General features: G+C 37.3%; 2 long non-coding RNA genes across 2 annotated transcripts; both read right to left on the bottom strand.

The window, feature by feature from the left end:
- Nucleotides 1-658: 658 nt before the first annotated feature.
- Nucleotides 659-11135, bottom strand: LOC135421535 (uncharacterized). The gene is made up of 4 exons (XR_010434059.1): nucleotides 6613-11135; nucleotides 6018-6177; nucleotides 5049-5107; nucleotides 659-1124 (listed from the first exon to the last, which is right to left on the bottom strand). It is a non-coding gene; the product is annotated as an uncharacterized LOC135421535 (long non-coding RNA).
- A 4177-nt stretch (nucleotides 11136-15312) lies between these two features.
- Nucleotides 15313-42372, bottom strand: LOC135421534 (uncharacterized). Its single transcript, XR_010434058.1, has 7 exons — nucleotides 42230-42372; nucleotides 41486-41673; nucleotides 31341-32528; nucleotides 30843-31027; nucleotides 24742-24907; nucleotides 19752-19929; nucleotides 15313-16011 (listed from the first exon to the last, which is right to left on the bottom strand). It is a non-coding gene; the product is annotated as an uncharacterized LOC135421534 (long non-coding RNA).
- Between the last annotated feature and the right edge of the window lie 18576 nt (nucleotides 42373-60948).

Raw genomic sequence — 60948 nt, 5'->3', positions numbered from 1 at the left:
ATATCCTAATTACTGTACCAAATACCAGGTATCTGCTCCTTCTGTAACTAAAATACTGGAGGAGAATGGTTCATAAACATTATGATTCTGTTGGATTTTCCTTTACATTTGGCTTCATGAGGATTTTGATGGTAAATTACTTCAAATAATTATTTATCAGTTTGGGGGGTTCTATATCTAGAAGGGAACCCATAGCCCACTTAAATCAATGAAAATAACTCTCCTGAACTCTCCCTAAGCTTAGAGCAGACCCACAGGCAAGAGCCACAGTTTATTTTCCTCTGCCATGTATTTAGACACTGTACCTATGGCTCTTCACTTTATTCACCAGAGTTTCAGGTAAGAATTTGCAACTGAAATTGAGGAATATAGTCATTAGGAACTGGACACTTGAATTAATTTCTTTTGAAAAATCCATCTCATCTGGATATTTTAACGCCTGCTTTTAATCTTAAAAAATAGATTCTCTACAGACATTGCTTTTTCTATGGCCAACAATACAACACACTAATATATTTTTGTGGAAGATTCATCATGATGGAATATATATTCAATTGTGTCCTGAAAACAGTAAGAATCTTAAACAAAACCCATTAGATTTATTTTATTAAGGAAAGAGATTACAAAAACTCTTTCCAAACTAGGTTACAGGCAGCACTGCAATGATCCTTGAATTCTATACTAAAAAATCGATTAAAATGTATAAGCAGCTATTTAGAATAGTTTCACACCACATCAAACTTTCTAATCAGACTGACCACCCTTCAGGAGTGTATTTTATAGCAATTTTAAGCAGTGCTTGTATTTACTGGAGATTTTGTTGGCCAGGCTGGCAGTATTATCCTTTTTAATAGTACTCGGCACATTCTCTATTGCTAATATTGCTTTAATCTTTTCCCAAATTTGCTAATCTGAAAAATCCCATACAAAGATGACACTTTGGTGAAAATTTAGCTCCAGTATTTCAGGAGATCATGTAAATAAGATTAAAGAGCAAATGAATTTGTGGAGAAGATGAGCACATACCCAAAGGTGCAGAGCAGGGTTCCCCAGCCAGCTGTTTCAGAAGCAGCTCAGAGAAAACACAAAACTTGTGCAGTTGCCAGATGTGTACATTCTAAACACTGAGAACATTAAAAAATAATGATTAGAAAGTTATACAAAACCATCACAGAATATTCTGAGTTGGAAGGAACTCACGAGGATTAATACACACCCATATACACTCACTGTATATATTTATAAGTTAAGCATCAAATCTTCTAAACTATTAAGATATCTGAAAACTTTATATGAGTACAATATATTATTAATCACATGAAAACTATGACCTCTTGCAACTGTGTTGCTGCAGGCAGGGCTGTAAGGCCAATTTCATTATACAGGTGGGTGCTTCAACTTTTATTTAACATTGGCAGTTTTTAACTAGTGGGCTCAGATTTACATTGCTGGACGAAGGACTTAAAGCAAAGTACACCTCTTCTTAATTAGCTGAATGATCCACAAAGCATTTCATGCCTGAACAAATATAATTGAAACAATTGAAATCATATTAGCCATGCAGGGAATAATCAAACTCTTGGTGAACACTGGTCACTCTTCTAATTTTGCAACAAAAATGAAAAACCAGCAATGCTGTAAAGCATTAACATTTTATAGCCCAAAGCACTATTCTGTTTTCAACTATAGAATTTCTTAGAAGACATTCCTCAAATTATACTCAACCAGAAATCATAACTAAGAGAGACATTTCTCATACCGCTGCCCTTATCAGAAGGCTTTGGAATACAAAATTATTAATCAAACATTAATCTTTTCTAGAGGAAAAAATAATAATGAATTAAAAAAAAAATTCCAGAAGCAAATGAGTAAATTAATCTCAAGCTTATGTTATTCTTCAAAGGATAAAATAATGAAATGAGGATTGAAGTACTACCAACCCTCTGTCAGAGGCAGGGTAGGTTGCTCCAAGCCCCGTCCAACCTGGCCTTGGACACTTCCAGGGATGGGGCAGCCACAGCTTCTCTGGGCAACCTGTGCCAGGGCCTCCCCACCCTCAGAGGGAAGAATTTCTTCCCAATATCTAATGTATACTTGCCTGCTGTCACCTTAAGGCCATTCCCCCTTGTCCAAAGCCCTTCTCAGCTCTCCTGGAGCCCTTTCAGGCACTGGAAGGGGCTCTAAGATCTCCCCAGCACCTGGTTTTCCTCAGGCTCTCATCCCAAACACGACCAGGTTTTGTGCTGGTGTCAGTGTCAGTCTAAAGGAGGTTCCAGCGCCCTGTGTCCCTCGCCTTGGCCGTGCCAGGCTGCCTTTGGGCTCTGGCCCTGCAGAGCTCCTGGGGCTCCCAGGAAGGAGCTGTTTGGGCACCAAGGAACTTCTCCAGCCCCTCAGCAGGAGCTGGAGCTGCTTCTCTGTGGCGAGCAGATGACTAGCAGTGCCTGCTTTTGTGTGAAGCACAGTGGCTTCTCCTGGATTTGCCTAATGATTTGGCAATGACTTGGAACTGCTTCCTATGAAAGAGGAGAGGCACGTTGTGATGGATGACCTTCCTCAGTGCCTGGGAAGGGTGGGGGTGGACAGACAGCTGGGAGGGATGTCAGGGCTGGAGCTTATTGACCCTCGAAGGGACAGGGAGAGAGGGGGCCACAAGGGCTCGAGGCAAAGGTAAGACACTGATTAAGATGAGGTGGAAAGCAGAGAAAGTGAAGCTGTTGGGAGATCAGAGAGCATTTGTGCTGGTAGTGACCACAAACAGCTGTATCTGCTAGCAGGGAGTTGGAATGTATTTTAAAATCCTTCTGGAGCTGACACTGTCTGCCAGGGCTAATGGACAAGGGGGACTCAAAGTGGTAGCAATGCTTTTATGTCCTGTGACAAGTTTGTTCGAAGACTTTTATAGATAAACATGTCAATTCTGAATTTTTTTTGTGCATTTTTTTCAAGGATTTAAGTCTACACAACTCCTAAATAGGCTACAGTACACGTTTTATTCATGTTTACAGTGGTATGTATCATTACTTCAGTGTGTACGAGTTGTACAACTGGAGTTAACTTTGCAGAGGACATTCTGAACTGATAGAAGGGCTAGAGACAAATACAAATAACAGCAATAAATCCATCTTGTAGATTTAAAATATTTCACTTGCTAAAAAACTTTCTGTTAGTGAATGTGGGTTAGTAAATATATCCAAACTATTTATGAAATCTAAATCAATGTTATACATAAGAAGCCACAGAAGTTCAAATCAATGAATCCAAAAATAGTTGAAAATCTGTGTCATACTTTGCCTATCATTCTGCTTCATTCTTAGTTCTACAGTAGTATTTGGGTGACATATAAATAGGGCTGAGTACTTTGTAATGAATAATTTATTTCACCAATTTTCCCTCTTTTTTTTTTTTTTCCTGTGACATACCCATGAATAATCAGGTCACGGTTTTCTTTATTCGTAATTCAAAGTTCTCTGACAGTCCCTCCTCAACCTGCTCCCTTTATTGCCTCCACATATATTCCAAATTTTGAAGCAGAGAAGGGTTAGCATCAGAGCTGTATAGTTTCCCTGTGAGTGGTCATACACCATTGTTTCTATTGCCCAGTTGGACTCTTCTGAAGTAATTGGGTGTGAATGTTCATGGAGAATAAATTAGACTTTGCTTTTTTGTGATCCTGAATGTAAAACCAACTCTCTCTGTGCATTGGCACCAGTAAAATGCAGAAGAAGCTCCACAGAAAGCTGACACACAAAAGGCATGAGCACAGCTGAAAGGAATTAATTTTAAAATTCACATGAATATTCATAGGTTTGTTTGGGGGTTTTTTTGGGTTTTTGTTTTTTTTTTTTTTTTTTTTTTTTTTTTGCAGGGGGGTTTTTTGCAGTGTGTTCTCAAATTAAACATAGCAAAACAACTTTTTCTCTTAGTCTTTGGTCTGTTCACCTGTTCCTGATGTGGCCACTGGGAACACTTTAGTGGTTGAAAGGAAGGACAAGCTCGGGGCTCTTGTCATTCTGGAGTTCAGTCAGTCTTTTTCTGGACCCAAGCCTAAGGGCATCTCTTTTCTATATTATTGTGATGGCAATTCTGTGTTATGTGTGAAGCACAGATTTCCACAATCCACCCAGGGAGGCAGTGCAGAAATCCATCCCTCACATCAGCCAAATGGAGGCACTGCACAGTCCCTGTATGCCTTCCTATCTCTACTCTCTAGGTGCCCAGGGGAAGAGAGGCAGCCTTAGATTTTTTTCAGTTATCACACTTTTGATAGATTTCTAAGGGATTACAGGCTTAGAAAAGTCAAAATCCATTCCAAGAGAGGTCTATACTGTACTATATAAGATACCCTTAGCACAAAGTAAGTTTAAAGATAGAGAAAGTAAAACAGCTGGGATAAAAATTTAAGTCAGAAGTTACATTCCAGAAGCAGAAGTGACGCTTAAGGCTGTTTTGCATTAGTACATTTGAAGAACATTGTTTCCTAATCTACTTCGAAGAAATGTTTAGGGATTTTATTAACATAAAACAAGATAGTGAGAGCAAATTTGATATCAATTAACATACTAATTAAATGTCATTTAGTAGTTTTAGCAATTACTTGATATTTAATTAACCACTTGAATACCTTGGGAGATCCAGATTATTGTACATGTAATCAAAGGGCAATTCTTCTGACCCTGTGGGCATATGCTGCATGTCAAGACAATCTGTAGATAGCAACAAAAAATAACTGTGTGTACTGTGACCCCAGGTATGTTGCTGTGTACCTAGGGGATTAATTTACTAATTTGAAAGCATTATCTATCAGTTAAAGAGCTTAAACATACCTCAAGTGATTAGGGACCTACATAAACAACATGAACAACCTACAAAATATCAATTATTTTAGTTCAGGACGCATTTTAAATTCATCCTGCAAAATTACCTTGGCATTTATGAAACTTGTATTCACCATCAAGCCCTTTTATTTTTAGCAAACAGCTGCAAGGATTGGAGAGTAAGGAAACAAATGTTTCTTAGCAAAAAGTTACTTAAAGAGAGCAAATAAATACCTGAAATCTTCTGGACTCCACTCACACAGAGGCAGCAACTTTTCTATAAGGGAGATTTCCTGTGAGGATTGAGAAAAAAAAGTCTTAACCACTCAAAGAGCAGGGGTGATCTGTGTGTTGAATTACCCTCTCCTCTAGGTAAGTCTCCATTCTCCTCCTGGTTTTGGAGCTGCCCTGGTGTTGTTCAGCTCGTGCTGACATATTGTCCCACACTGCCAAACCCGTGACAACCCACAGTGGTGTCGTCCTACAGCTACAGGAGCAGAGAGTCACCCTTTTTCACATCTCCCACTTCTCTAAGTGGGCATTAACAACTCTTAACTCGCATTTTTAATCTCCTGTTTGTAACCCAGCAACCTTTCCACTGCTTTTGATTATCTTCTCTATCTCTGTGTTATTTTGCTTCCATTTCTGCCTGTGGGTGTCAATATGGAGAAACCGGGCAAAGGAGCCTTTCTGGTCCCTTTGTAGCTCTTTCCCATTTGCCATGAAAAAACCCAGAACTTCACTCATCTGTAAAACAATATCTCCTTTGCTCTATCTGTGTTTTCAGTTATTTTTTCACTTCTTATCTCTGTCTTGTTTCTACACTGATTAAAGCTTTTTATTTACAATCCATCTTCAGATCTCTCTCTCTAACCAGTGACCCATCCCTCTCACTCCACCAGAACCAATCTAAGTCTCTAATGGTCTCTTTGAAGTAGAAATACAGAAGAAATGTTCCTTTCTCCTCCCTGTTCACCTATCAGCCCCCTTCCACAGTTAGTGATATGCCATTTACTTAAAATCTTTTCCCCTTTTGCTTTTGTGCCTTTGTCTCCCTTGGTTCTCTTGAAAAACTTCTAATTTATCCTTCAGAGGATATTTATCAGTCTTCTTTCATTCCTGGGTGGGGACTGCACAGATTTCTTTCAAATTCCTGTGGGGGCCTCTCTTGACATAGCCCATACCAAAGAGATTGAGAAGTACCTGAATACTTCAGCCTTAAAAAGGATTTTCTTATAATTTTAAGAGTATGAAGTGAGTTGATCTCATTTGCTGCTTACAAAAGTGGTTCATGTCTTCATTATAGTTTCTTAACCAGAGTAGATTTAAAGGAAATAGAGAAGGTGGTTTGGCATTTTCTGAGCTGGAAATTTAAAAAGAAAATAACAAAAATCATTAAAATCTTTATGTTAATGAGACCATATCAACATAAACGAAAATCTGATTCAAGGATTAAAAAAAAGAGATTCAATCTGCATTTTTTTTGATTTAAGGTTCCACAGTAGTACAGCACAAGTTAGTCAAATTTCTTGAGGTATAAATTTATGTCTTTTAAATGTAGTTTTGTAAGGTATAGATTTTCTTTATATTAATTTATATTTGCTTTGCTCTTAGCCCAGTCTTTGTTCATCCTGCACAAAGGAGCAGTGCTCTATGACATGCTCAGCAATGCCCTGACCAGGAAGCTCATGTATTTACATCTCTAAAATATCAAAGTAATGCTGGTGCAGCACGAGGAAGAGAATTAACTTGCAGAGCAAAGGTATGAACTAGCCGAGAAACTGGACCCATTGTTTACCCTGATTTGTCTTTATTTGTCTCATTTTCTCTCGAGGGGATCCCCAGGCCACTGCTGTAGGAGGAGTGACAAAAGCACTGATGGACTGTCCCCTGGGGAGAGTTTCACAGGGAGCAGCCAAAGCAAACCTGACTGTTTCCCCCTGTCAAACAGCAGATATTGGAAGATAAAATATCCAGTAATAGCCCTCACCAATATTGCTGTACATTAGCAGCTGAAAATTATGCATTTCTACAAAGAAGATAACTGGGGAATAGGTTTTCCTACTATCACCAATGTCGGGAAATAAAAGCAAATGCAGGAATTGGAAACAAAAACATCAGCAGAAGAAAACAGTAGTTTAAGTAAATCTAAACACCTCATTCTTACACTGCCTCTTTCATCATTACATGTCAAACTACTTTACAAGCAAGGTCACTGTGACAGTTTTCTTGCATGGTTCTGTTGGCACATGCACAGTAACCGTAGTCAAGCTTTAAAAATTTCTCTTCTGTGAAGTAAATGCTTCCATCAATATTTGCCCAGAATTTCTGGCCACTCAAATCTTATCCCTGTTTTATCGTTCACATACCATGTCCCCAAAACTCCTTCTGTATTCAGCATCTACAACCATTTTTACATATATTAAAAATATTAATTATAAAAACTGCATATTTATTTCATAAATTGGAAAAAGAAATCTTGCATGCTATTCAGGGATTTAGTTGTGGTTTGTTTGGTTTTTTTTTTTTTTGCATGGACCAGATACACTTTGCCATCAAAGCAAAATTTATAGATAATAAGATAATTCTAATGATTATTTATCTGGATACCTCTCTATATTGTTTAAACCTGTGTTTATCAATATGCTTATACTTTAATAATATCCTCGGGAAGAAAAAAAAATTGACATTAAAATTACCACAGGGGTTGAGGATTTCGCCTGGAAGAAAGAAAAATTAGTCTTTAATCAAAAAAGACACAGTTACAAAAGGATTAATTTTGGATCAGAACATACCATGAGTTAGATATTTTTCTGTCCCAGCTGAGAGTAGTAATTGGAAAATCATAGTTTACACAAAAAAATAATTATTTTCTTATGATCTGCCTTTCTTTCATAAAGCTTTGCATCTCCATCACTCAATTACAATCTGGGAGATTAGGGGACTCAATATATACTAGATTAAAGGTCACCTATTATTACAGACAAGATTTAATTGCAATATTGACAGAAATTCCTTACTAACCATAGGCTTTAAGCTGCTTGTACATACTCAGCATACTAAAAAGGGATGGAATATTCATGAGCTGCACTATGGGAAAAAGTCTAGCAGGAACCTAAAACCAGAGCGAGCCTCCTTTTTTAAAAGAGGAAAATTAGGAAATGTTGGTGGTTGAAAAATCGTAGATTAAATCTTCTTCCATTACAGAGAGTAAAAGTTAGCTTGATTGCACTGCTGTAAGAACTTCCTGGGGGAAATTAAACTTGATAATCTCAAGGTGTTTCCCAGAGGACACCATGCATTCAGTAATGTTCATTATAGTCTGCAGAATACCAGATAGAATTTAAAGTGAAGACTCCTAAGGTTTAATCAATATAGACATTCTAAATTGTTCACAGGATCAAGCCCTGATTATGAAACAAAGATGCAGTGACAAGGGAAGCCACAGTACTTTAGGCAGATTTTTTTTCTCGCATTAACCGGTTGGTTCACAGCGAAGGTGAATAGTGATGGCCAAATCTCCAAAACAATTTCTGTAGCAGCATCACCGAGGGCTTTATTGAGCTTCTGAGACTTCCACAGCTCCACCTGGTTCCAGTGAATAATTCTTAAAACCAGGTAGCAAATACTTTGGAGATTACTTGTCACAAGATTTAAAACCTGTACGTTGCTGTTTTAAACCATGAAGAGTTTAACTATTACAAAATAGATTTTAAATGCTTCCTTTAGAAGATCATGGAGAGTATAAAGATTTCAACCAGAAAAAAAAAAAAATAGCTGTCTGCTCTCTGCCCAAGTTTTAAAGCAAGAAATAAAAGAATATACAGCCTGAACTGATATTGGTGTTTTTTATCATCTGGTGATATACTCATAGGACAATGTGCAAAGGACTGAAATGGCACATTAGCAGTTCAAAGCACAAAGAAAATGAATCTTCAATTTTGATGAAATGAGTTTGCAGCATCTGTGGCATCTTTAGATAAGAGAAGTTGCCAAATTGCCAATTGCAAAAATAATCCAGCGTAGCAGGTTTTGGAACTGGTAAGGAAAAGCTGCCTAAGACCAAATGATTTCAGCTGAAGCCAAAGAGGATACTGACCCTCTCAGATCTTCAGTGGCTTGGACAAAGATCAAGGGAGTGTTTAGGACTAAGAGAAGGACCTGGAATTTCAAACAAAATGTGGCTGGAAACACTGTTTGAATGAGCCAGAACTGGATTTATGGCTCTTCTGCATCTGGTGCTGGTAGATGGCACCTATTCAGCACAAAAGACAGATGATGCCCCTTGATTTTATATGGGTACATATGTCTTCCCATTCCTTTGATACAAGGGATAATCAAGCTTCAAGATTCAAACAACTCTATCAGTAAGGATTTTGAGATGGATATAAATTAAATAAAAATTCTGGAGAGTTTTTTTGGTGCCAAGTCCCTGGATTTTTGGAGGGCTCAAACCACAACAGGTAGAAAGAAATGTGTTTCAGAGCCATCAACTCTTTGAGGTAACTGGGATCTGATGGGTATTAGGCTCTGCAGGGTTCATCCTGTCCCAAAAAATAATGTGTGCTCCTCTGTCATGCATGTGCCCTCCATGGTTCTTGTCTTTCCCTGCCTCCTTAAGGAGGAGCTGGAAGGTGAATTATTTCTTGGGTTTCAGATCATGAGGACAGTCTCCACTGTCATCTGATGTGCTGGAAATAAAATGGGTCCTTCTCTTTTGGGTTTGGGTACTTTTCCTGGATAGTTAAAGGTAATTGAATAAATTCAGTTTTAATTACTGCATTACTCCAGTTTTCTGAAGGAGTAATGTAGTAACTTTATTTTCATTTTATTCTTCGTTAAAATTTGAAAAGACTTAAAATGTATATTAAAACATTATTATATTTGGATGAAGCTGATGTTAATAATTTCTCAGACCTATTCCTTGTTTGTCCTTTTCCTGTGACTTTGGATCATAAAACTGAGACTTTGATAATTAAAAAGTCTGAGGTACTTTTGAAAAGAAAGTATAAAATGTTCTGCTGAATCTTTCCTAGGCAGTACAGTTAAACTGGGAGTCATTTTGTTCAAGAGAGAATAAATTCTGCTGAGCTAAACTCAAGAATAAGAAAAAGAAAATTAGTAGCTGAACTTCAAGATCAGAAGGTAACATGAGTGCTTGAAAAGAGAAATTGTTTGCTACATCAGTGAAAAGATGCCATTTGGCAATTGGACTTCTTGGTCAGCATTTCTCATGAATGCTGGTCAACACTTCAATTGCCACTGAGAGAAGACAGATCTTAAATTTACATGCTGTGCACATCAGAATTAATACAACTAAATTCTGTAGGAAAGTATTAAGTTTTTATTAGCCAAAAAACCACCGACCTTTACTCAAATTATAATTAAAATGACAAAGGAAAAAATTCAGAGTTAATCTCAGCCTGTTCCTTACCTTATTTTCCATGCACCAATTCTGTAGTTTATTTGTAATTGTGACCTGATCTGACATCTCAATGGAATTTACTGTTAAACAGATTAAAAATTATGTTGTAGCCTTATTTCTTTGCTATTATTCTGCTTCCATAGCATCCAGAATATTATCTAACCATACCCTCTTAGCACATTATCTTGTTTCTTACATAGGTGTGTGCAAACTGAGATTATAAACAATGACAGGTTATTTAAAGTATGAATGCAGTAAATTCCAAGCATACATTATGATGAATAGCTTAGTCATGGTCTGAGAGATTTTACACAGAATTACTAAGTTAGGCAATTACTCTTTTTAATCACTTTTAAGAATTACCTGATAACTTAAAAAGCAATATAAGCCTAAGCACCTTATTCAACCATCCCAGACTACCATGGGAACAATTACAAGTGTCTAGGTATGAAAGTTAAGATCAATAACAGAATCACCTTACTTAAAATGAATATTTTATTCCATTTCCTTTTCAGATGAAGCTGTCAAGACAATCAATGTAAAATAAAGGTGCCAGAATTTAGAAACCCCTGGAATCTGGAAGGTGCATAACCTCTACTCTACTGGGTTTGCCTGGTAAGGTTTTGGTAGTGGGGCGCTCTTGCAGAAATTTCAGAATGTTCTGTTTCAAAGTCTTTTATCCAGTTAGAAGCTCCATGATTAAAACTTTGAAATTTAGTTAGGCAGTTTTTAAATGGGAACTACAGATATACCCCAATATTCCAATTCATCCCAATGAATGAGATGTGTCCCTAATGTTCTGCAAATCTCAGTGGAGAAAAAGTATTATCAAATGTGCCAATTGCTGTCACAAGTCTGTCACAGAAAAAAAAAACAAACAGATTTTTTTTATTTTTAGGTCAAAAGAATGAAACTGTAAATATATTTAGGTAAACTCTTTATATATTTGTTATATAAATTGCATATATAAAAATATACGATATACAAGAATAATATTATAAAGATATGTGTATAAGTAAACTTATATTGACTTATATGTAATATATAAGTAAATATAAATATATTATTTTACACTTGCTTTGTAAGAGTTTTGCTGAAAGAAGTAACTTTGCCATTACATCTTTGACTCCTTCACCATACTACTTGTCTCTGCCAGAGCTGTGATTTGATCCTAAACAAGACTTTATTTGGCTGGGATGTAGATGAGGGAATAAATAATTCATACCGTGTTTTCTTTATGTTTGTTGATAACCCTGTCATTAGAGTTTATAAGACACTTTAAAGATTTTTTAAAATATAAAATATTAAACAATGTTACCACCTTTGTCTATAATTGCCCAGTTGGAATGCAAGTCACTCTTGGAAGCACCTTGTAAATGTGTTAGGAATTGATCCTCACAAACATACAATGTAGGAGGCACTGTGACAGAGCACCCAGAGCTCACAAATATGGGAATGGGCGGGTGGAGAGAGGTTAGAAACTTGTTCTTGGGAGCAAACAGAGACACTTGAGGTTACAATAAAGACATCTCAACCACAGCTTGTATTTAGAAGGCTCTGGAAAAGTCCTACAGAACTGAAAATCTGCGTGAAGATCTGCTGAGAATTTCCTATCATCTTGTGTGTTAACAGTCCACAAATGCTTTCTGCCTTAAACACTAACACAGTAATTACTTCAGATGCAAGATCACATGGGAACCTGTCTCCAAGAATAAACAGTACTTAAAGAATAGGGAGAGCTGAAATCAATGCTGAGAAAATACTCTGAGATTTACACTGTCATCTTGAACCTTTAACTCCTCAGACACGCAGAATATAAGATTTAGCAAACACATTCAATATTAATTTCTGAATAAAATAAATAATTTCTTCCTGTGGGGAAAGGTGAAGGAGATGGGTCAATGACAAGCACACTCTCCGCACACTTATTTCTGATAAATGCAGCCACGTTCCTTGTTGGACTGCAGGGTTAACTGGAAATGTGTTTACAGGTAGCATTGCTACAAGCATCTACAAAATTGGTAACATGCCAGGAAAATGAAATCAAAACCCATCCTAGACTAAGTTTCTTAACATTAGCCTGAGGGCAGGGAAGGAAAGGAAGCTGGTTATTTCAGTATTTAACAATTTATTTCAGTACCTCACAATTTGGGATCTGTTTATAACCTGCTGTACAAGAGCATGGAAAATGCTCTGACATGAGCAGGCCTTTCCCATTTCAAAGGCACATGGATAAGACAGTGGACAGGAGAGTTCTTACACAATAAATTGAACATTATGTAAAAAACTTCTGAGTTGCATATGATTGTCTTTTTATTCTTACCTGGGCTGATGTAAATTAGCAGCAGTTTGTGGAGTTTCACTGGTGTAAGAGGGATGAGAGTGATCAAAGTGAACTAACAGCCAAACAAAACCAGTAAAAACCTTTATATTATTACCATTACCAGGAAAAAAAAGGACAAAATAATTTGGTGCATAAAAAAAGATGTTTCACATAAGTCTAAGTCTGCTCATTCTACCAGTTTAACAAAGCTTATAAAAAACATTAAGCAATAGATCCACATACGATACCGATTCAGGGAAGGAATTGGGGAATCGATTCGACTGTTAGAAAATTCTGTTGTTATTGGCAGATTTGAATCTATCTCTCTGCAAGTCTGGCACTCCAGACACAAAATGACCATTGTGAATGATTTCCTGAATTCCAGTCCATAGGATACTACAGAAGTGACTTTGAACAGATTAAAAATAACACATTACTTTTTACAACAGAACAATCCAGGAACCATTTTCAGGCCCTTGGACCAATGAACAGGCACAGCTCATTTCCATTCAGCTAAATTTCCAAAGCAGGGTAGTCCTACCCCAACTGCCTAGAAGGGGATGGTTCCTGGCCTAAGCTAATCCCCAAACTGCTCAAGCATGGTTGAGTGGATGCTACTTAAATCAACAGAAGTGGAAAACATGCCAACATTTAACAATTTCCCAGCATGAACAGAGGGCTCACAGGCTGGTGCAGATGTTGCCATCACACCTAACAGTCCATCAGTGTCAAAGATGCAGAGATTTTAGTGATACCAAACTACTGGATCCAGAATGGACTTTCCCATAGTATAAGAGGGCTTCAGATGTGAAGGTGAAACTTCAAATCCTTGTTATCCAAGTTAGAAACTACTTAAGGGGAAAAAACAACCCACACCATTCTCCTGCAGCAAGCACAGGCCTTGCTAATTATTATGACTGACATATCGTAATTCAATAAATTCCTTTCTAAATAAAATCAACCCTTCACTATACAAAACCATCAGTGGGACTTACAAATTATTCCAGACTGTAAAAAGCTTCATTGCTGATCTAATTATGCTCTGCATCTCACAGCTCTGGGAAGTGCAGAACAATCAGAGCACAGCAGGCACCAGTGCTGGATCCCCCCTCCCACACCACAGCCCCACATGCTCCAGTGGCTGGGGAAGGGACCCTGGAGCAGTGGTACATCAGCCTCTCAGCCTCCTGTGAAAGGGAATGTGCTTTTTGGTCACTCTGACTTCTTTATGCCCCAGAATAAGCCAAAGTAGCCAGAGGTGCAGCCCAGTGAAGTGGTGGAAAGGTCCAGAAGAATCCCAGATGCTGCATGATGTAACAGAACTAAGGAATATGGCAAGTTGGCCATGAGTCAGCAGAGTCCTGGCAGTCAGGAGGGCCAACCCTGTCCTGGGGGGCATCAGGCAAAGCATCACCAGCCGGGCGAGAGAGGGGATTGTCCCGCTCTGCTCTGCACTGGGGTGGCCTCACCTGGAATAATTGAGGCAGTTTTAGGCACCAGAACATAAAGAAACCCGACATACATCCATTCGAGAGGGTCCAAAGTAACCCTGCAAATATGGGGAAGGGCCTTGAGGGGAAGCCTGAGGGCACTTGGTGTGTTCAGCTGGAGAAGAGGAGACTGAGGGAAAACCTCACCGCACTCACAACTTCCTTGTGAGGGGAAGAGAAGAGGCAGACACTGATCTCTGCTCAGTGTGGATGAGGGACAGGACACAAGGGAATGGCCTGAAGTTGTGTCAGGGGAGGTTTAGGTTGGTATTAGGAAAAGGTTCTTCCCCCAGAGGGTGGTTGGGCACTGAACAGGCTCCCCAGGGCAGTGGGCACAGCGCCAAGGTTGCCAGAGCTCAAGTGTTTGAGCAACACTCGTAGAGACAGGGGGGGATTGTTGGAGTTGTTCTGTGCAGGGCCAGGAGTTAGGCTTAGATGACCCCTGTGGGTCCCTTCCAGCTCAGGATATTCTGTGGTTCTGTGAGGATCAGCAGATAGAGCTGGATGTGCCAGCTGTGCACTGTGGTGGAGAGAAAAGGATTAAATCAGTTATGTAGAAGCCATAGGGAAGAAGTCAGTCAGGCCATAAAGAGTAGAAGCAGAATGCAGAACAAAGGGGTCAGTAAGGCAGGGCACATGTGACAAAGAAATCAGAAGAATTAGAGCCAGAAGGAGGAGCAGACAGATCATAAGGAGTGAAAGAAGAAAACTGAGAAAATCTCTCTGGGGTAGAGGAAAGGAGACTTACACGGGCAAGAGACAGTGAAGAAAAGAAAAATGAATGAGTAGAACAGAAGTTATGCTTTTGCAGAAGAAGAGAGGCCAGGAAAAAAGTAAGGGGAATAAAAAAAAGCAATTAATAAAAGAAATGAGACAGTAGGGATGAAAGGAGGGACAGGAAAGGGATATAAAACAGCACAAGGCACACACATTGGAAGAAACAAGCACTCACTTATTTATTCATACTTCTATATTTTGTGTTATCTTCCCAGCAAGCATCCCATAGCTGCATAGATATCTTATTTCTTGAGGGGTGGAGGGTGTTGCAAAGGGCTATGACAGGGGGGATGGGCTGGTAACATACCCTTGCTGAGGGATTTAATACAGCTTTTGTATTGCTGGACATATATTTATTAAAATAACTCAAGCTAGTGGCTGGCACTTTTTGAGAAATGTCAATATCTGATTTGAAAGAGAAAGAAAAATTTATTTTAAAAAAAGAACACAACAAAAATAAACAAGCCTGTTTATGAGGATATGAGGAAGTGATTGGTGTCATTTGTCAGCAGTTACCAGCAGCCTGCAAATATTCAGCTCTTATAGATTACCAAATGCTTTTTGCTATTTGAATGACATCTGAAACAGAACAGAGACATGATTTATCTCTCCTGAATATTGCATTAACACAGGATTAATACTGCCTGATGAAATAAAGTTATCTAGAGGGAAATGAAAAAAGGTACCCATTTAAAAACAATTTAAACTAATTCTTGTATTGTTCAGATATTTTGTTGGAATTTTTAAGGCTTTTCAAGAAACATTCAAAATTTTTAGTTTTCTTCTTTGTCCATTTCTTTCTATCAATTGTCTGTTTTTCTGAGAAAACAGACAATTCCCTGCAAACGAGGGCAACACATCAGAAGGTTTCATATCTCACTGTTAATCACTACAACGAATGTACTTATAACCCCACAGACCATTTTGATGAAAACCACAGCTGAAAAATGTTACTATCTTGGCCAGCAATAATTGCCTACTAGCATTCATTGATATTAAATTTTGATTCATATTTATGATTATTTCTACCTGTCCATTTATAGAGCGGTTTCAGAGTGCCCAGAGCATGGCTGCCAGGTGGACACATCATCCAGTATCACATCCTGGCTTTTTATTGGATTCATTTTTCCTTCAGCAAGTATTTGCTCTTGATGCTTAATTCAGAAGCATCTTGATTCTGTGCTGGGAATAAAAATACAGAATTGGTTCTCCAATTAGCAAACATTTTCAGCTGAAAAACTATCAAATCAATACCATATCCTCAGCAATCATTTTACTTACAAAAGTGTGACTTCTTTTTTTCCCCAAGAGCTCTCAACGCCCATTTTTCAGCTAATTAGCTGCCTGTCTGCCTTGTCCAAGTGGCAGAGTTTAATTCCAAAATGAAAGACTTGAAAAACACATGAAGGTCCTCCAAAAGGAAATGACTTGCATTCAAACAAACAAAAATTCAGTGCTGCCTTTCTTCCTATGAAAGATTTCTTGTGCAAATTAAAATTCAATGCCTAAGAAAGATTGGGAAGACATTACTCTGGTCATGTTATGCTCTTTCATACTGTTTCTTCCCACATTTTCTCCCCTGAACCACCTGTAATGAAGACAATGAATAGCAGCAATTATATCAATATATAAGTATTGTGGTTGTTTATAGTGACACTAAAATACTGTTAAAACAGCAAACATTCTTACAGATTTTATTCATTCCACCAGTGGGAATGGAGCTTGTTTTACTTGAATGAGAAGGTTTTATCCACTTGTTCTTTAATAGTTTTGATGTGCTGGCTGGGTGTTATTTTCATTCTGTAAGTAGCAGAACATAGCAAGAAGTGGGGTTAAACCTCTTGCTGATGGTTTAAATTAATGGGTTCTAATGTCACATTTTGCAGTTTCCAGCTGAGTTTGATTGAAATAAGGGTTCTAACCCTACATTTTCTTCCTGCCTGTGCACTGGTTCAGGATAGATTGCAGGAACTCGTGTAAGGGAAATCCATTAAGGATTTCTAAATGCATGGATATGCACAGAAATACAACTCACTCAGGGAACAGCAACCAAGCTACAATCTGGGAGAGTAATAGAGGGAATGGCCACAGATAGATTGCCCTCTGTCTGCTGATAGCATATCAAAGGACTAGTTTAACAGATTGTGCTCTCTGGCCAATGAGTTCCTGAGGCTTTTTGGATAACTTACTGCACTACTATGTGTTTTTGGCAAAATGATCTCCTCTACAGTAAAAAGCTAAGTTTGGAAATCAGCCCGTGGGAGTGGGTTGTGTGTTTTGTTTTGTTTGGTTGGTTTTGTTTGATTTTGTTTGTTTTGGTTTTTTTGGGTTTTTGTTTGTTTGTTTTCCAGGAAAAAAAATCAATCAGTAACTCTGTTTCTATTCTATAAATTTTGCAGCTGTTCTTCCTCAGTCTTCCTCTTCTTATAAGAATAGTTTTGGCCAGATTTACAGTGGCATTTAAACATCCAGTTTAGTGATGGATGATATTTTCAGAAGTGAATTGCATGGATAATGCACTTAATTCTGAATAAACTTGCTGGCCTAAACATGGGATTTCTGATGATCCTGTCAGCATTTATCTGCATCTTTACATGCCTAAACATCTTTGTAGATCTAATCTTTCATTTAGACTTTACCAGAAGCAGAAAATTCAACCCTCTGCAACTCATCTATGTTATCTCATGGATGCAATGAAATATCCAGCACAATCTGAGAAATACACATGCTGAGTAGCAGGGGATTCAATAACCCTTCCTATTTTCTAGTCTATCTCATTTGGGCACATTACTATCACTAGGCTAGAACATTTTTTTTTTAGCTCAGTCATCTTTGGCTACTGCTGCCTTTTCTTCCTCAGAAATACACTAACAACCATGAAAACATGCAGTAAAACATGTGAAGATGAAGATATTGGGGTTAAATAGTTGGAAAAAATATTATGGATTAACTCAACAGCTGCAACATCAATGGCACCTGAAAGAAGTGTCCTTTCCCAAATGACAGAACTGCACAGAACACAGCAGTTGTGTCACATGAAGTGAAACAGCACTGGGGATGAACATCCAATAGTTACAAACACAGCACAAAGTTGTGGCTGCCTAATCCCGGGAAGTGTCCAAGGCCAGGTTGGACAGGGCTTGGAGCAACTTGGTCTAGTGGAAGGTGCCCCTGCCCACAGAGTTGGAACTAGATGACCATTAAGGTCCCTTCCAATCCAAATAAGTCACTGATTCTATGACTTGAACCAAATTTTTTTTGTTTGTTATAAATACAGAATATTTTAAATCATTGGAAAATTACTATATAATGTCTGCTTCTAGAGAACTTAGAGCTGTAAGAACCTCTATCTGCACCTATAATTTTAGGATGAATTTAATGATTTGTGCATATGGTCACTCCAGTTTCTGTATTTGTTGACAGCCACTACTCAACACACCAGGTCACTGCAGTCCAGCATCGTAATCATTATTACAGTTCCAGGATAAGTAATTTTACCTGCCCTCACTCCAAGAGCACATGAAGGGATACCTAGAAGTTCTGTATGTATATTTTACTTAAACAACAGCCTTTTGTAAAACAGGGGAAGAAACTGCAGAGCCACAATCAGCACTTTCTTAAATGTCTGAAGTGGGGAGAGGGCGAGTTGCTTTTTTGCAGGAGGATGATTAATGAATTGTTGACAGTAGTAAAGAAGCAGACATCTTGGAAATATTATTATGGATCACATATCTCTTCAAACAGCAACTCTGCCTCCGTAAAACATTTTATTTGTTATATTGTGCAAATCGATTGTAATTTGCTACTGGCTTCTTTTCAAATACATTTCTTCATTGCTGCCTTGGTAAATAATAAATCACACTAACTATTATTTCAAAATTGAGTGTTCCAATTTAGTTATGAATGGAGAAAGTAGAGGTACTTCAGGGTATAAAGTCTTTTAGCAGTTCACAGAAAAATAGCTTCTTAAGGATAAGCACATCAAAAATCATTAGAGGCAGACTAGACCATAGGAGCACACGTGCCTTTGTGACTGAAGGCAGCCTGGCAAAACACTGACAAGGTTATGCTAAATCAAATATTCTGTTCAGATTTGTCTTCAGACATAAATCAGAAATTTATATATATATTTGTTTCTTCCAGATTACCAACTTGTGCTTTGTACAATAAAAGAGATTTGTTTCTCATGCTCAGTATGGACAAGTCATGCTTTTCATATAAGAAATAAACCTGAAGGAATAAAATCGATTCCACAAAGTTATTAGATTTGGATGGGTCTAGTACATCTCTGAAATCTAGTGGATAACCTGTATTAAGATGAGCTATTAATTTTTGTTTTCTTGCCTGGGTTTACATGATGTAAACTTTAAGACTCGATGAATATTTATGCATCCAAAACACAAAGCCATTGAGAATTTTCATATGATTGCAAGAGAAAATATGCAATATTGGTTTAGGTTTCTCTTTTAAGCTATTTATCCTTTTATTTGTGTGTGTGTGTGTTTTCTTTATTCTTTATTTTCTTAACTGAAATCTTTTTGACAAATACCACCTAAAACAAAAGCAAGGCTTTTGTAATTATTATAACTGGACTATCTAGTGACTGGCATTTCTAGCAGGTGTAATTATTTATTAATTATACAACTCTGTTTTGGGTTTTTCCATTATTTTTTTCCTCTTTTTTTCAAAATAAGGCTTGTTGGTGTTTTTTTTCCCCTGATCTTTCTCCATAGAGGCTTGATACAGAATGACTGTGATTGTGTGCCAAATAAGAATAAAAATGACCTTATAGCTTGAGCAAAATACATTTAGCATATCACTTCAACATATGATAAATAGTTTTGCTAAATGAGGGTTTCATTACAGTCATTTCTGAATGAGAATGTAAACCAGTATTTCTAAATAAACTAAGAAAGACTCACCTGGAATTGGAGAACCTCTGCCAGAACTGCTCACAGACTGCAACTTCCAAAGCATCACTTTTAAAGGTTTGCACTTTGCAATGGATAAATTTAGATGAACATTTGCTTTAAAACAGAGTTTCAGGAATTTACTGGACCCTTTCCTTCTGTATGTTCAAAGAGCCTGCTTGAAGGAGCTCTACAATTAGAGATATACATTAAAAATGTACCTCCATAAAATAAGGAATAATCTAAGTCATGGCTGCCCATCAACTTCAGTTTTTTAACCAAATAGGAACATACTCCTGATTTTTTTTCATGTGTCCACCTTTACCTTTTTCCTACAAAGAGGTAGTTTGGTAATGAGAACTTCCTATTAAACCCTCCTATTCAGTTGCTCAAGAAGAAAATACGGATACAGCAGTTGGGGGTAAAAAAAATAGAACTGTAGATCCATAATCACTACTCTGTGATCTGTTGTGCTCCTGACATACATTAAGAAGATCCCTTGGAGAATTCTGTCTCCACTCATTATATCCCAGAAGAGTCTGGTTTCATTGACCTTGCTCTCAGTACAGTGCCTTATGTCCTACTGATTTAAGGAGTTTTATGTAATGAGTAGATGAAAAGGGGTGACATTAGCTCAGAGAGCCATAATATATAAAATGTTCTTTGCTCAACACTAATTAGTTTACTTGATTTTCATCTGGTAGGTCTTGTCTCCAAGGTACAGAGAATGCTTTTGATTTCACATGCCATAACATCAGACACTTAAGTTCTTCATTTTCATATCCTGTTCTGGGGGTGGTAATTTTGTTTAAATAAAATCTTGCTTCAGCAAATAAAAACAAATTTTTTGTCTTAAGACTTAAAAAAAATAAAAAAAGCTCTTTTTATTGGGGGCTTGGGGAAATAGATGATGAATTAGACTTTTTGATAACTGAAGATTAATATTAGTCTGCTCCCAATCAAAAATCTTCAGCACTTGAATGCTGAACACTTGAACAGGGAGGCTCGTTGACACAGCCTCCAAGACAATAAACCAAAATAGATACAGCTGCTGAAGTGGAAGTTGCTTTCAGCCAATGAATTTCCTGCCTGTCAGATTTGTATGCGTGTTTGAATGTGAGGGTAATGAAATAACATTATAGATTTCTGAACCAGGGCAGCCTTTATTCAGATAAGGTTATAAGCAAATATGGTTTCGAATGAGTGTCTGCTGAAGTAATATAATCCATTCCCCACTTATTCTCAGGAGCTTAACTGTTTGCTGCAACATTTAAACCAGCCCAGAACTGCAGGCTGGGATCATGTACAAAGAGCTTTGCACCTTGGGCAAATATAGAGTACTAAGGTCACAGGAGCATATCCAGACAGTTTAGAGTGAGTCTGTGCAGACTTAACTATTTATTCCCAGTGTTTCCTTTCACATCTCAAAGCCACATCTCAAAGGCAGTAATAAACAAAATTAATTGAAATTTAATTGCCAAATCAGTGTGAGACTCAAAGGTTTTATGTCAAGATAAATAGCATACAATGCTGAGGCCAGACTGCCAGGCAAATACTAACTGCTAGATCAACACTACATGTTTATAACTCTGAACATTTCCAACGAAAAGTAGGCAAAATTTTCAAAATCACTTCACTGTGATGCAGGCTTTAAATAATTAAAATTATATTTGAATATATAGTTTTGAAACATATTCAGTTGGAAAACTCACCAGAGGGTTAATGTTAGTCCCGCTCTGCAATGCTAACAACACTCCTTATCTGGAGGAAATACTCGCAGCAGCACTTGTGGGATGAACATTTTGAAAAGCCTTTAGACTCATCAGTGAAAAGTCTGGGATGACCAGTATCACCACAGTATTCAGCACAAATGCCATAAAAGCAGTTAAGTGGAGAGAGGTGGAGAACAGCAATGAGCTGCTCCCACTCACACCAGGCACAGAGCGAGCAAAGGGCCACGTGCCTGAAAGAAGTGGGGCCATATCTACAACTGGATCTGATGAAAATTCTCCAGTTGCAAATGTAAACCATAATGGGTTATTAAAATATTAAAGATAAAAGTGACCTTTGGTTATTGGGGTTTGTAAGTTTAGCTTCCTTTTCTTTCAAATCAGGAAGAAAGAATTTTGAGCCATTCAAAAGCAATGGGTTGGCAGTAGAGATTAAATTAAAATGAATAGCATGACCATGACAGAATTAAAAATATGTTCTATAGAGCTACTGAAGATATGTATTTCATTACCATTTCATTCTTCTAAAGAAATCTTTTAACTTACTCTCAAAAGGCTGAAGTTGTGACCAAAATATTCAAGGCAAGGACCAGAACTGCCCTAAAGAGTATTTAAGTCATGGGATAGTTTTTCTGAAGAACACAAGTAAACAGGCAAAGTGGAACAGACACATTCTGGGAATAATTATTGCCTCCAGTATATTAAGTTATTCAGCAGTAGGCTATTCAGCAGTAATTATACTACCCCTGGGCAAGGATGATTTAGTGCAGCACACTGGTGAAAGCTGCATAATTAAGAGAATGGGATCTGGCTACTATTTAACACACCTTTCCAAATGTTCATTTGATCCAGTTGGCAAGAGCCACAATGGACTGCATTCCATGGGAAGGTTAGCACTGTGTCTTGTATTACAGCGTCCTGAGTGCTGCAGCATTTAGCACTCTGTAGTCAGAAGGTCAAACTCTGCCCTCATTTAACTCTGTGTGAGCCAACCAGCTCACACAGAATTGCATGTGTCTAATTAAAAGCTGCATGTGGTCTGCTGGGCCACCCTCTGATGTTAATACTTAATGCAGTTTAGCACAATTTTTTCTGGTGATGTTGAAATCAGGCTGAACAAAGCCATGTATGGGTCCTAAAATCAGTTATAAAGCCTCATATGCTTGAATAGGAAAAAAATTAGTTATTTAAAAGAAAGAAGAAATATTTTGGTGTTTGAGATTATGTCTAAATTTTTATTTGATATTGAGGATTGTTCCCTTCTGTCTGCTGTTCACGCTGTGGGATTCATAGGAATAGGGGAAAAGAACCTCTGGAATGGTTATTACAATATCACGAAACCACTCAGACTCCCTTTCTATCCATATTTGTTACAGAATAGAAAATCAGGACATAAAGAGGTATGAATCTGTTCCATAAGGCTTAGAAAGTACCACAATGTAAACAACCAATTCAGCCACAGCTCAGTTGCTGAGTTTACACATCCTGCAGAATCCATGCATGGAAATACTCACCTGGGGGCTTTTACCTTGTCCCTGTGCTTCAGTCAGCTCGGAGAGCACTTTTCAAGAACAAGGGATTTGAAAGGCACCTGACACGGGACGATATTCTAAAACATCCCACTTGGCTATCTTTGCTATGGCAGGAATTCTTTCTTGGAGCCTTATACCCACACATGGAGGACTATCAGCAAACATCTGACAGAGACAGCGAGCCTGGAATGCCTCCAGCCCTGGAATCTGGCTCTGTGCCTCGGCTCTTTGGCTCAGTCTCTGACAGATCCCATGACTTGCTTTACAAGCAGTAGCAGTGGCAGTTTGGAAAAGCCTCCAGGGGAGGTCATGAGGGGATTGGCTTGGCTCCTCCATATCATTTGTCTTGTCTGAAATTAATTTTGAGGAAGCTGTTCAGCATTGCTTAAAAATAAGATTATGTGTTAGCAATAGCCATTCATTTTGCTGCTTAGGGTAAAGTAACAGAACACAGCATTCAAATACCAGGATTTATGTCACTCTGGGGAAACATGTTCTAAGCAATTTGATTTTTTTTAAACATTTCTCAGTTATCCTGTTTGATACAGACATCACAAATAGTGAAAACCTATAGCTCTGTAGAAAAAAATAAATAAATCCAGGTTTTAGGAGCTTAGAAAAAATATAGGAAAACTTAACATTTCTTGCTCTTTTGTCTTAAAAGTAAAACCAACAAAACATTACATTTCAATTTCTTTTTTTACATTCTTTTACTACTTACTTCTGAGAACTTACAAAATCCTTCAGGAAGAACAGTTGGCATTTTTGCATCTCTTGCTATTTCACAGCAATAAGACTCTGACTTACATTTGAAAAAGGCTGAAGATACTTTGACTAAACTTATTTACAAAGTCACTGACTTCAATTAAATTCTTCAAGGTTAAGCCAAGTTCAAAGATGACCTAATAATTCTATAGCCCTCCAGATATCATCTTCTATGACTTGTTTTGTTATCAAAACCTGCTCAGAATTACACTAGGATTTTAGCCATCTTTCACTATTACCTTCCCTTGCTGTTACCAATCATTTATTGTGTATTTCTTCCTTTTGTCATATTTTTTTTCAGTTGCTTATCTCTTCTGGCCCATTGCAATTACTGGTAGATTACTTTCTGAGATTTTTTTCTATTATTATTATTATTATTTTTATGAAAGAAAATAGATTTTCCTGGAGGGAAAAATAAAAATTAAAAAAATTCAATATCCAAATCATTAAATATTGGGAAATGGAGAAGAGCTGCAGGATGTTGTAGCTTGTGCCTGCCCTTTGCTTTAAACACAACTCTGAAGGCAGGAAGCTCACATATGAGGACACTTTCCAAGGATGCAGGAAGGCCAGTAGCAGGAATTTGTTCCAATTTTGATGTGAACCAGAAGGGTATCACAACACAGAGGTGTCCAAAGAGAATGTACCAAGCCAGGACATAGCTGGACAGTATTCACCAGGCTGAATGCAGGCTCTGGTGTAAAAGCCAGATGGGTGAGGATTCCGGGGCAGACTGAACTTGCTTTGGATTCTGCTTATCACTCATGGATATGCTCAGCACAAACAGGAAAGCATCAAAAGCTGACTGAGAGAAGTCTGAAGTCACTTAAGGACAGTGACTCTGCAGTGAACACAATCACATATCTGGTTCTTTCACCGCTCTTTGACTTCACCGATGAGTCAAAAATCAAGCTCTCATTTTTAGCTGGTTGCAAACAAACTGTATAAGATACTGAAAAAGCTTCCAGGACTTACATCTGTTATCACAAACACAGATGAGATTCTGCCTCTGGGCAAGCAGCCATAGGTTCTTCATGATTTACCGTACAGGGGAGAATTTCAGCATCAGTCCACCCAATTTCCACAGCATTTTGGAATTTTTAGGTTTCTAAGATTGCACATGCTTCTCAACAAACACCTGCTAATTTGAAAAGAACACAAAAACAGAATACAAAATAAAATTTTTTAAAAAAGAAAGAGAAAATAAAATAAAAACAAGACAGTTGCTTATAGCATTGGGGCAAGAACAAGTTTGAGATGAAGAAGGAATCTTTATCTCAGGGGAAGGCAACAGCACTTCCTGCACATGCCTCAGCAGTGGTTTCTCTGCTGTAATGCACACTTTGAACTGGCTCTTTTCTCCTTCTCATTTTTAGCTCAGAGCCTAATGATCCTTGTTGCTAAGTCATGTCAGGGAAACACTACAAAAGGACAAGTTCCATTTCAACAAATGAGTCTATATTGGCACACACAATTTTCATCTGTGTTCCAAGGAATTATTTTGATCTGCAAACTTAAATTACAGCTTATTCCTGGTCTTTTAGCAAGGCACATTGCCCTGGGAGCTTATACTCTAAGTAACACTTAGTGTCATTGCTCTCTTCTCTTTTGGAAAACAGTGGATGCTTAGAATTAATTCTCAAAGCTGTAAGTTTTGTGCAAAATGCACAAAACTTCAGGCAATGGCATATGTAGTGACACTGTACATTCAAGTACCAGCTATAGTCAATATTTGTGATTTATAGGCTAGAATTTAATGACCTCTTACATACTTATTACAAAGATTAATATAATTTTGACTCCAAACTCCCACCAGCCTGTGTGCACAGCAGTCTGTAACACGATAATTTTTTTTGCCACAAGTTGTACAGCAAACCTGAAAATGTTTCTCATCACTATGGTACAGATTATTGCAGTAGTTTCCACACTGGAAATGAGAGCACTTGCTGGAACAACAGAAAAGTGTGATATGTCCTCTCACAAAACCTCAAACCTGCAGATTTATTTGCTCCAAAACCTCACTGACTCACCAGTGCACAGAAAAAGAAGGTATGAGAAGAGAAGGTGACATGTACAAGTTCTGCTTCGTGTGCAGCTCAGTGCTGACGTGGCTCCTGTGACACCTTCGACAAAACCCAGGGAAAACAGAAAGGACAAAGTGACACAAAGGACTGGTCCCTTCGTGCTAGAGCCTACCCAGGTGGAAGCCTGCCATCTGTACAGGTCAAAGATCAAAAGCAACAGGGGCAGTCAATCTTTATCAAGCATCATGGAGAATCTTCTCTGAGAACTTCACAGTCCACAAAGATCTCTGCTTTAACAGGTATTTACAATTTCCTTTCAACCTACAAATTTTTCCCCTTGAATATCAAGGACAAATCTCAAATTATCCTACAAGAATGTCAAAGCTCCTGCCTTAAAATTAAATCCTATCCTATCCCAATGCAAACCAGAGTACTTCCTGAAATCTCAGTAGACACAGTCTAAATTAAGTATTCACTCAGGAAAAAAAGAAGTATCCAGGCACCTTACTTTATAATGACTTTAAAATACAACAAGGACTACCAAATTTGAATACCACATGTTCTGTTTTTTTTCCAGTAAGCTATGTTTTGGTTTACAAAAGAAGCTGAAGACTGTTCTTCTGTGGAGAGAGACAAAAAGAGGAAGAGAAGTAAATACTAAAGATAGAATAAAAATCCTTTGAAGGGGAATTGAGTGCTTGCCTACTGCTTAAGAAAAATGCACTATAAAGCAGCTATTGATTTTTTCATTCAACAGCACTGAATGTTTTATTGAAAAGGAGCAATGCTCAGTAATTTGAATTTTCAATTAAGGTAGCACGTTCCTTGGACACATTTACTACTGCACTCCAGTGACATTTATTTGACTTTTAAAATCCCTCTACTATTGTATTCATGTTTGTATAGATCAAACTCCCAAAACAGAAAATGTTGGGATTATAACACTGCTGATTATAGACATGTCTGGAGGGCTCTGTGGACAATCTAATGACTTTATTTATAGGTAGGACAATGTGTAGTCAGACAGAGCTGAAGCAAAATATGCCACTATGAGAGAGATTAGACAATTCAGTATTTCAGCTGAGAAATACTTACATTTTATTTGCCTTTACAGGCAGCGTATAGTTGCAGTGAAGTTAAACTAGTTTTTAATAAAAGGTTACATTTTAGAGGACTGGGAGGAGGTTTTCCTGAAATTCACACTTCTAAAACTCATCAGCTACTTATTTACATAAAAGTTTCAGCTGTAAGATAGACTGCAGTATTTCTGGACTACAAATAGATAATGATGGCTCATACTGAACTCTCTTCTGGAGAAAAACTGGCTGGAAACCTGACAGTTTTCATTGCCCCATGGAGAAGTGGGGAAGCTTGATCTCCATATGGTCAACTGGTAAATTTATACTCCTAGAAATAGATTTAGTCTTTCCTTGTCATAGGTGTTCCCTGTTCAAAAACCTTACCACCTACTTCTGTAACTGGAAGGATTTGGGTAATCCTTGGGAATTTTACTTACGATGGGAGGCACAGCTTGGAAGCAATTTATTTCATCAAAATTGCAGCACGGGTTGCAATTCCCACCAATTTGTAATGTGTTGTGCTTAAAATCTTGTTCCTTGCCCTAAAAATCTAGGTATGAGTGAAAGGAACACACCTCATATGCAAAGTCAAGAAATTCCTGTTGCTTTAACTGAAATCCAAAGATTTAGTGCAGTTGCAGTGATACCAGTACTTATGTCTCAAAATAAATTAGGCTAAACTATGCACTTAAATGTTCTAAAATCAATGTTCTTCTATGGTGTTGTGCCTACCCTTACCCATGTTTTATTTCTTCTCACCCCTGGAACTATTTGAGGCCACTTTTACATGCTCACATGTTCATTCTTCCCTGCTTTGCAAGCACATGTTGCATTCAAATCTTCTATAACACACATATGGTGTGTTTTCAAGAATGTTGGACATCTGTTCTTTCTTCATTTTGTTACCTACCCCTCAAACTGGTTTTACCCAGGCTTGTTTCCTTTAACAATATTTATCCACTGGAGAGTCATTTATAGTGTTCTGGACTTTGGTATCATCCTATGCCTGTAGATTCACACCCCTGCTGTTTTCTCTTGCCCATACTCTTCTATGCTGCATTTTTGTTCCAGGGTCATGGGTAGTTCATTCTGCACAGGGAAGCTACTTGCTTTTCCCAAATACCAGTCACAGAAGTACAGATAACAATGTATGAGAATGCATATATGTATGTTTAGACATATACACACCAATTAGACAATTGGACTAAAGCTAAAAATAAAAATTAAAAAAATAGATGGTAGCACCTGTGTGTCAGACAATTGTTGTTGGAGCTAAATAAGCAAAAGCAGAGCACACACGCAGGCCAAACCAATTCCAGACAAAGCATGACTGGTCCCAAGACCTACGTTGTTATCCTTAACACAAAGACTATTTGCTTTTGCAAGTAACAGCAACACCAGATTTACAGGGCCACAAGGCTGCAAAAGAATAATTTCACAGAACTTGTATGAGAAAAAAAAGTCAGTAAATCAACGGTGTCTTCAATGGCTCCTAATTTGCTTCAGCAATCTTTCTGCTACTGGGGGGAAAAACAAATTTTGGTGCTGAATTTAATACTTTCTGAATACGCAGTGAGCACTAACCTTTTCTGCAATCTAAGCCTTTTCCCCCTAAAAATAACTAATTTCTCTCTTTTGTTGTTGTTGTTGTTTTGGGGTTTTTTGGGTGTTTTTTTGGCCTTTTTTATTGTTTTTTTTTGTTTGTTTGTTTGTTAGTTTTGTTTTTGTTTTGTGTGTTTGGGTTTTTGTGGGTTTTTTTGTTTGTTTGTTTGTTGTTTGTTTTTGTTGTTGGGGTTTTTTGCTGGTGGTGAAGATGAGTATACTTGTCTATTACTAAGAGGCCACTGTTTGGGGTCATCCCAGACAAATCCTTTCTTCTAACCTTTATAATATCAGACATTTTCAAGTCAGACAGGCAAGTGGTTTCTTGGAGGACAGGAGGAGCTCCCCAATCTCTCTACAAGACTGAGCCCACTCAATATATTGTAGTATTTAAGGTGCCTTGTTTCTCTCCCTGACCCTTTAATCAGGATGGACTCACAGATGTACTCAGAGAAGTGCTCCCAGCCCTGCTATCATCTGACTGAAATTTCCTGTTAGAGCTAATGAGGTTCTGCTCCCACTTAATCTCTAAATATGGCACAGTTCACGCTTTTTAGTTTGTTTAATGACATGCTATTAATAAAGACATGACCTGAACAGCTACTTGCATTTATTGTCTCTCCAACCCCTCCCCATTTTTTAAAATTATGCTAGGGCAATTTAATTTTTTAAGTTCATAAACTGTTGTTTTGTTTGACAAATCGTATATAATCATCCAACACTGCCATGAAGGCCCTCACCAAGGTCAGTGCATAAGACAGCAATTTATCCAAAACATTTATCATGATATAGAAATTGCTTTGCTACTTTTTCAAGTAGCAAATTTATTTGCTAGTAGCATTGTTATTGCCCTATTGACAGGGTGGTAGCCGACCCATACTAAAGAAGGGTTGAGTCCTCTGTAATTACATGTTTTTTCAAGCAATTTCAAGTTATTGAAAGCACAGAACTATGTTTAACTATAACTTTGTTGAACACTAACTATGCTCACAGAACTACTCAATATCTTGTTTTTCCAATGAGAAACAGCCCTGGAAAAAGGTACAACAACCTACCCCTTTACTGAAACAAAATAATTGGTGTTAGCACAAGAACCAAAAGTTTTTGCTGGATTTAATGAAACCATAATATAATTCTCCGATCAAAATCATTACCAGACAATCTTGGTGCAAATGAGATTTTTTGTGGGTTTGTGTATAAAACTCAGATATTAGACAGCAGAGAATTAACTCCCCATCATTATTTTAAATTGAAAACAAACAAGCAAACAAATGTTAATTACCTTTAATTTCGAGAACAAGAAACCTTGTTTGTGTGAGTGAAATCAGAGTGCATTGAATTTTAATGGGATTTGAGTGTTTTGTCTCTTTAGGCTTGATTCGGTCCTAGCATTTGTTAAAATGCTTCTAAAGCATTTTTTGCTTCTATTTTTGCTTCTAAAAGACACCAAGTTGCCCAAAGAATATTAGAGTTCTCTGTTTACAAAGCTCTGTTCCTTATTTTGAACCAGATATTACAAAAGAACAAAGTACCTAAATTGTGCTGGTATGGATCCAAGATCTTAAAAATGTTAAGGACTACTGGTCCCTGGAGAGGTTCCTAGGGGGTACTACTGACAGCAGGAGTTTTGAATTACTAGTCATAACCTTTAGAGCCCAGTTGGTCCAGGTAATTTTCTGTCCAAAATAAATTTCCAACAGATCTTAAGATGTTTTCAACCATTTTCCAACCTCCTTAAGAAACAGCCCAGGTATCTTTGTTTTCTAGTGTCTCAAAAGCAAGAAGGAAATACAGTCTTCAAACATACCAAGGCAAAACAAGGAGAAAAATAAAAAGGAGTGCCAGAAAAAACTGCTGAGCTTTAGAAATTAAAACTTAAGAATTATATGCATTCCATATGCTTACAAATGATCTTCATTAGCACCTAATTACAATTTAGTTCAACTAATCAGATGATCAACTGCATTGATTCTTATCAGTTTATTAACCCTAATATAAAGTACTATGAAAATTTACACGATTGCAGTTGACAATTCAAGTTATTTTCAAGTGCTTTGTTCTCTGAAAAAAATAAAAAAAGGATTACATTTTGTATTCCTGCTTTGGAAAAACTGCATTCAACTGAAGGAAGGAATGAAGATGGTGTATAATAGCATGGTTTGGCCTACATAAATTTAAGTGTGAATTTGAGACTACAAAGAGCCTCATTAAGTTTCTGCCTTAAATAAATTCACACTTTCAGAGATTTTAAATGGGGTTCTACAAAGGTACAGTGTGAGCTATTCCTAAACAGAACTTGAACTGTTGCTGCATGAAGCTGGAATGATCATAAATGGTGAATGACTGAAGACAATGAGAAATGAGGACATACCTGGAGCTCTGAATTTCTGTGTGTTATGGTTGAATACTTCCCGTCCTGAAAAATCTTCTCTTCCTCAATTTTAATGCTGACAGGATCTGAGAACAGGAGATGAGCCTGGCCTGAAGTTTACCTTTCTAAAGCACTACAACTCTTACAGAATTCCTGGGTGACTTGTGTTGCTTGAAGGTTACAAGCTGAAATCAGAGATATTGCCTGATAAGTAAGTTAAGTGTCAAAATAGACAGTAAAGATCAAAATTTTACCATTATGAAGAATAACATCAGGAAACTATTCAGTGAAACTAAGAGTCTCTTCTTTGTACACACATAGACAGTTAATAAAGGGGTCTCAAATTTGTGTTTAGGAAACTTTTAAGTTTTTATAGAAAACGATAGAGACTGTCCTCATACACTTTTTTTTAATCTATAATATATATATATGTACACCTTTATATACACACATAAACGTATGAATTAGACATAACCTTCCTTTAGTGTTCATTGTTACCTCCCAATGACACTACTGAGTTTTTCACTCCATTCAGGTGCTTGAAACATCTCTCACACAAGAAGCTTCTGTAACACAAGAAAGTGAAATACAAAACACTCTGTTTAAATGTAATGGGAAAAAAACCCCAACCAAACTTCTTTAAGACAAGAGTGGTCAAACAGTGGAGCAAGCTGCCCAAAGAGGTCATGATGTCTCCTTAAAAATACTCAAAATCCAGCTGGACAACGTGCAGGAACATGCCCTGGTTGCTCCTGCTCTGAGCAGGGATATCAGACTATACAGTCTGCAGAACTCTGTGCCAACCTCAGTGATTCTCTGCTATAGCTTTTATTGCCAGGGTTATGGGAACATCCTGTGTAAAACCCTGGAAACATTACCTTAAATCCTCTGCTGCTTTAGGGGCTAACCCTCATCTTCCAGTTTTATTTCCAATAGTGTGCTAATGAGAGCACCACTAGTGGAAAGCAGCACTTGCTGTTGGATCTATTAAATATGATTAAAAGAAAGAGGCTGAAGTGCAATTAAGGTAAATATTTCACTGAGCTTTATTAATCTTCAGAGATTGTATCCAAAGCATACATACTGAAGTCTGAGAGTCATTGTGTTAAATCTCATGAGAGTAGAGCTGTGTGCTGTGGATATAAGGTGTGACAGGGCATTATCTAGTAAGACTTTAACACACATAATTATTTTAACATTTTTCAGTCTTTTTTTTGCTACTACCACTGCACACAAAATTCTCCAAGTTTAGAAAGAAAAAAGTAATAAGTAGTATTGTGACTCATGAAGAATAGAATTAGCAATACAGATATTGAAAGCACAAAATTGATTCTATTCTGATCTGTTTACAAGAGACAGAATATGAAATAATAATATACAGACATTTAAGTGTTAAATTCTTTTGAAGACAGTAGGAAACTGTTATTAATTTTTGAAAGTGGCAAAAACTGAATGCTTAAAAAATGAAAAACTGTTTTCAGTAACACAAGATATTTTAATTTAGATCATATGTCAATAATCTCCTGTTGTTCCATTTTGGTCTAGTTTTATTACCTGCTTTCTTGGCTCTGCCTTATCTAACAGCTTGTGGAAATAACAATTTGTGTCACTGACTTACCTTTCAGTCTCTCTGATCATTTTCTCATTCATATGTATTTTCCATTTCATCACCTTGCCTCCAATTCGCTAGAATAGAATGGAAATATGCAAGAAGTGATATTCAAAAATCAAAATATTGTATACTATATACATTTTTGGTAGCACAATGGCAAGGTAAACTGCAGTAGCAAGATAAACACACTTCTTTTCTCATTGTCTCATTTGTGTAAAAAATGGAAGAGCAGAGATTCTTAATCAAGTGCCTGCAGAAAGCAGGGCAATTGAAGTATCACACCACCTCCCATTCAAGTCATGAAAAAAAAAATCAAGAGAATTGGCAACAGATGTAAAAGCTTTGACCCTACTGGAAAAAAATACAAGGTCTTGTATCCACTGGTGTAACATCCTCAATGTTTGTGATTTTAGGAATTGATCATCACTGGCCATTCCTGCTGTCTCTTTATAAAACTGAGGCAGTGTGTTAAGTCCTGTGGAACAGCAAAAATTAGAGTCTAGAATTAAGAGTTAAATGTGAAATACAAAATACAGTGTTAATTCTATTCTCAACTTGGAAAAGTAAACTTTTGGAAAAGGTCCTCTAATGTTCCACTGGAAAAAAACTCTATAAGACAGTGCAGAGATAAAGATGCAGATCAAACCAATCTGCACATTATCTGAAGTTGAGGGTAGCTTCAAGAATCTGCATTGATCTCAAGGCCTCATAATCAAATGCATTGTCTGATGCTGGAATGAAGCCAACTTGCTTTGAAAGGCCTTTGCTTTATCCCTCCAAAAGCACCAGAAAAAAAGTATACAGAGAAAAAAAAAATCTGATCTGATCTTCATTTCTCAGTAAAGTTCAGAGCAAAGATATTATAAAGAAAATCGCTTGTACCTTGCTGTGTGCTGGCAGAGAACGTGGAAGCAGATATAAAAAATACAGAATGGATTTCAAATTAAAAACAGAAGGAATAACCTTTGTGAATTTGTAGGAAACAATAAGTGTGACAGAAGAGAATCTAAATTCTTGAACTTTAAATCTTAACTACAACACTGGTTATACAGATGGTTGATGATTTGGTGGCATTACCACCGTTAGCTGTGCCTGATGTCCACAGTACAGCACTAGCCATGAATCTCACATTTAATCTTCATCATCAGGGACTAGCACACATTAACTGGACATTATTTAAATACAATGGTAATGAACTCATCTATTAAAATCATTATAATCTATCTCTCCACATGACAACAGCACGTTCTCTGTCAGTCTTTCATATCCATTTTTAAGCCATCAGCACTGCATTGCCACATGGAAAACCTCTTCTAGCTCTTCTGTGTTCTTTTGCAACCACATTAGATTGTCTTAACAATTTGGTGACCTCTCTGTATACACTAAGATCCATAAGTCTTTAAAAAATAAAGCAGCAAGACACAGGAATTAGTTGTGTGCTTAGACCTCTCCTGCGAAACACTTTACTGTTCAATCCACAGAGATAAAAGAGCTCCACAGGAAACAGCCATGGAAATAAAAGCATTTGGAAGCTTTCTCTTGTAATTTAAGCATAGGCAAAAAAATCCAGTAAAAAAATGTACTTAGTGATGAGTACAGACCTTAGTTTCCCAGAATCTGCTCTCACCACAGTTCTGCTGGATTAACAGTAAAGCTGATTTTCAACTGATAGTTTTCACTTTCCAAAGACATATCAATGAAAAAAAAAAGCAACCAACAAGCTCCTCACAAACTTAAAGTGTATGCAAAGGAAACTCAACTACATTTAAACAGCAAGAGCTTGCATTGTAGATAAACAACATATGCTCTATAGCCAACAATATTTTTTGTAAAAAAGAAGCAAACAGTCTTCAGTTTACAGGTTTAATTAAGAACAGGCAGAGCATTTCACATTCAGATACAGAAAACCATGGAAATAAATTAAGGACACAAACAAGTGCTAGTTTCTCATCTAAATTCCTCTTCCATTGCATCTATTTGTGTTTTATAATCAAAGATTATATTTTATATAATTTTACTCTTCCTTTCCTTTATGCATTTTCTAGAATAGGGTTATAGCAGCTCGTCATTATCTTAAAACAAGCATCTTGTCAATATTTTCACATGATTCCCTAATGCTTACATAAAGCATCACACAAAAAAAAGAAGTAATCTGGAGTCAGACATTATATCTGCTTTAATGTTAGAGTGTACAATACAACACAGTCTAAAGACAGAGAACATTGTGAGAGCTACAAATTTGGGTGACCTCATATTCATACTTTAGTGTCTACAGAACACTTTGCAACCTAGACTGTTATTAAAGAGATATACTAGACATTTTTATTCTACATACCTCTAAAACAACCACTTTTCTTCTCTTGGCAAATGATGTAGAAAACCATTTGGGTGTTTATACACTCATTGTTCATTCCTCTACAAAGAGGAATTATTACTGGCATCCTTAAAGTAATTTTAAGTACAGAAGTCTATGTATAAATAAGTGGAAAAGCTCAATGTAGAATGACAGCAACCACATGAAATTGCTGTATTTTTGTTAAGAAGATTTGTAGGTGTAGCCTATTCATTTCTAGTACACTTTAGTCCCTGGGCTGTGGTGTTTCTTTGAGCCCTTGTTTTAGTCCACCTAACTTTTGGTAGCCTACTGAGGGGTCTTGAGCACTTATTGCCTGTAAGCTTCCTAATGCAAGAAATAAAAACAACCTTGTGGGCTAATTCAGCCTACCTAGGGTAAAAACCCTTTAGGTATTTAAACTCTTTTTATTTAAGATATAGAAGTCGAAAAACAAAGCAATACAGTGAGTACATCCCTGTACAGCAGACAGAAAGTTAACTTTAAAGAGCTTAGTTTGCCGAACTTAAATGCTGGAATAAACTCACCATGTAAATATGATAATGAGTTAATTCTAACATCTTCAGTCAAACATCTACAGAATTTTTTCTGTCTTGCTTAATTAGCTACAGTTTCATGTAGTGTCGTCTTTCATTAACTTTGTAATTCCTGGCCACGCATAGGTGGGTGCAGCACTAAATATTATTTGATTAACGCACTGCACTCCTATAATATATGCTAATTCTTATTTGCTAGGAAGTTAATTATAAAGCCTCGATAATCTGTTTTGATAAATTTAGTTCAGTGGGAAATGTGTGTTCCTAGAACAGAGCTATATTAAATTAAGTTTGTTTTGCTTTTGATTTTTTTAAGGCAGTTACCTGCTACCTATTGAGATGAAGCATTTGCCTGCAGCACAGGCAAAGCCAATTTCAGAGGCAGCATTGGGTAACCCTTTTGTTGTGGCAGCTAAGCACCACTCACCCCACTGCCCCAGCCTGATGAAATGGGGAGGAGAACCAAAAGTAAAACTTGTAGCTTCAGAGAACAGCAGCTCAATAACTGAAACACAGTAAAAATATAATAATAGTAAATAGTAATAATGATAATAAAAAGAAAAAGCAGAATAAAGAAGTGATGCACAATACAAATGCTCACCACCCACTGACAAAAGCCAGACTCCTTCCCTGAACCCCAGTCAGCCCCACTTCTAGGTAACTGCCCCAGTTTATATACTGGGCATGACATGGTCATATATATATAAATGGTTGTATATAATATCCCTTTGGCCAGTTCAGGTCACCTGTCCCAGCTATGCTCCCTCACAACCTTTTTTTTTTTTTGTACCTCCTCACTGACAGAGCATGAGACACAAAACAGTTCTTGATTTAGGATAAACACAACTCAGCAACAACCAAAAAATCACTAAGCTATCAATATTGTTCTCTGAATGAATCCAAAACACAGCATCGTACAAGCTACTGAGAGGAAATGAACTCTACCCCAGCTGAAACCAGGACATCCTTCTTTTCAGTAACTCTTTCCACAGCGAAGGTTTTACTAAACATTTCTTGAACATGAAAAAGACATTAAGATACATGACTGAGAAGGAAATAAAGGAAAATCAGTGTGACTTGCTTTAAAAATGACTAATAGATCAGGAACAAGGAGCTTCTAATAAAGCAACAAGTCTATGTAGAAAGACTGTAGCAGCACTCTCGGAGATGACATTAAAGTGTCATCATGGAAGACCAGCACTCCCATGTTGCCAGCTGGGGATGTGTCTCAGGATGTTAAATACTGAACATGTGACAGAGTCTCTACGGGAGCAACAACCCCATGAGAAAAGGAGAAACCTGGAGTAACTCAGTTCCCCTCCCTTTGACAGGTATCATGTTGTAACCTGCATAGAACTAAGCCGATAATCCATGAACTGACAGTGAGATCCTGGCAGCAGGAGACAGACACGTAATTTTAGAATTATTCTTGTCATATTTAGATTTCCATAGTCCTTTCCTGGTTGGTATCTCTGACTTCCCTCCCTGTCTCCAAATCAAATTGTGGGCACATCTAATGTTTGGCTGTTGCGATCTGTCTTTTATTTTCTTTTCCTTGGGGGTCGTACAAATGGGAATACTATTCTGAAATTGTCATGGCAATACCCTTATTTCTTAAGAAATGAGTTTGAATTCAACTCACAGCAACACACTGTTAGTTGTAAAACTCATCTCAGATATAAAATTAATTTTACATGGGCACATAGAAAATGATTGTCACTAGATAGCGATGTGAAGCCATACCTATATTTAAGCAAAGTTAATCTCTTGTACAAACAAAATGCCTCTTGCTTATTCAGTTTCCTTCAGCTTAATTCCAAAACTTCTAAAGACTTCAAAGAACTACACAGAAGCCAGATAAAGAGCTTATCTGCATAATTCTTATGCTAATTCACAGAAGGTGTCTTGACTAAAGGGATGTCTACGTGCACACCACGAGCTCACTTACTAATTCTTTTCCTCTAAAACCTGAGTTATTATACACATATTTAATCATAATATATCTTACTCTGCTTCAAGGGAGTACATGGTTCTGGATCCCACTGTGAATCTGGTTACTCACAGGCTGACCTGCCACTTTTTTGGGATGTCTAGAGGTATTTTTGCATCAGGCTACTACCGCAGTGCATGTGGGCAGAGCATAAAACACGAATGCTCACTTCTTAAAAAAACCCAGCTCGGTCTCCTGCACAGCAACAAGAGATTAGCATGTAAAATACTCTTGACTGCTGCTAATCAGAAACGTGTAGTTATCCTAAAAACTGGAATTACTCATTTTCTCACCAAATTCTACCTTCCCCAGCCCTGCACTTCCACATCTCCAAGCACACTGTAACATCAGTCACTTTATCTTAGGGTAGAAACAATTTAAAGTCCTGACATTACACATCTCTGACAATACAATTTCCACATTATAGTATAACTTCGTAAACCTTTTAGTTCACAGCGCTCAAAGACAAACTGAAATGATTTACATTTACAAAAGAGGTAAAGCTTTTCTATGGAATTTAAATAGTTTTTAATAGTATGGTTTTATCATCTACTTGAAAATATTTACCATTTTAGTTTTATTTCTGTTCAGTAAAAAAAGCACCAGTTATTAAAAAAAAATAATTTGAAGCAGTTTGCTTTAAAATTAATAGAGGGACTAAACGTATATTACAGAGTCATGAAATCACAGAATGGTTTGGGTTGGAAGGGACCTTAAATTTAACCTCATTCCAGCCTCCCTGCCATGGGCAGGGACACTTCTCACTAGACCAGGTTGTTCAATGGTCATCCAAACTTCTGCTAGTGTAAGGAGGGATCAGGAACTGTATATATAAAGTTAATATTTACCAACTACTTAATAAAATGATGAGAAACCCACTTAAAAACACAGAGTAGTTCAGTTGTTTTCTCCATGCACTTACCTTTATTATTTCTGTTTCTGACTTAGATACTCTTTTGACAAGATGATGTATTCAGTCAAAATTGCTTTCAAACAGCCAAAACAAACTGTTTCAAGACTCTATGGAGGAGAAACTTTCTTAATGAAACACCCCATTTTTACACAAGCCTTGTATGCATAACAAATATGAAAGTGTAAAATTACATGATATTAAAAAAATCTGTGTTTTCAGGTTGTGTATGTATATATACTTTCCAGGTGTCTATAAAATGACATAATTAAGCAATATTATCCACTTCTTATGGACTATCATCATGGTGACTGTATGACAGAACTGCCAGCTGATGTAGCTGCTACAGCCCCAGGTAGTTTTGCTGCTCTCCCATGGATCACACACACAGACCATTCCCAACCCAACCCAAAAAAATATACTATCATTTTACATTCTTTTAAACAAATTGCAGTTGCAGCCTATAAAATTACTTTTTTCCTAAAAGTTTTTCCACCCTATGCTTTTTCCTGTGTTTTTGGTTTTAACTCTACACCCTGTGCTGGTTTGCTAATCACGAGTGTGCAAATACATTCTCATCAGTAGATAACAATGTTTGTAATAGGAGCTCAGCCAGAAGACCACTGTTGCCTACAAAGCAATTCCCTGAGACTGTCTTGACAGACTTTTTATATGAAAATGAATTAACTAGGTTTATTTACTTAATGAAATGGTACAGTACTGATTCACCTCCAAAACCTAAGGAGGCTTTTCATTTTAATAAAGGGAAGGGAAACAATACAAAGAAACATAATTCTCTTAGAAGTAGAAAAAAAAAATCCTGAAAGGTCACTGCTTTCTATTTAATGCTTATTCTTCCTGGAATGACACTGACTTATATGTATAGTAAATAACTCATTATGAAACATCACTAGGCCAGCCACTAAACTATCATTCATCAGGAACTGCAGGGATAGGACGGGGGGAATGGCTTCATGGTGAAAGAGAGTAGGTTTAGATTAGATGTTAGCAGGAAACTCTTCCCTGTGAGGGTGGGGAGGCCCTGGCACAGGTTGCCCAGAGAAGCTGTGGCTGCTCCATCCCTCAGTGTGTCCAAGGCCAGGTTGGATGGGCTTGGAGCAACCTGGGATTGTGGAATGTGTCCCTGCCCATGGCAAGGGGTGCAACAAGATGATATTTAAGGTCCCTTCTAACCAAACCATTCTATGATTCTGTATTACCACTTTCCTTCTTGTGGAAATGGGAGTAGCTGGAATAGCAGAAGCCCAAGTGGAGGACCTGAAGGCAATAGTCCTGTCTGGAAGAAAACGTTCCACTTTTACTTCAAACTTGATCCAAAGTGGGAGCCATTGAAGGGATGTAATTCTATAGTTTCCTAATGCGTTAAGATGTGGAATTCAAATCATTCCCATTCCAATCTGCAACACTGCTCAGTACTGACTCTGGCAATAGCAGGTTCTTAAAATATTTGCCAATTCTGTCCAAGGGATTGTTCGGAATAGAACACGAAGGCACATTAGGCAATCAGTCCAGTGACAGCCTGTGCTGTATCAGGGCATAGACAGTATCATTCATTGCTAAATTACACTTTTTATTTGGGAGCCTTTTTTTAGATTTTTGACGCAAGTAATTGACTGCAACTGATGAGTTTTGTCTAACAGTTTAGCCTTTAGCACTAACACTGCATTTCTTAATCGTATACAAAGTGGGGTGGAGTCCTGATGCTGTGCTTTTCAAAGTCAATGGAAGTTTTAGTAGAGCTCTCAATAGCATTCTAGTTTTAGTTTTCTATTTGCCACTGCACAATGAATATAGAAACAATGGCTCAAGTTGCAGATGCAGCAAAAATTCCAACACACCACTCAGTGGAAGAAGTAATTTAACTATACTTTAGTGATGACCCCTAAAAAGTTAATTACAAATCTAATATGCAAATGATGAGCACTCACTACACTTTACCTTTCTATTTGAAGGATAAAGAATGAAGGAACCTATTTAGAACTGACCAATATTCTTTTACCTTAAACAGTTCAGTATAACACATAGTTCCAAAGTGATTTTGCAAAAAGAATATTTTAGCAAATTCTGATATAGAGCCAATGTAAGTAGGAATCAGTAAGAGAGGTGACAAGACCTATCCAGCAACAAACTGAGTGATGTCACCCTTATCCTGAAACAACAAGTCTTTTCTTGATTATTAAGTTACAAAAATACACTAAATATATCCCTGCTTCTCAGTTCTTAACATGCATTAAGAAAGTCTGTGTTGTTCTTGCCACATTTCAGGCAGCACTAACATTACTTTTTATATATATTTTTCTAATATGTAACTTGAATCTACAGGATGACTTGTCAGACAAATGAAACAGCTCTGCTTGCAAGTTGAAGGACTTGTCTTTGAAGGAGCTCTGGAAGATAAGGACTTTTATAGCGTCACAATATTAGATACAAACTCCCATTTAGTTTTGCTGGACTTACACTGCTCTAATTTCATTGACTTCAGGGCTGCTAATGAGCTCCGGCTCCTGTCACAAAGGGCAAAAATAAACACATGCTAAACACAGAGAGACTCCTTTCTGCAGCTGTATTTCCTTACAGGGGATTGTGGTATCGACCTGACTGATGGAGCCGTTCACTCCTTGGGAGGCACTGAAACAGGAGATATGACCACAGAAACCAGCATGTGATGAGGCCTGATAAATCCTTTCTGATGGCCTGGAAGTGAGTTTGATGGTATCATCCAATTTCCAACGAACAATGTCTACACTGCAAAAAAACCTAGGTGATAGCTGGGTCCTGTGTTTAGCACTCTCGGTCAAAGACAACTGATCAGGAAACAGCCATGGGAATAAAACAAGTCTCTTACCTGCAGAGGAAAGCCAGGCAAATAACATTTTTCTTAGTTTGCAGACAGACCAGAAAGGAAAACAAATATATATATATATATATACACACACACATATATATATTAGCCAAAGAAAAATATATTTTAATTTTTTTTCTGCTAACAGAAATAAACAACAAAAAAATTCTTAATTAAATAATGAAATCTCTACTCTTCCTTTGATAATTAACCTTTTTAAAATCCTAATAACTCCACATTCTAACTAAAGAGTAAGCACTTTGACAGCAACTATTTACTGAATTTAATGCACAGATCTAAAGTTATTAATCTCCATAATTAATCTATTTAGAGACCAATTTCCTGAAATATGCAGAAAAATTACTGCTTTGGACTTTACCTTAGAGGTGTTTAATCTTCACAAGTTTTTTTCCTGCTCGAGATGGGTGACTTGGAAAGGCCTGTAGAGCCTGCCAGCCTTGTTCTGTGTTATTTGAATAAAAAACTCGTCACTTCTGAGTCTTTCAGCCAAACATGCAAAGCAGCAGACAAAATTCAAATGAAACTCGTGTTTCTCATCACAATATCCTGGGACAGAAAAAGATGATGCTACAAAGGCTTCTATGAGCAACAGAGGGATCAAAACATATTACTGAAGATTTAACTGATGGTAAAATAAGCAAGCTGATAATTTTACCATAGAATGCACATGTAGTCCATGATGTGCTCCTTAAATCCTAAAGTCCAAAGAAGAAAACAAAGGAAATCATTCCTCCTCCTTTACTCTTAATATAGTTATTATCTATATTTTTATTACCTCTACCTACCCTTTCAAATACCTTCATGACAGGAGCTCTTGGCACAGATTTTATCATGCACATAAAGAATGCAAATTCCTAAAAGGGGGATGTAACCAAATAGTGATTCCAGGATGGAAAACTTGGAGGGACCAACTTCCAAAGGAAAATGGAAGCTTTCAGGGCCCTTCCATGAGCCCCCCACCTGTGGCTTATTGTCCACAGATGGGCTGGTCAGCAAGACCAGAGCAACCAAAATCTGCTGTATTCATGCAAAACCCATCTCTAGGGGGAAAAAAAAAAAACAAACAAAAACAAAAAAAAAAAAAAACCCAAAGAAAATTTACCTGCAATGCCAGGTTGGGAAATTAATTCTGCTTTTCCCAGTATGTTATTGCAAACCAAGACTCGTCTTCATAGGCAGCAAACCTTAATCAGTAAGAGAGAGGGAAAATTTTAGAGGAGAAAGTCAGTACAAGTCACAGATGTATCCGGGTAGCAGCTTTCTCCCAGTGTTTTGACTGAAGTGTTCTCAGAAATATCTATTTTTAGCCACACGTTCTGCAATCAGTTTTTTTGTAAACCAAATAAAAATCAAGAAATTGCAAAGATACCTCAGAAAAATGAGGACGCAAAGCCACTGGATGATTTCTCTGCCTGAGGGAAGCAGGAGTACTCTAAAGTTCAAAATGTGTTATACTGTTAGTCATTAGATTATCAAATACCACGAATCTCAGTGCAGAAAATTACAGGGGATTTGGCGGGTGTTTTTTTATGGTAACTGCTGTATCAGCTCAAATACTTTCAGAAAGTTCATCCCATACCTTCTGGTTTGTGGAAGATGGTCTTAACTGAACTGATTCCTCCACACCAGGAAGTACCAAAAGGATATAAAGCCCTCTAAATGCAAAAGAGAATTTCCCGTAGGCAGAAATATGAGCAAGACAAAAAATTTTCTTATTCCACCTCTGGCTCAGTTTAAGAGGTGCATATAGTACATAATAATAAATGAGTTTTTGGTAGCATGCTATTTGTACAGCAGCCCTGAGGCTCAGCTATAACTCAAGCAGATTCCCAAGGACCTTTAATTTTAATTCTGTGTTTTTCTAAAAGTGCTCAGTTGAGACAATTATTGTAGGATGAAAACATCACTTTTTTTTTTCCATCTTTGCTCAACTGCTAATTTTATGCTGTAGTTTAGACTACAGAAGTAAGACAAACTATGAATGTTGACTCTGTTGTTACATTACTTTAAAAATCACTTTAAATTTTAAAATGAAATTTGCATAAAACAATATAAAGACATAAATAAATCTTAACCCCCCTTTTCCCCCCAAGCTAGTTTATTTCCTAGAAAATATTTCCCTACCTATTAAAAACAGATTTTCATAGTGGCAGCATGAGACTTAAAGCTCTGACAAATTAGGAAACACAGATAAAAAGGGTTAATTTTTCTTCTTAAATTAAACTCTGCCTGGATTCCGTATTTTGAGAAGACATAACTATGATTTCCATGTTATCTGATTGTACAAGTAAGCTGCATTTTCTGCATCAGGGTAACAAACGCCAGTGAAGTCAGTCTAACATTGTCTGTGGTTTGTAATCAATAATATTATAGAAGATGTCACAAATACTGATATACATATAGCAACATATAAAACATATTTGCTCGTACTGCCCAATATGGCGCTAATAAAAGTTGTTTGATTCATGTATGTTCAAAGTCTAGTTATGTTTTGGATTTGAAGCTCTGCCTGATGAATTTTTAAAAGTAGTTTAAAACTTTAAAACATGCTCTGGGTAAATTTTAAAGGGTGATGCTGAACATACCAACAAACCCATCTTTGTTAAGGAAACTGTCAATCCTTTTTTTCACTCCTAAACTAGGGGACACAAAACATTCCATTCTAAGTGATAGTGCTGTGCCAGTTTCATTTAATACCAAAAGGAAAATAAGCATTTTATGATTAAGCAGTAATCGAGACAAACAAGAGAAAGAGTTGAAAGACATCAGCCCACACAGGGACCAGGAATTCGTTTGTGTTTCATCTTGTGCGTGGAACAGGCACCGCTGCCTCTCCTGCTTCAGAGACCAGAACAGTGTTCTGAGTGGCTGCTTCAGGGATTGATATTCCTCCAGGGTAATAGCACTGATTATTTAATCACCTCGGATGCGCCACTTAGGCAGGAGGAAGGTCATCATGTGCATCAGGAGTCACCAAGATCGATCCCACCGTCTGTTCCCTTCTCCTGCAACAACCTCCCGACACCCCAGGCTGGAGCCAGGTTTGGAAGCAGGTATGACATGTAATCAAACCAGCAGCCAAAATAGCAAAAAGAGACAGTTTTTGATGTAGAGGAGGCAATTCCCATCATGGAGCATCCGAGATGTACATGAACAAGGGATATGAATTGCATTTCTGAGGGAACGAGCGACACCAAATCAACACTTGCTGGGCACAGCAGCTCCAGCTCCGTGTGCCTGCAGCACTGTGCAGCCAAGTAGGAACAAATACCAGTGCCTTTGAATGATGTGACAGTCTAAAGGGGGGACTCCAGGTGGAATGAAACCGCTGTCAAAGTTTGTTCACCCCAGCACAGTCTACATATTAATACAAAAAATAGCTTCTCTCTGAAAGCATCTGTCATCAGCACTGTAACAGCCAGGATACATGAGCAGCACTCTCCTCTCTATTCTAGGAACAGGTAGAACATATTAATAATGAGGGAGGAAAAAAACAATCAAGTCTGTTCTTCAAATAAACTGCAATTAGTCACGGTTGTGTAAGCTGTGTGCTGTTCTATACTGTCTGGACACAAGACAGATGGGTAAAATTTTTAACAACCTCCATGAAAGTTGTTCATAGAAAATGCTTTATTGACCTCACTTCCACTCACAGATCACTAGGTTTAGACTTTTTTAAAAAATTGTGCTTTCAAAAATCTACCTATTTGCTTCCCTTGAAGTAGATTCTGTTTCTCCAAGTGAGGAGATTAGAAGTAACTTCGAGTTTGATTTGTACTTGTTCAAAGGTAACCTTAGCAGGATAATGTTTCTAAGTCATCATCTGTATACCCTTATCCAAGATAAGGGTTGCTGTTCCTGCTCCCCACTGAAGACAAATGCTGTTCAAGAGCAAAGCATCACTCAGAATGTTTTCTCCTTATGAGCTGTGCTGGAGCACATAGCTGTGATTGCCTGACCCCAAATTTTTAGCAAATGCTAACAATGACACCCACCATCATCCTTTTTCCCCTTTTCCCTTTCAGTACATCTTTTGCAAGGAGGTTCTCTTTCATTTTATAGGATGCTGTTCTAAAATGGCACCAGAACTCAGAAAACCAAGTCCTGCTCTTCTGCTCTTACACGAGGAGACTGCTTTTACATCTGGTACATTGTAAGACAACTTGGAGTGATGTGATTGATGTTGCTTTCCAAGTGAAGGTAAGATGATTATTTCTGGAGGCACCATCAAAGCAAGAGCAGTCCTTTATTAATGTAATAAAGGCTGAGCAGATGCTGCATTCTCATCATAAGTGGCATTAACAGAAACTGGAACATAGGCAACAAAATAACAGTGATAGTGAACAGTTTGTCCTCTCCCCCAGTCATCCAGAACCTGAACTGGGACTCCAGCTGAGCCTCCAGCCTTCTGCTTCATTGTGCTAATGCAAAACCATCAGTAAGCACGTTGTCACACTTTCCTTTTAAGCTACATCTGTTGCAATTTTATATTTAACAGGATGCATCCATGATCAGCATCACTGACTTTTAGTCTTCAGGACAGTTTATCTCTAATCTCATAGCATTATAGATTCCATTATTATCACAGAGAAAAAGACTTGATGATCCCTATGTTGGATGAAATGCAGGAAACTCTTGCAAAGAGAGACCCTTCTTTTCACACTTTACATGTGAACATTCAGTGCTGTTCTTCTGAACTAGACTTTTAACTTTGCTTTGAAAGCAGCTGATGCTGTTTCCAAACACAGCTTTTCCAAGATTTGCATGAAAGCTGCTGATCTGAACTGTGAACTAGAACTAGTGGTTTGCATGCTGGAAAATACCCTTTATTTTTAACCTTTGCTGGACTACAGAATCAAAGAATGAACCATAGAATGGCCTTGTTTGGAAGGGGTCTTAAAGATTATCCCATTCCACCTCCCTGCCATGGGCAGGGACACCTTCCACGGGCAGGGACACCTTCCACTATCCCATCCAACCTGGCCTTGGACACTTCCAGGGATGGGGCAGCCACAGCTTCTCTGGGCAACCTGTGCCAGGGCCTCACCACCCTCACAGTAAAGAATTTCTTCCTAATATCTAATATAAACCCACTTTTTTTTCTGTTTAAAACCCCTCACCCTCGTCCTGTCACTACTTGCTCTTGTAAAAGAGGGGCAGAATTCCCTCCTTAACTTTCTGCCCACTCTCTTTTTGACACAGGCCAGGACAGGGGTGGTTTTTGGGCTGAAAGGGCACATGGCCAGCTCATGGCCAGTCTCTCCTCTATCAATATCCCCAAGTCCTTCTCAGCAGGGCTGCTCTCACAATATCTGAAATGCTAAAATTACCACAAGTCTACTTCAGCTCTTTAGCCAGAGAAAAAAATATTAAAAATTAATTATAATGCTTCCCAGCCCTTTCTCACCCCCCATGAAATTTGTTGCAAAGGGAATGTGAACAGAATACACAGTATTTAGCATAAACAGCTTTGAAACATTTCACATTCTAGCAAAATTTATTCCCACTCAGGCTCTATGGCAATGCTCCTCCACTGAGTGTTCAGTCAGTGCCATTATCACCATCTCATCAGCAGCAGTGACTGGTGCTGTAGGAACAGAACTCATTACTTTCAGCCTCAAAGCAGCCCTGAAATAAAGGTTTTCTCTGCTTAGCTGTTTGTAAAGGACTCAGTGCATACTTTGACATAATGCTTTTGAAGTCAGTGAAACCAACACTGAAAAATCCCTTTGTTGGGTTTCGTTGTGCAGCGCTGGAAAGTTCAGAAGAAAATTGAATATGCAGATATTTTTACTGGTAAAAGGAGAGAATGTTCTCATAAGACAGAGAAAATCAAACTATTTCCTAATTTATGTATAGGAGTTCGTGTGTTTTTGTAACTAATAGAAAGAAGCCTTAGAGATTGAGGGAGAACCACAGGAATTTTTAACACATGTGTAGTAATGATAAGCTAAATTCAGCCATAGAAAATAGATGTCTCCTTTTCCAGTAATCCATAACATTAAAGAACTGTAATAGGAGGAACCTTTAGTATTGATTCATTAAAATAAAATAGAATTCTTTTAATTAAAAACCCCTCTCTCGAGATTGCCAGCCTTATTCACATATATTGAGAGCTCTTCTCACGTTCCATAAGACAATGATCTCTTTTCTTTTTTTTTTTATTATGTAGGAATAGTTTTATTGGGGTTTTTTCCCCTCTTTTGTTGAACATAGCATATTAGCATGTTAAATGCTAATTTATATTTTATGGAAAAATGACTCTTAAATGAACAACTACCATGAGGAGGGGAAATTTTTACATGATGGGCTGTCAATGACTGGCATGTGTTCACCTGAAGATGAACATAGCTGCAAACAAGGCAGCTTTATATGAAATTCAGCTTTATAACAGATGCACAAGAACTCTAAATCCAAAGCCAAAACCTCAGGTTTATTTAGCAATCATTTAAAATATAATGCAATTATTATCTGAACCCTCTTGATTGCTGCAGAGATGGAATCTCAGCTCTGCGGGTTGAATTTTGTATCTCAATAGGTGCTGGCCTGACTGAGCCAATGAACTCAGGTAAAAGTGTAAATTTACTCAGTGGTGGCATTGCAAACTGGATCCTCAGTCAGGGAGTGATCAAACACACACTAAAATCACCAGGACTCCCAGCTTCTGGGAGCAGACAGTAATAACCAGCTGAGGACAGAATTTCTTATTTAAGCCCAAGCAGCAGCCAGAACAGTTCATCTGGTTGCCCAAAGAGTTCTGATCTCTGCTGTGGATGCAGATGCACTTATCCCATTGACATATCACCTCAAAAACATATATCACATTATGCTATCTTGCTGTAATGCTCAGTGCTAATTTTAATCTTATCTGAATTTAAGGTAATGAAATTAAAATAATAGCATAAGGTAATTAAACAACCAATGGAAATTCCTTCTTTTGCATAATAATCTTACTAACTCTGCCTAAAAATCTTATATATCATTATCACATGAACTTTAAAAAATAATCTTAATGCCAACACATGTAACACAACAAATGAGCTCACCTTTTTTAACAGTTCTCCTTCTAGCCTTTACTCATCACTACTTACAATAACTTCTTTTTAAATCAAAACTTGACCCTTAAATCATTTGAAAACCATACTAAGTGCATAGAGCCCCTATGACAGCACCAACATTTTTCTAGGCATAGAGACAATGACTGTATCTTAGGCAGAGAAGAGACTGGTTGTGTTGATTTGGGAATTTCAAAAAACCATTTGTCAAATGACCAAGTTCTTTTAAGCTCCTACCTTATGTATCCACCTATTTAACACACACAAAAACAATTTCAAGGAATAGTTTTGCATACCTGAGCTTTTTGAACAGGTTATTTTGTCCCTTTATAAGAGTTCTCTTATGAGTTTTGGATGGTCAGTTAAAACTTAAATGCTCTCATAATAAAAAGCTCCAGCTGTCCTGGAACTTGAGAGAACTTGCCTGTGCCCACTGGGGCTCAGACTCTGAGCAGGCAACAGTTCCCAGCAAGAGCAATATCAAACCTCTTTATCTAATCATCCACTGCTATTCACTGGTGCTTTCTATTTCCTTCAAAAACTCAGACATCCTAAAAGAAAAAGAAAAAAAAAAAATCAAAACTCCCATATGCTGCCCTCCTCAACATATTTTGGGTTTGTTCTTTGTTGTTTGGGTTTTTTGTAAATTGAAAACCACAGGAAATAAAGGAATTTCACATGCAAAAATAAATTCAGATATCATGAAAAGTCCAACTAAATAAAAAAAGTCTAGAAAACTCAGGGCTGCTACTGCATCTCTCCTCACAGTCCCCTGTTGTGGCAAAGCTCTGAAGGAGTCTCCAAACAGCATGAGATTTTATAGACCATATGATCTGCAATATTTACCATGCATAATGGAAATAGATAAGGCAAAGCAAACAGCTTGAATTTTGTATTTCCTCGCTTTTTATTTAGTCTAGGTTGTTAGCACCATGTGAATATATATTTGGGAGTCTCTGTGTTTGTGTATGTATGTATATGTGTGTATATATAGGTATAAACAAACATATAGAGTCATTTTAATGCATTTCTCACTTATCATAAAAAAATTCTGAGCAATTACCTTTTAATTTCTAAAATTTCTCAGGAAAAGAAAAAGCATTGTTTAATTTGGTCAGAATCAGAAAAACCACATTATGTTTTTTTCAGCTTCTGTGTTCTCTTGTTGTCCCTGGTGTGTGCTGCTTGTTTGTGGAGTTCTTGAGTTTTAATAACAACAAATGTCAACACCTACAATCAGAATAACTGACCATTGTTTTATAACTTTAAAATGCACTGCAATAAAGTGCTAAGCAAATGAGGATAAATGGGAAATGCATTTACTAACCACACTTTTTTATTTAGCAGTACATACAGGAGTAGGGAACAGAGGCTCACAGGAATTTTAAAGTCGAAAAAAACTCCATATTGCATTGAAAATGTAAAGGCACATATTTGAAAGTGATTCCTCTACAAATAAAGATATATGTGCAAGTGCAAGGTCATATTGCCAACATCTGGCTTACTTACCTGGACTTACATTTGGAACCTCTGACAGGGTCAGGGGAAGAAAACAAATATGTGGGTAATTCAATATATCATGAGTTACCTGCTCCTCCTGTGTTGAGCCTAATAGGGTCATTTTGCCCTCTTTCATTATTTTAATTTTATCTCTGAAAGGTTGTCCCCTCAAGTTTTGCACCTGTAATCATTGTTTACTGGTATCTATTGTATATATCTCCCAGTCTGCTTGAAATCTGCTCCCAATAATCTTTACTGTTCCACAGTTATCTACAGTTTTCTGCCAAATTTAAAGACAAAAACAAACACTCACCTCCAAAAGAGGTTCAGAGAAATCACCTCCTGCCAATAAGGTGTTGTAGGGAAGACAACTCTACCCACTAATGAAGCGCATGAGATGAAGGGAAGAGTCATTCTGTGCCAACATTTTCCTGAATGGAAGGATAAATTCATCAGGAATACTTCCCTGGTTTGGATAGCTCTCAGCCAAGTCCACCTGAAAGACAGGAATTCACTTCCATGTGATTTGAATCAGGTCCTGAGAAGGCACAGTTTCCATTTTTGGCTGCTTTTCGTGATTACCTTCAGATGAGATTTAATTCTATGAGAAAGAAACCCTTTATCTTATGAAATATTTGAATTTCTGTGGTTATATTCTTGATTATTATTTGCAGAATTGTTTGTATTATTAATAGTTGATGATACGTATTGATTGGGAATTGGTCACATCGAGGCTCTCTGATTGATTATCTACGGACATTATTTATCTTACTTTATTGGGTTCTGAAAAATGTATAAGGAACTCAGGAGAATGGCAAAAATAACGTACCTAGAGCACATATTAGTGAGCTACAGATTATTTGCACTAAATCTCAGGAAACTTTTTAAGGTTCATACACAGTTGCATGAAAATCTTATTGCCATGTTGACAAGCTTGGGCTTTTTAGTTAGATCTTTGATTTCTTTATTTCAGTTTGATTTCTTAATTTGGAGTCCTTTTCCCTTTTTCTCACATTTAAGAAGGGTTAGTCCTGAGTTTATTATAACATATGTAAATTTGCTTATTTTTAGAAAATGTCCTTTAGCACTCTGGTTTTCTTATCAGGGTCTGTAGTGGTAATAGCTGTGTTCATAAAATTGTTATCTACAGCAAAGAAACTGCTTTCCATACATAGAAATTTAATGAGATGGAAGTTTCCAGGAGCTGAAGTGATTCTCAGCAGTGGTTTGGTAGATTCTCCTAACATCTGCCCATGTAAAGACTGGAAATACTCAATGCCAGTAGAGATGTCATTAAATTAAATCTGATTTGTGTTTCACACACACATATTCCTCCTCCTCCTCCCCTTAATTTATTAACTTGGTGAGCTAAATGCTAATGAATATCCATGTTTACTGACCAGATGATCATCTTTCCTCAGGCAAATTTCATTTCAAGAGCACTACAGGGTTAGGGTTTATTATTTACGTTATTTTATCTCCCTAAAGGAATGAAGCAGTGAGTACATGTATCCATTACAACCCAGTTGTGAACAGGATCACTTCACTAGAGACTGGACGATCCTTCTATCCCTATTAACCTGACATGAGTAATTTATTTATCATTTCCATAAGCTTTGGTATTATCACTGCAAAGCACACAGCAGTGTAGTAAAAAAAAAACCCACACTGCACTTACTCTTGATAGACCTTTGTGCCCTTTCCCACCCAGACATGATTCCTGCCCATCCTAACAATTACAGGTGCTTCAGCAGGGGATTTGGGTGCATTTGGTATATAAACACCTGGAGCTGTTTTCTGTCACTTTGTTTTTTCCCCTCTCATTCCAAACAAATGTTCTTCAGCACAAAGAACAAAAAGACTGACCAGCTTTGTTATGCAAACATTAAAAGTGAAAATGTGTGTTCAGACAAACACAACATTTACCCACAAAAATTCAAAGGCTGTAGAACAGGCCTTAAACAGCCTTTTGAGACATGCTTTTATCCCTAAATCTGTGGAAATTAGGAATGAGAAAGCTGAGGTTGCCAGGAAAGCACAGATATCGGAGAGCATCCAGCATTTCATTTTTGGTTTTGCCCTTGCTGGGCAAGTAATTCATAACCTTTATATAAATGCATTTTAATTTCATCCTTGTACAACACAGAGAGAAGCAAAGCTGCCCCTGTCTTGCTTCCATGCACCACCTTCATCAAGCTTACACATATTAAACCCTCCTTTATTCCTGACTGCTCTTTCTCGTCTGTTCTCCAGACTACACCTCCTGACATTCACTATTAAGGAACTCGCCATTCAAAGCAAAAGTAAGTGACTTTATCATTTGATTGTAGATCCTAAGGAGCAAAGCCTCTAAAAGATTAAATATTTAATCCTTTGATCTGCCGTGTTGGCAAGTGCCCCATCTATTCTATAAGCAGGTTGACAAAAACGTTATGGGGCCTGGGATTTGTGTAATGAAGCAGTGTTAAACCTTGCACTCTTCAGTGCCAAAAAGTGGAATAAGGTTTTTTTTCTAACAGACAATGTCACTACAAAACTTAATGTAACAGTACCTGGGGCTAAACTGAACGCTGATGTTATTTCAAACAATTTTGTGTGATGGTTTTAACAAGGCATTTAAGACAAAGTCACTGAATATATTCAGAATCAACTATAAACAAGTTGCTAAGAGGAAGTGAGAGAGTCCATTACAAAGAAAGGGCTGAACAAATTTTACAGAGCAGATCGATGTCTCAGAGAGCAGGGAAAGGAAGTCTGGTTACAGAAGACTGGGGAAGGTCAAACCTGGTATCAAGTGAAAGGGTGGAAGAGAAGTATCAGGAAACTGCAAGTGAGAGAATTCATTTGAAGAAGGGTACCAGAATAATCTATGAAACCATTTGTAGACACCTTGGCAACGTTTATGAAGATTAAAAAAAAAAATCTGCTTGCTATTATGGGTTTATCCTCAGAGAATTCTTTTTCCTTGTTCTTAGATAAACCTTCAGTATCACCAAACTGGGTCCACTTAAGAAAATTTAAGAATGACAAGTAGACAACTGGAAAAATTTAATCTACAGCCACCATGAAAATGTTGAAACAACTCTACACTTTTTGATCAAGAACATAAAAGCATAATAACAATCTTCCAGTATTTAAAATGCCACCAGTAAGAGATCTGTGACCAATTGTACCACACATCAACCTTATTAAAACTACAAATAATGAGCTTTGTTTGCACCAGGGTTAGGTGTTAGGGAAACCCTGTTGATTTTGAGGATGGGTAAACCTTGGAAAAAGTTACACTGGAAAAAAAACTATAGAATTTTAGTTGGTATTTTTGCAAAACAGCATCTTTCAGAAATTATTTAGGTATAAGTGATCCTCTTACCCTCTGGCTCTGATAGACTAGTTAACCTTTTCAAGTCCATTCTAACTTAACACTTCTGTGAATTCTCCTGTAACTCTCATATAACAATGTCCTTTGACAAGTAACTGCTGGTGTGACAAGTATTTAATACAGGCTCAAACCCAGTGCTCCAAAACAGTTATGTTTCAAAGAATTCTAAAGGGAAACCCCTACCTCTCAAGCAGATTAAGGAGTCTGGAAAGGATTCTCTCTCCTCATTTTAACATTAAAAATATTACATTACACATTGGCACAGTTGCAGTAGGCAGGTAATCCTTTGCCTTCCTGAGGTGTTTGCAGTAAATCTTCATCCTTTGTTAAAAAGAATCAATACCAAAATGTGACAACAATTTAAATTAGCACCTCTGATTTAGAAACTAAACAAACCCATTGAAATTCAGTAAGGAACAGACTTTCTTGACTTTAAAAACTGCTATAGAATTGTTTAAAAATACAGAATTATTTAGAAGGGATGGTCAAGGCAGAAACATTGACTTAATTTCATTGAATTTGTCAGTCAAAGATGGAAAGGCTAAAAGTCAAATCTCTCTAGAAACAAAAAAAATCAAAACAACCAAAAAACCTTACTCTGCAGTAACAAGATGGGACTCAATCAATCTGTAATTACCTTCATGAAACCCCATGAACATTCCTTCATCTCAGTGATCTTTGGCAACCACCACAAATGTGGTGCCATTAAGAATACAAGAAGCTCATTATTTAATCTCCTCCGTTTTTCATTCTGAGGGAGCTCAAGTATTGCATAAAACAGCAGCTACTCACACAATTTACATCTCAGAAGATTGGAGCCAATTTAATTCTTTCTGAAACAAAAGCACAGAGAAAGTATCCAGTTACATTTTAGCCTTGTCCTTTTCAAAAACAGAGCTCAAAAACTGAAACAGAGCCACAAGAGTTCTAAAGTATGTAATCAATACAAAACCATGCACAACATTAATGGATGAAACTAAAACTACAGATAAGATCTAAAGAGCACTGGATTTTCACAAGAATAGATGTTTTGAACAGGGTTTCTGACCTACTTCACCAGAATTTCATTAGAAGGCTTGCAAGATTTTAGTATCACCTCTGAAGATGAAAACTCAAATTAATTAATCCCTTTTATAATTAAACAGCAATATAACATGTAAAATGTAACCAAAAAATTACAGTTGCCATCAAAGGATACAAAGAGGGAAGTGACTTTACTGAAATAGTTCTCAGGGAATAAATTCTTACAACAGGAGTTTAAGATCTGCTGTTGTACTGAGACTGAGGCTAAAATTATAAACCTATATATTCCTCAAATTATTTTTCCAATTAAAAGAATAGGAAGAGAGCTAAATTTTCCAAATGGAAATAATTCAAGGATTTAAAAGTTCAAGTAAAAATTATATTAGCTCCCACTTTTCTCTCTAAGGGAACACCCACTTCAGTTTCTCAGATGATATAAGGTCAGACAGCAGACAAGATGACAATGTTATTGCCAAAAAAATGAGCTTTTACTTCTTACAGACAAATGTAAGAAACACATTCTATCAGGGTAAAATCTGAAAATTGAGATTTACAGGCAGACCCTACAAATCCCCCTGTTTGTTTTTTTTTCTGCTAAGCACTACTTTACGTTTTACACTGAAAATTTCTTTGAGGAAGAAACAGTGCAAAAGTATCATTGCTCTTTTTCATGGTGTTCTCACAAATATGTTAAACGAGTTCTTCAAAACAGTCAAGGACCGATAATTTAGATAGAACAGACTACTAAAACTGGCTCTCAGTACTCAAAGTACAATAGGAGGAATCCAGTCTAACTCCACTGTGCAACATTCCAAGGGACCATCCATACTTCCCCAATCCAGCCCAGCTCCCCAGTTGAGCTGTCTGAGAGCTCTCATCTTATGGAAAAGAGGGAATTTAAGCACATACTCATTGAATCCTAAAATAACAAGCAGGTTTTCACCTATTTCCTGCCAGTGACATTTTTGAGGTGCCTTAAGAACTTGTTTTATTCCTCACTTAAAAAAATGAAGAAATTCCTTTCTGGAAGGTCCATGAAAAATAAAATTGAGAAGACAGTAATGGAAAAACATATTGGAATATAAAATAGCTTTTAGTGAGAGAGGAAATCGATTACAAACCAGTCCCAAGGACTAATGCCTGCTTGGTTTACTGTACAATAGGGTTAAAAAGCTGCCACTTACCAATTTATGCCTCCAATCTTCCTTCTATCTACTCTATATTACAGGGATTACAGAAGTGACCAACAGAAATAAGCAGAAAATTTATTTGGATTTGCACTTTTTTTCCTGTCTCCAGCACCAAGGCCAGGCACAATCTGCAATCATTTGTTTGATCTCTCAGCAGATACACTGAACACCAATTTTGTATTCAGGCTGGGGTACCTTCCAAGATCCTCAAAAATTCTCCCTCACAGTATAATAGAAGGAAAATCCCATAAGAGCATAGAGAAGACCAGGATTACACACATACTTTAGTTGACAGTGCACTACTGAAAAGTGAATGAGTCAAACTCAAGCAGACCTGAAATACCAGCTGGATATACCCCTTGAAGAAAAGAGCAATTTGCTACCAGAAATTGCTTGGTTTCTTTAAAAAATTAAAATATCTCACTAGTAGGACACTTTGACTTTTAAATAACAAAATTTCCTGAGCATTTTATCTGACATGTGATACTGAATTATAATGTAAAAATACAAAAAGGAAAAAACTGAGAAAGGAACAAAAAAGGACCTTTTAATATTTAGTATTTAACCTTACAAGTTCTCTGAATGAGAACCTCCACTGATGATGGACATTAAAGAAAGTCTCTCTTTGTACTGACTTAAATCTAAAAATTGCATCTAAATGCACTAGTTTAAATCTAAAATCATAAGGGTTGAATCCAATTCTGCCTAACACAAGAAATTTGTATTTACCCATTGCACTTGTAGCATCCTCCATTATACAATCTTACCACAAAGTCCTGCAGTCGACTGCAAAGTGTCACAAAAAATAGACCTTGTCCAGCTAAGACTTCATATTTCAATTTTTGGAGGGTGCTTTCTGTTCTGTGTAACCACATTCTTATGTAACAATATCATCATTGTAAGTGTCTTTACCCTTCCCAGTACCTCAAAATGCCCTTCCAATCTAGTTGGCAGAAATCTAGTAAATTCAGGATACATCTGCACATAATGCAATAGAAATGGCTCTAAAAGTTGTTGAAATGCCCACCCAGTACATGCTGGAGTTAATTTATTCCAGCTAATTTTGATGTGGCTTTGAGGACTGAATGCCCATCAGCAACTGCTGCCCATCGGGGCACTCTTTGTGTGCACACTCCAGTGTCATTCCAAAATGGGTCTTCCTCTGCAGGGATAAGCAGTGTTCTTATCCCCTCCAGTGCTAAAACAGACAATGAAAAATCCAGAGAGGAGTTGGTATTACACTGTCTTCTTGGAAAATATATACATTGCTCTAGCTCACTCTGATAGCAACAGAATTTTATCAGAGACTGGTGCAACGTATCAACTTTGCTTTCAGATTTAGATAATCAACCAATTTGAATATATTTTGGCTGCAAAACAGAAATTCCATCGTAGGAATAAAACTGAAGTTTTTAGATTTGTCAGAACGATCCCAAGACTGTTTGTGGCAGAGAGAGGGAAGGAGCAGCTCATCACAAACAGCCCGAAGGTTCAGTCGTGAGCTTTCACCTGAAGCGTGTGCCCTTAAATCCCTGTTCTGTTTGTTTGAAGTGGGGACTAAAAGTTGTCTTGTCCTCCAGACAGGGTTGGTCTCTCTCACACAGTTGAAAGCTGAAGTGGCTCTTAGGGGACAACCCAGTGACAGTCAGATGCCTGACCCTGCTCCTCTGATGTGGCCACAGGCTGGAGCATCCGCTTCTCTGCTCTGGGGCCACAGGGACTCCATCCACTTCACACTTTGATCACAAATGTGGTACTGGCAAGAGCTCCTTCAAACAGACACATTTCTGCAAAAAAAATAACTCCAATTATTTTACTCACACTTTTTTCCCTTTAGTCCTGATCAGTTTGAGTGAATCTGTGACTGGTTGTTCACCCCACAGTTACAGCTCACTGAGGTGTGTGGCAACAAATTTGGGTGGTTCAGAGCACAGAGTAGCCTGCTACCTCCAACTATCCTTAATCCAGACATTTAGCAAGAGTCACAGGAGTTCCTTAATGCCTTCAGATTCTCATGTTCATACACCTGAGGACAGTGCAGCCTTCGCAGAGACACTCTGGGAAGCCTTGTCCCTGAGCAGTGCTCTGTCCAATGCCATCCCAAACTGGCCCACATTGTCTTTCTGCCCTTTAGATCAATACAGCTGTTCTGGGAATCAAAGGGATTTACAATTCTCATCCAGTCAGAATGGAGGTGCTTCCATAAGGAACACAGTAACAGCACAAGGAGTGGCAAAGGCAGATTACAGAAGACAACAGGATATGATGCCAAGAAAATTCAAATCCATAGGAAAAAAAAAAGAGAGGCTCACACAGGCTTTTGTTTCACAAATAATCACCTATTGTACCTATCTGCTTTCTGAGCACCACTTTGCATATACAGTTATGGTGTTTTCTCATGAAAGGTTTTCAATGTTGTGCAAAAGTTCCGTATTTTATGACTTTTATTAGGCTTTAATTTAACCGACTCTTCTCTGCACCCTCCTAACAGCTGAAGGGAAATGAAAGGATTTGTTATAATATATAGCATGCTTAATGCTTTTCTTTCAAATCCATCATCTTTAGTTTCACAATAACAGTAATCATAAGTGTATTTTTTAAAGGCTGCATTGTTCTCTCATGCCTGTAAACAGGGATAACCTTGGGGAAATCTCTGAACACATTCCCTAATGCGCTTTGCAAGAGTGGCTGTGTTCAGTGGTTTCTTTCTCAGCTCTAGCACAATATACTCTGGCCTAACATTCTTAGTCTGGCTTGCAGACCTTCTTCTTTGTGAATACAGGTGACTGGCTCATGAAATTTAAATGAAATTATATGACTATTTAAACCAAATGTTAATCCACAAAGAAACAAACCTTCCATCTACAGATGAGGATTTACCAAACAAACACTGTTCAAACTGTATATGAATTAATAAAGTTCTGAGTAAAGTTCTGAACTGGTCTCTTGAACTTATCCCATTAAATGGATGAAATCCATTTAACATTACAAGTGAGTACCTATTTAAAAAAAACACATTTCACAACCTAAACCAAACCAGAGTCTTTTTTTAAAAGCTTCATGTTTGCAATTCTGCAAAATGCAAAACAGACTTCTCGTTGCAAATAAGTTAACAGTGTGTTATCATTATGTGTGATATGTGATTTTAACAAATTGCTTTAAACAGTCACAGAAAACAACAAAATGCTGCAAAATACACAAGTTTAGGAAAACATCTGCTTGGAACCTGACTGTGTAATTGTTATCACATCAGTGTGAAAATCTATCATAATTTCAAGGAAAAGCTGAATCTGATTGAAGACACTCATATTTCTGACTGAAAGCTTAGTAATTTCTTCCAGGTGGTATATGGAAAAGAGAAACATTTTCTGCAAAAAATGCAGAATACATTTGTGTGTTTTGCATGTTTCATTACAAAGTTGTCTCATAAATACCAAAGGACAACACCGGATCTATTCTCAGGGTTTTAGGAACTAAGTATTTTTTTGCTTTGGGATGTATAAAAATATTGACTGAAGTCAGTTGACAATTTGAAAACATCATAGAAGATGTGGGAAAGTGACCTGACAGTCTATGGCTTATCTGGAAAAATCAAAGACTAAACACAGGTAAGAACATTTCTGGGTTGAAATCTACACTGCTTTCTGATTATAAATATACTATTTCTATAAGCATTTTTATTTGTTTTATAAATATTATGGTATCATCTTTCTAATGAGGCTACAAAGTAACCATGTTACTTTCCATACATGTCATGTTTTCAAACCTTAAAAAATGTGAATATGGCAATTGGATCATTCTCAAGACATAGCACCTTTTTGAGCTACTTTATTTAGCATTTGTTTTATTACTAAGAATCATGCAGCTAATTAAATCACCTTTGTCTTAGCCTTTCATTTTCTTCCTCATAGAAAAATTAGAATATATTCACCTTGCTCTTCTCGGGGGCTGAATAACAGCAAATGAAAATGGGAGTGTTTCACTTGACAAATTTAATCCATTCATCTGTTCTAAACTTTTCTGTCAAAATCCCCAAAATATACCTGCTGCTTTCCCAATAACTAAGCACACAGCAAAACCTGTGATGTGGAAATGAGCAGGAGATGACATTTGCCCGCTGGTCTAATGTGTATTAGGTTTTGACACTTGTCTATCTTCCTTGTCAGCTCAGAAGTCATCTGGATTTGTTCAAAGATATTGCCATGCTCACAAACAGACAACATGTTTCTCTCTTTATCACATCTGACACACAGTGTAAGGCAATAATATGAAGAAAAGTAGTGCATCTATTTTAAAATCTACTTAAATATAACTTCTTGCATTTCTGCCCAAAAGAGACGACAAGGTGAATTAATTTACTGGGGTTTCGAACCACTTAGTGTCCCCTGATACTCGAGTCAAGTATCATATATAATATTTTACACAGAATTTTATAGTGGTATAAGTATACCACGTGTGTCAGAAGCAAAACACCAAATGGATGTCACAGTGCAGCAATTTGTTAAACACCAGACCTTGTTTTTCACACAAATGTTTACAATGGTTCCCAAATATCACTGCACTGAGTTTTTTTTCTGATTAATTTCTAAGTAGAAGGGGATCCCAACTATGATTTTTCACATTTCAGAGCCACCCAAGCTGCCTGCTGAAGGAAGCAGGATCATCTGCAACAGACTGATCATACACCACTACAGAGGGAACAGCAGATTTGCCAACAGACAGCACAAAAATAAAGCTTTAACTGCAAGGGATACAAATCCCACATCTACAGGCCCCACAGCCCTGCTTGTGCCACCTTTCACTCCCAGTGGATCTTAGCTATTCACATGGCTTTGTCCTATTGACTCTATGAGACTATGGCACTAAAAAATAAAAGATATTGGGTGAGATAGAAAAGTTGCTTTCCAAGGGAATTGCTCTTCCAGCTGCCATTTACACCTTCACAGATCCTTCTGCATGTTCTCCTTCCACTTCTGCTTGGCTTCATCCTTTCCCTCCATGGATGATGAGAGCCGGTCGCTCTAGCACGCGATTTTTGGGTTGTGGCAATTGTAAGAGAATAAACTCCATAACTGTCTGTTAAAACACACATACAAAACCAAAAAAAAGCATTTTTCTGAGGTTGCATTTAGTTTGGTATGTTCTTGTCTTTTAAACAACAACTACCAAAAAAAAAAATCTGATTAAAAGTAAAGGTCAAGTTCCAATCTTCACACAAGAAAGTTTTGGCAGCTGAGTGAAATAATCATAAATCCACAAGAAAACAAAGAAAGAAAACACTGAAGCCATCTGCTCCTGGGAGAGGTAGAGGAAGGAAATTCTATCTTGAACACTGTATGTAAGAACTGCTCCATTCAATAAGATAACTTGTAATTCCTGGATCCCTGGAGCTCCTTAGAAATGTTTTATTGAGAAACCTTTCTCTATTGCTTAAAATGTCACAATCTTTATATATATATATATACATTCATATATAAAAAATAGTTTTTTTTTTCTTTTCCATTGTCCTTAAGCTTAAAAAGCAACAAAACTTTTAATGTTTCAAAAATCATGAGCAACCCAGCCTGCCATAATTCAGTACAACTGTCTTTTTGGCAAAATAAAACTACTTTAAGTGTGTTGGCAATGTAAAGCACTAGATAATTGCAACAGTAGTAATCAGTGACACGTCAGT

Source organism: Pseudopipra pipra, chromosome 13, assembly GCF_036250125.1.
Source record: "Pseudopipra pipra isolate bDixPip1 chromosome 13, bDixPip1.hap1, whole genome shotgun sequence".
NCBI classification, from domain to species: Eukaryota; Metazoa; Chordata; class Aves; order Passeriformes; family Pipridae; genus Pseudopipra; species Pseudopipra pipra.
The sequence above is the reverse complement of the archived record's forward strand: the minus strand, read 5'-3'. Positions and strand labels throughout refer to the sequence as shown.